At 36.7% G+C, this 69,887-nt stretch overlaps 1 protein-coding gene across 1 annotated transcript; it reads right to left on the reverse strand.

The window, feature by feature from the left end:
* Positions 1-27,591: 27,591 nt before the first annotated feature.
* On the reverse strand, positions 27,592-49,592 carry LOC125226713. Its single transcript, XM_048130792.1, has 25 exons — positions 49,578-49,592; positions 49,059-49,181; positions 48,672-48,983; positions 48,400-48,573; positions 48,160-48,294; positions 47,671-47,970; positions 47,409-47,582; positions 46,820-46,954; positions 46,434-46,742; positions 46,182-46,355; positions 45,348-45,482; positions 44,704-45,015; positions 42,599-42,772; positions 42,374-42,508; positions 41,981-42,292; positions 41,621-41,791; positions 40,705-40,836; positions 40,230-40,385; positions 36,730-36,873; positions 32,732-32,862; positions 30,269-30,817; positions 29,574-29,768; positions 28,498-28,760; positions 28,241-28,426; positions 27,592-28,165 (listed from the first exon to the last, which is right to left on the reverse strand). The coding sequence occupies exons 2-25, from the start codon at positions 49,117-49,119 to the stop codon at positions 27,709-27,711; spliced, it is 5,226 nt and encodes a 1,741-aa protein (XP_047986749.1). The 5' UTR covers positions 49,120-49,181; positions 49,578-49,592; the 3' UTR covers positions 27,592-27,708.
* Between the last annotated feature and the right edge of the window lie 20,295 nt (positions 49,593-69,887).

Here is a 69,887-nt window from a genome sequence, read left to right on the forward strand (position 1 = left end):
ATAAGAACTTTGCGTCGCTTCTTCGACAAACATATATTAGGGAAAGGTTATTTATTTAATTAAGTATCTCCATAACATTTTGCACCTTGCTTACCGACCGGGAGGCGAAGGGGTTTCGGCTTCGGGCGAAGTGCCGAAGACGCCGAAGTATTCGGGAACATTCGGCTACGTACAAAGCTATTTTATTATTTGTGCATTAAAAATAGGCTTGATTTTGATTCCAACTTTAAGCTAATGTAAAAATACGTCAAATATTTTTAGGCCAAGTTACAATAAGTTATAGAGGGAAATGTTTGGTATAAGTAGTTTGGAGCTTAACATATCAAAAGTCCTAAACCGTACCCCTTGAGACAGGCTTTTGGCGTAAATCTCGGAAACTGTAGTTCCGACCACGGAGAATCTGTTTAATGACTTAGAGAATGTATACAATCAAGGGACCTAACATTTATTTATTTAACCTTTATTGCACAAAAGAAAACCTTGAGTAGTACTACCTAACATTATGATAAGGAAAGAATAAAAGCCGGTTAATTTTTGATATCTTCAGCTCCTAACTAGTCCAAATTTTGTTCCAAGCATTTCTCGCAAGCACATCTTTTAATGATTTCCTGAAGATTTCTTTTGCGGTACCATTTGGCATTCATCAATTAATAGTACTTATTAAAAAAAAGGATGATATTGATCTGATAATTATATCACGATAGTTGAGGTATTTGAACATCGAAAAGAAGCAGTCAGGCTATAAAATCCACAAAAGGTATCAAAACCTTTTGTGGATTTTATATCCTGACTTTGTGTATTGTTAGGTTGTCAGGATTATCTCCAGTTATTCTGTCAGGAAAACATTTAATTAAGGGTCCAATACTGAAACCACGAAAAAAAAATTGGATGTTCCATAGAAATGAGCTGTATCATAACAGTCGAAATGTATACAATAGATTTTTTTGTGTTTTCATCATTAGTCCCATAATAAAAAGGAGCATAATTTGAATTACCTATATATTGAAGTAAAAAACAAGTCAAAAAAGTTCTTATCATAGCCATGGGAACGATTTATTGTTAAGAGAAGAGGTAACTTTGGAGTCATTTTCTATCGAGCGAAGTTGTAACATTCATGGTGTTCAACTCCATAACATACTCACCAGATCCTGAAATTTAACATATATCGTTTTCAGATTTTTCCATTGCGTTTTCCTATGTTTTTAACGGCTTCAAAAAACGAGTGCGCGCAGCGTCTACGGAAATATATCGCCTTAATCAACGCGATTTATCGAGGGATTGGTCGGGTCGACGTTACATGCACGGTCGAGCTTTCTGTGACAACGCATTAGTAAGTTAACAACGTTGACGAGAGGCGCCACGCGCCTGCCTGTGTAGTCGCGTGGCACGTACCTACTATTCTTCTGAGTTTTACGTAGTAACTTATTAGTATTAGTTAAATAAAGCGTAGGCATTTGTCGTTTTGCAAGCAACTGAAGGATCTGTTACGTTAGTAACTTATTAATAGTTTGTGATAGTTATGTTGTTGGATTGATAAATGAATTCTGTAAGGTCGCAAAATGTTAGATAGGTAGTTGAGTTTTTGTATATTGAAAAGATCGTACACAAATCTGTGGTTTGATTTTGGAGTTTTCCGCGCACGATCGTAACGAGTAATTCGCATTATCGCGTTGCATGTAGCCGAATATTCGCGAATAGGTACTTCGGCGTCTTCGGCACTTGGCCGAAGCCGAAACCCCTTCGCCTCGCTGTGAGGCATGACAGTTTGGCCCTACACATTCGCCGTATGCCGAAGACGAAGTTTTATCAAGATAATTCTATTACGAGTGTATGTAGCCGATTGTAGCCATTGTACCCGTAGCATAAGAAAACAGCGTGATGAGACCGGAATCATCCCAGTTAAGGCCTAGCTACCCTTCGGGTTGGAAGGTGGCCGTCGCTTTAGCAAAAATCTTGAGACTTAGTTGTCAAAACGGACCCTAGTTGTCAAGCAGGATGATGATGATGTTCTTAAAATCTTTAATCCAAATAATAATATGTATTGTTGTCTGACGATAACACTATTTATTTTACAGAACATCCTGTGAAACTTTTTAGTCGCATTCGTGTGGAAATTATTGGAATGGAAATGTAACATTAACGCAGCGCTTTTAGTACTTTTTAACGCATAAATGTATATTAGAAAGACACCGTATAGGTCAGCAGTTCTCAAAAAGTTTATACAAAAATTAAAGAAAAAGTTTTTTTTTATTCCTATTTTGTTACCAAGATTTTTTTGACAAATTTAGATTTTAGTAAGTTTTATTTCGTCATTAACGTTCGCTAGTATCTATATTTTCTTAATTATAACAATTATCCTGTATATATCTTACGAAAGTCGACTTATATTACTAAATGTTGGTAACGAAATAGGATTAATTAAAATTTGCTATGTACAAACTTTTTAAGAACAGCTGAGGTACTTACAGCTTTTATGATATTATCTTTACTGAAAAGTTACACATATCATACTTAAAATGTCAGATGTTGCACGTAAGATTTTTAATTTTCTATTAGACGGTGAGTGGGTCGTGATAGATGATGCCACACATTGCGTATTGTAATATTTTTGACACTGCTGTATTTTGAAATTTAATGTGTTTGTTCTATTTTCGTACAGTCCAAGCCCGGATGTCAACTGTAGGTGTCAATTGATTTTATTTCAAAGGTTAGATGGCTAGTTAGAGTAATTACTAATTAGGCTTACTCGACAATCTCATTCATCAATCACATGTATTGTCATTAGTTAGGTGGTAGTGAACATACCTATGACGACAATGGTTTTAATTTTAAAAACTTCATTGAACTCCAGTCATTTGTGTAAAAATTTGTAAATTTCCCCATTCACGGAGTATTTTTCTAAACTATGACAAAACTATGATATTATGTATTGTAAAAGGTTGTACAATACGCGTGTTAATAGATAATTTACCACTCGTTTCGAATTTCCTTCTTTGTAATATACTATCTTGTATAGCCGCTTTGGAGTGGCTAAGTAGTTGTAAATAAGTACCTAACAAGCATCTTCAAGTACGTATTTTTATGAAATTAATATGTTACCTTTACAAGAAATACGATTGTCTTATAAATTGGATTATTTCACCTTAAATTCATTCCATTATGCAGGCGATATTCCAGCGCGTGAAGAAAATCGTCTTTTCTGACTTTTAGTAGGTATCTAGTTTTGAATGTGCACTAAAATACCAGAACTTCTAGTTATATATTCCGGTTTTCTAGAAAACACCTGGCTCAAAACTAAGGAACAGATAGGTACAAAGCTTAAAACTTCAACTTCTATTTAAAAGTTTTATTGGCCATATAAGACAATAAGTGTGTCGCTTAGTTTCAAACTTGGGTAAATCCATTCTGCTTTAAGGTTGAATATCGTCACTACTTTTAAAAAATCTCGTATCTCACGCTGTACCTCAAAGTTAAAACGCAGTAAGTCTATATGCATTCCATACATACTTACTACAATTTTCTTTTCATTGACAGACGAAGATACAAGTTTTTTTTTAAAGTAGTGACGATATATGAAAAATATAATATTGATGAAAGTCTACGATTGACTAGTTTCTGATCTTTCTGAGTTACGTACCAACATAAAAACATTTGTAATGATAAAAGTAGATTTTATGCTTTGGTGTATAACATTTGAAATCAGTTACCTACATAATCCATATTTGTGAACTGGTTTAATAAAAATACTGTTTATAAAACCGAGATTGATACTGAACTACCTGGCATTGTCCATTTTTAAATTGTGTAATAATACTAATGCAGAAGGCGGTGATCTTGGACACGGCGCGGATAGTCCGGCGGCTCCTCTCTCTGCAGCCCTAACCACCGGCTGCTTGGGCCCTGCCCCGCTACCGGCGGCACCCTAGGTTAGGTTTTGTATAATGTGTTTATATGCTTTGTAAGTGTGATTATATTTATTTTTTATTTACATATTGTAAAAAACCTAGTAGACTAGAGAATGAAAATAAATACCGAGACTTATAATAAAGATATCCGTTGATATCAATATTATGCATTCCTGTACATATTTACTCGTATAGTTAAGTAGATTTCGCTTTCGCGCTTTTAACAACAGTGATAATTCATATAATATAGTTCAGTGTTTTTAATGACAAAAGTCAAATATTATTCTTAGTTTGTGCGAAAAGAGAAGAGTCACAGAATGTATCGGGTTCCATACATTTCACGACTCTTCTCTTTCTGAACATAGGTACTATTGATAAAAGAAGGTCATCCAACTAAAAACTTGCTATCTCATACGCAGTAGCATTAAAAATGAAGCAGTAAATAACCAAAGGCCACCCAACGGTGCGCCCTGGCATCTTCTTTATGATGTCTTTGGTACCATAAATATATCTTACCTGAACTAAGTGCTTGTACGCCCCTATCTGAAACGCCGGGTATTCTTTTCTAAACATACCAGTATTTAGTTTATTGACTGTAACTTAATAAGTACTCTTACTTAATCAATACACAATGTTATTTAGGTTTGAATTTTACGCAACACACAAGAGAATCAAGATATAAATAGACTTTTCGCTCGCGTTAGGACAAAAAGTAGCTTATGTCACTCTCCATCCCTTCAATTCTCCACTTAAAAGATCACGTCAATTCGTCGCTCCGATTTGCCGTGAAAGACGGACAAACAAACAGACACACACACTTTCCCATTTATGGATGGATGGATTCAAAACATATTGCTGAAATTGAGCTTTTATTTTTTACCAATAGAATAAAAAATTATTTAATTTAAGTTATTTTTTTATTGTATATTTAATTTGAATAAATGAATAAAATTGGTTTTCATTGTGGTTTTAGATGCACTAATGATTTCGTGTTTTTATAACTTTTTTATTGTATAACAACTACTTAACTATGAATTAAATAATATAAATTGTAAAATGCAATTATAAATTATTGCAATGAAAAAATCACTCTAGCTAAGTAGCCACCGGCGACTCGAACCTACATCTGTAGATTAGCGGTCAAATGCGTTACCAATTTCGCCAGTTGAATTACTAAGTGACACACAGTTTTTTATTGTCTAATGGACACAAAGCAAGTTACAGCCAGTAAATCATTATTCAAAGCTTAAGCTAGCACCTTAATATGTATTGCCAGACGGTAGAGCTGGGCCGTGCAATAGTTCAAATTCAAAATGATTTACAAGCGTTCCTAAGTTCTGTTAGTCCCTAATTATCAGTGCCAACATAGATAATAGGAATTCTTCTTAACTAACTAAGTAATCTTGCCTTCCAGGAAGAAAGAAAATGACACCAACCTTCAAGCCAGAAGTTACCGCTAATACAATGTGTAAGCCCTCCTTCTGCGAGCTGAAGCTGGTCGCCCCAGGCGCTGTGACACAATGAAGCACCACCGCAACCGACGCATCAGCAAGTTGAGAGCACCTTCTTCGCCTGGATAGGCTCGACCCCGGAAGCAATCTATCGCACCATTCGACGCTTGTGGTAAATTTTGAGTTGCCGGACAAACCGGCCCCCTTTATAAAGAAGACATTACTTGAATGTCTGTAAAACCAGTATGACCTGGAGTTGTAATTCTAATTCTAGTTATAATTCCCAGTCAGCAGCTGGAACTTGAGAGAGCTCATTTTCTCAGCTCTGACGACCCTTCCCTCCACATAGTCCACCAGAAGACTGGAAATAGACACACGTGGTCAAATTAAACTGAGGCAAGGATCAATAATGTGATCAACCTGATACACCCATAATATTCTACTTACAATTCATGGTGGGAAAATATTCCTCCAGAATGCCCTTAGGCTACACAAGGATTGACTGCCAGCACTCCATCAATCTGATCACTTTTTGGATCGAAGATGAAACTCGATAAATAAAGCCGGCACTGGAGGCCTGAACAGGACCGGAGACAGCTAGCAAGTGCAGGAAATGATCTCAGGAGCCCTAACGACCTTGAGAGGCTTGGGGATAACCTCTAAAAATGACCACCTCAGCAGTCCTCTGCAGAAATAAATTTCAACCAACTGAAAATCTTAGTGCACAAAATTCCATATAATTTCCCAACAATAAAGTGACTATTTTCTGATTTATTAATTACATTTAAATTGTTAATTCTAAATAATTAAATATTGTGAAAATTGTGCATATTTGTATTTTGGCAACACCCTTTGTTGACAGCTGATTCTGATTGGATAATCGAACTGTCATCCAGTATCGATCTAGTTGCTAGATCACATAAAGACCTTGCCATGCGCAAAAAGTAATTACGTTCGGGACAAATTTAAAACTGCCGTTGTTAAATTGTTAAGCTAAAATGTGCAATGTCACAATACCCCTCTCCCTGCTGTAGCGTTTTACCAAGGGTAAAACGCTCGCTGTCCTCAGCGACTAAACTAACAATGTGTCACAAAAGAAATGAAAATAAGAAAAGAAACGAACACACCTCGACCATACCGAGTATGGGAGAAACACACAAAAGTAAACCTGTGATGCCGCCGGTTACGAAATATTGCCAAAAGAAATGCCAAAACTTACACCCTCACGAAACCGTCCCAAAAAACCATCCCTCTAAAACATCCTTAAATTTTGAATTTTGTATTATTTCGAACCCACGCAACACTAAAACCAGTGTGGCATCCGAACCATTCGGAAAATTCCCCACTGCCAAATGAACTAACAAACCAGTAACCATATCCTTGGTTTTACCAGCACAACTTCACAGTTGCGCTGGAAAAACGCAAAACCAACCGCCAGGACCGATGATCAGCATTCTTAAACAAAATCTCTACTAGACCGGGCGAAATTAAAATCATGCAATTCCTACTGCTAAGTTTACTTGATAAACTTGAGTAGCTTAAAACGAAATTTCATTCCAAATTTCCTAAATTACATAAATGCTAATCTTAATTAGCTATCTCAAAAAATTATATTTCAAATTTCTAAATTATAACGTCTGCTAAACCTAGTTAGCTGAACCAAAAGTGTTACGTGCCTGTTACCGTGAGCTGAGAGGAACATAAACCGGACCAAATCCAACACAACGAAACGCCAACCAACGTCCGTGGTATGCAGTGCGCGCCCTGCCTTACCTCAAAATAAACCCTCTCCCTATCACATCAAAAACTAAACCGCCAATCCACACATGCACGGGACCCTGCAGAGTATTGGCTACACAAAAAAAATAACAAGCACGATAACCACAAAATTCTGCGTGATTTCGCACGACAGCAAAATTATTCACATTAAAGACTTCGCTCCAGACCAAAGTTGAGCTATATGGTTGCATAGCACCATTCATACATCTCTCTCAATTTGTTGCATACTTCCTCTTACATACTGAGTGGTGAAACAGTCGTACCTGTTCGCCACGTCTCTAACAGTTGGTGATTAAATATGACTTTGCAATATTTAACACTGCTGCTAAAATACAACCACACTGTCCAGTACTAGCTCCGTTGGTTAGTCAACGGTGGCGGCGCGGCGAGGAGTACCCTGTACCCCGGGCCGCACGTCCACCGATCACTTAACCGGTAGCTGTTACCTTTCCCTTCAGGTCTTTAATGTGCCATGATCCTATACAGTGACCATCTAAATTTTCTAACTCGTAGACTAAAGGCGACAATACTGCCTTTACTCTACACTTAACATATTTAGGGGCGAGCTTCGCCATCCTAAAATTTTGTGCATCACTCTGCACGTAACTCCGTTTCCAAACTAGATCGCCTACTGAAAACTGTTCAGGACGTCTTCTCAAATTATAGTACCTAGCATTTGTCTCGTGTGCTTTCAACAACCGTAACCTAACCTGATGGAAAATATCCTTCAGTATCCCGAAATTACCCGCATATTCTTCCCTAGGCATACCTGGCTCGTAATCTTTATCGACATCTTTGTAAAACGATCCGTTGATCACCGGTTCCCTTGCATGTACTAAAAAGAAAGGAGACTCGTGTGTGGTTTCATTCACCGCACTGTTTATTGCAAACTGAATTTGGTGCAGTTTTTCATCCCAAGTTCTATGGTTCTCCTCTACATACGAAGCTACCGCTGTCATTACCGTTTTATTATAACGCTCCACCAGGTTTACCTGAGGAGTATATCGAGGCCCGTAAAAAACTTTAGGTACGTTGTAACGCTTCATCAACTGCCTAAACTCCGATCCCGTAAACTGTACTCCATTATCAGTAATTACGGTTTCGGGTACACCATGCTTTAAAATCACATGATGCTCAAAAGTCTTCGCCACCAACGCGCTGGTTGCGCGGCGAAGTGGAAACAGAAGCGTATACTTTGAGAAGCAACACGTGACCACAAACAAATGAGTAAATCCTGCACGAGAGCGCGGAAGAGGACCTACCAAGTCAATGCTCAAAACTAACATTGGTCGATCACATACTTTTGGCTGTCCCATCAGACCCGGAGTCGATTTCTGTGAATGTTTATAGGCTGCACAGGTATCGCAAGCCTTCACAAAGTCGACGACGTCTTTGTACATACCTGGCCAAAAGTATGTCAACGACAACCGCCTGTGAGTCTTAAAAACTCCAAAATGAGCCGCGGTCGGTTCGCAATGATTGGCGTGTAAAATAGCCTTCCTATCACCCTTACGCACTACCTCCTTCCAGTCAAATTCTCGTAAAAGATTGTACTTATTTTTACTTAAACGGTACAATTTCCCTCCCCTTATACAATAGTTTGGGAAATTTGCCGGAAACGTTTCACAACCCTTAAATGTCCTGTCATACCAATCATCGACCACGTCGCTAGGATTCACCTGGTCCACGGCGTCAACCTTCATGAGCCTGGATAACGCGTCAGGTACGACATTGTCGGAGCCCTTCCTGTGCTCAATATCAAAATCAAATTGAGACAGTCTGCAACCCCAACGTGCCAACCTCCCCGATGGATTCTCCAGGTTCATGAACCACTTAAGTGACGCGTGGTCCGTGATCACCCTAAATCGACGCGAGCCGAGATACGCTTGGAACTTCTCAACCGAAAACAAAACCGCAAGAGCCTCTCTTTCCGTCGCGCTATAATTCCGTTCACACTTGTTCAGAGAACGACTAACGTACGCAATCGGGTGCTCCTGCCCTTCAATAGTCTGCGAGAGCATGCCTCCAATACCATAAGAAGATGCATCAGCGTGTACAGAAAACGTTTTACTAAAATCTGGTACCGCTAAAATCGGAGCTGACACTAATGCATTCTTCAATGTATTGAAGGCGTTGTCGGCCTCATCAGACCACTGAAAAGGTGGGGCATTCTTCCCTTTGGAAGTTAACTTATTCAAAGGCGCTGCTATTGTTGCGAAGTTCCTAATAAAACGGCGGTGCCAAGAGCACATGCCCAAAAACGTCTTAACCTCACGAGAAGTCGTGGGAATGGGAAAGTTCAAAACGGCTGAAACCTTCTCTGGGTCAGTCCTCAATCCTAATTCGTCAACCACGTGTCCTAAATACTTAATGGACTGCCTAAAGAATTTTGACTTTCCGAAATTGATCGTTAAGTTCGCCATTTTCAACTTTTCCAACACACGGTTCAACAAAAGTAAGTGAGTCTGAAAATCTGACGAACAGATGACAATGTCGTCTACGTAACAGAACACCATGCCATTTTCTATGTCACTGGTCATGTTGTGGTCAATGAGCTTGTCCATAAGACGCTGCTGTCGCGCACTGGCACCACAGAGCCCAAAAGGCATGACCTTGAATTTGTATAATCCACGGCCAGGGACACAGAAACTGGTTTTCTCCTGCGAGCTTTCACTAAGCGGAATCTGCCAGAACGACGAGCTTAAGTCAATGGACGACAAGTACCTCGCTTCCTTTAAACTATCTAAAATTTGCGGAATATATGGAATGGAATACGAGTCGCCCTTTGATACCGCGTTCAATTTCCTACAGTCTAAGCAGAAACGCCAGTCCCCGTTAGGTTTCTTCACTAAAAGTGCCGGGTTATTCCAGGGACTTTCGCAAGGAGTTACCACATCTAACTTCAACATTTTATCCAATTCTGAGCTTAAAGCCGCACGCTTCTCAGGAGAGAGCGGATACTGTCGCGTTCTGATAGGTTGGGCATCGCCAGTATCAATCACGTGTTCGACTAACGACGTCCTACCTAATCCCCTTTCTTCGAACGAAATATCCTTAAACTTCCCTACCACCGAGTCGGCTAATTCTTGCTGCGTTGAAGTTAAATTTTCATAAGCCTGAATGGTGTTCACTGGTTGAACCGAAATACTCGATGAACTGAAATATTTACTGGGTCTTGTCGTGTAGTCGATGCTCTCAAATAATTCTGGCGCTAAACCGAAAGCAATCCAGAAGTCCACGCCTAAAATAACGTCCGAGACAATACTGGGCACAACATAAAATTTAATAACTTTCGTAATGTTTTTAAAAGTTATCGGCACAAAAACATACCCTATTGACTGGACTACGACGCCATTTGCAACACTACACGAGTCCGACTCCATTGGTTGCAGCTCAAATCCAAACTTAACAAAGTCTTTATAGGATTGCCGGCCCAAAATTGAAACGGCGGCACCTGAGTCTGCTAACCCATAAATGTCAAAATCACACACCTTAAATTTCAAATAAGGCCGAATATCCCCTTCCCTAGGTGCAAAGAGAACCGTAGCGATAGATTTATAACTGAGGAACTTTTTCATGGCATCACTCAGTTTTGTCGGAAAAATACTGCTACAATCCGGCCCTACTCGTTTTTTGAACGTGAATCGGAACGTTCCTCCGTTTGACGTTCAGGTTGAGTTTGACGTTTGGGACAATTCCTAACCATATGACCCGCTTGGCCACAGGAAAAACATGAATAAATGCCCTTCGATGGTTTCCCATTACATTTGCGGAAGTTATGCGCAGTGCCACCGCATTTATAGCAAACTGGACCTGCAGCAGCGTTCTGTGCATGTGTGGATTGAGTGGGCGAGCGTTGAACGTTCCTAGCCGCATTGCCCTGTTGAGCATTCGACTTTGCCTGTGATTGCGACCTAACAAATGCCTGTGAACGCTTGCCATTACTAACATTCACCGCGTTCACCTGCTTAGCCTTCCCTTTGTACGCAAAATCACTGCTAAGAGTCTGTGCCGAACCAGCTTTACCGGGCTCAACAAAGTACTGCGTGCGCTGTGATGCTTGCTCCAATTTCCTACAACAATCCTTCAACTCCGCTATCGAGGCTATATTTACTAAAGCAAGCTGTTGTGAGAAGCTAGGCCTAATGTTATTCATCAAAATCTGCAACTTCTCTTCCTCGGGCAGTGGATTTTTCAAGCGACCAAAAAGACAGGACATAATTGCAAAATAAATATGAACTGGTTCATCTAAACCCTGTGTCCTTGCAAGAATCTCACACCTCAACCGGAAATCAAAGTTTGCAGGCTCAAATTCATCTAACAAAATAGCTTTAAGATCATTCCATGAAGAAACTTGTTCCTTGATACCTCTGTACCAAAGTAAACCTTGATCAACAAATAACTGCGCGGCTGAGTTAAACAAAACCACATCTGACACACCATAAGCCAGCTTGAGTTCATCAACTCGCTCTAAGAAGGACCGCGGATCAGTGCTGCCATTGAACTTGACACCCCATTTGGCAACATTCTTATTTCCGGAGCAGTGAACTTGTAACTCTCTAATTGGGACCGCTTGACTTGACTGAGCTAACACCGACACACCCTCACTAGAAGTACTGCCTGTCTGGCCAACACTGTCTAACTGTGCTAACAAAGCATCAAGCCTACTGGAGAACTCGACCTTCAAAGCCAGCTTCGCCGGATCTTCATCAACCTGAACCCGCAGAAGCCTGAAGTACAGATGATTACCTAAAGCCTTCGACCTGTTCCCAGAGTATCTATCCTTCGACTGAACAAATTTTGTGACTAAGGATGATAAATCATTTAATTTATCAGAAATAATCTTCAACTCTGAGTCAGGCGCTAACTCGGTCTCCAAAATCTCATCTGGCCGACATTCCCCTACTAAACTCCTCAACTGTTTCCTAAGACCCTCTACTGTTGATGCTGGTGTCTCTGATCTTATTATTACTTCATAAACTAATTCATCGCGCAGCAAGGAATGAAATTGCACTGAAGAAGCCATTGTATAAGTTCCAAAACTCAAAATATTAAGTATGTTGGCAACTGACTTACAATAAATATAATATTATATTCTTACAATGATATACAGTGTTTTATTTGCTTTCAACCTTTTCAGATAAATGTAAGTATATCTCCTTTCTTAAATGATTTGCATCAAATGCAGTGAAAACAAAGTGAAATGTGAGTAATTGTATGAAGTAAAAATTTCTAATACAAATGTTCCTGTTTCAATGTATGTATGTAAACCTCTTAAATTGCAAAACGTTCCAAAACTAAATGGTAAGTATCTGTTCAAAAGAATGTTAAATGAATGGTTTGTTCACACAATTTTTAAACTACTGAATTGTTAAGTTACACAAATGTACACTGTAATTTACTGAATTTTGGTTGATAATTTAAACGGTATTTAATAATATGGCTTTAATAATGAATATTTTGATTTAAACCACTCACAATGTCAGTTACCCCTATGTATACAATGCCTTTAAATGGAAAACTCAAAAGCTTCCAACAACTTGCCCTTAACTTAATGTCAAAACGTCACAACTCAATGGTGATACTCTCAAAATATAATACTCAAATGTTACTTCAAAATTCCAGGTCAAACAGCAAAATAAATCCTAAAATAATGTTTTTTAAGTATTCTACACAATAATCTAGGTCACAGCCTTTAAATTTCTAAATACATGCCACAAAAAGTAACTAAATAGTGCTTAATAGTTTGACACCTTACTTCCTAAAGAAGATGTCAGCACAAAATCAAAACTTCAACAGAAGGTTCAAGCATGTGAATAATTCTAAGCTTTGCAAGCCAATATCAAGTTTGTGCAGCAAAAATGGTCAAAATAACAATGTAAGCAAGCTGAAGCTGCACCCAAGTGATAATGAAATGCGCACAATCAAGACACAAGCTCAAAATGAAATTCAAACGTAAGTATGAACACCACTTTCACTATTTTTATGTATGGCACTGAAATTTTCTGAATTCCTGAGGAAAATCTAAGCTTTTCTAAAAATGGGCGCCAATGTCATGGGTCGACTTTTCCCAGCCCGGCAAAAGGGGGAAAGTATGGGAAAGCCCCAGACAACAAATTTACACAAAATGTGTCTCAAAACTTTGGCGAATCGTCCGCCACGAAAAAGGAGCAAAAAAAGTACTTAATAAGGTGCACTACGATTTCCTCAAGATTTCAGGTCTCTAATTGGGTGGAAAGAAAACGGTTAGATTGTGACACACAGTTTTTTATTGTCTAATGGACACAAAGCAAGTTACAGCCAGTAAATCATTATTCAAAGCTTAAGCTAGCACCTTAATATGTATTGCCAGACGGTAGAGCTGGGCCGTGCAATAGTTCAAATTCAAAATGATTTACAAGCGTTCCTAAGTTCTGTTAGTCCCTAATTATCAGTGCCAACATAGATAATAGGAATTCTTCTTAACTAACTAAGTAATCTTGCCTTCCAGGAAGAAAGAAAATGACACCAACCTTCAAGCCAGAAGTTACCGCTAATACAATGTGTAAGCCCTCCTTCTGCGAGCTGAAGCTGGTCGCCCCAGGCGCTGTGACACAATGAAGCACCACCGCAACCGACGCATCAGCAAGTTGAGAGCACCTTCTTCGCCTGGATAGGCTCGACCCCGGAAGCAATCTATCGCACCATTCGACGCTTGTGGTAAATTTTGAGTTGCCGGACAAACCGGCCCCCTTTATAAAGAAGACATTACTTGAATGTCTGTAAAACCAGTATGACCTGGAGTTGTAATTCTAATTCTAGTTATAATTCCCAGTCAGCAGCTGGAACTTGAGAGAGCTCATTTTCTCAGCTCTGACGACCCTTCCCTCCACATAGTCCACCAGAAGACTGGAAATAGACACACGTGGTCAAATTAAACTGAGGCAAGGATCAATAATGTGATCAACCTGATACACCCATAATATTCTACTTACAATTCATGGTGGGAAAATATTCCTCCAGAATGCCCTTAGGCTACACAAGGATTGACTGCCAGCACTCCATCAATCTGATCACTTTTTGGATCGAAGATGAAACTCGATAAATAAAGCCGGCACTGGAGGCCTGAACAGGACCGGAGACAGCTAGCAAGTGCAGGAAATGATCTCAGGAGCCCTAACGACCTTGAGAGGCTTGGGGATAACCTCTAAAAATGACCACCTCAGCAGTCCTCTGCAGAAATAAATTTCAACCAACTGAAAATCTTAGTGCACAAAATTCCATATAATTTCCCAACAATAAAGTGACTATTTTCTGATTTATTAATTACATTTAAATTGTTAATTCTAAATAATTAAATATTGTGAAAATTGTGCATATTTGTATTTTGGCAACACCCTTTGTTGACAGCTGATTCTGATTGGATAATCGAACTGTCATCCAGTATCGATCTAGTTGCTAGATCACATAAAGACCTTGCCAAAGGGCTTGTTTCAGAATCTTAAAGCTCTTAAGTTAAAGCTATCTGTCAGATAAAAGAAGATTCCGAAGAATGGAGAATCTCCACCTTGTTTTGAAGTCGGTTAAATAAATAGCACCCTCCCTTTATTCTTGAGGATGAAAGAAACAGAAATAATTTATTTATTTATTTGCTAGATAGTTTTTTTATCTGGAGATTATAAAATTCATCCGTTAATGTTATTCATCCCAGAGTAAGAAACGAATATACGTAGTAAGCTCCATATCACCTTAAAAATTAAAATACTTACATAATAGTTTCTAAATTACTAATATACTTAAACGTTCTAATCCACTGAAATTGCCATTAATTTTAGACCTTATATAAAATACTTTCATTTCAATGACAATTTCAGACGGATTGGAACGTTATTGCGTAACTACGTTCTACCTTCTATTAATATACTTATATATAAAAAACATACAATTGCTTACATAGTAAAACATTCCTGCACCTCCTGTTTATCGTCTATCGCGCGACCATGCTTCCCGTGCTGATATCCGGAATAATGATAACTGGTAAGCCAATTACTAAAACCGCAAAAAAAATAAATGATAAATGTATCCACTAGTTAATGAACCTTGTTATCACTGTTTGCATAAATTACTATCCTATTTAAGTAAAACTATTCGGCGGGTCAACCGCGGGGGTGAACGACCCAACATCACAGCAAACAGCTACGTGTGTCCACCTACATCGCCTATTTGCATTTTAAAACTAGCTTGGAAATTTTTGTTACGTTTACCTTATTATTTACGGTCCCATCTTGATATTAAATTTAAAAACCGCTGACTGCGGAATGCTCACAGGCAGTCTTAAGTGCAAGGCAGAATACGTAATTTGCAAGGCTTCAGAAATAACTTTCTGATTAATTGAGTTTTTTTTGACGTTGTTCGTAGTTAGTTGCCTATTGAAGTCAGCAATATAGAGGTTCTGGGAAGGGTAAACTAATTAATAAACAGGGATCAATATCGTTCAATCCAATTTCTTTTATTCAATAACTACATGTATTTGATAATATTTATCATTTTGGTACCAGTAACAAAATCAACAAATTACTATATTACACCTATTCAAATATAAATCTTTTAAGCCCACTTTCACCAACCAGTTAACTCAGGGTTAATGGGCTATCACTGTCATTCCATATACCTCTAATTCATATAACCCACCGAGGGTTAAGTAGTTGGTACAAGTGGGACTAAGTGTCATATTTTAGGCACACATTGGTAATAAATTTACTACTGACGGCGGTGCTTCCGGCGTTCTGTCAACCACCTGTCAACCAAAGTCTTAAGTATTCATCAAAGTGTGGGTCAATAATTGTGATGACTGTCCCACATTGCCATTGCAAATTCCATGCAGAGTCAACTTAATCCGGCTTTACTTTATTCTGTAGTAGTAACGATACTAATGATATAATCAAAGCAAGTCCCACTGCGGTGCCTTTGAGTCTAGAGATAATTTTTTAGATCGACTGATTGAGACATGCTTTGCATGTCAGTTAAGTCGAATAGGCTCCCAGATGTTCCTTACAGATTCTGCTCGTAAGTCTAATTTAACTATAGTGACACAGAAACACTGCAAAGAAATAAATAATTAATCCCTTTTGATCTGAACTACAAATATTACAATCGATTTTTAACGAAATAAATTAACTTTTATGTTACAGGTACGTAGGTACCTTAAGCAAGGCAATTTAAGCAGAATTTATAAGAAAATGGAAATAAGCCATTTAGAATTTTGGGTTACACTCCCATTTCCCCAAACGGGTAGGGACAAAATGTTCACGAGAAGTACCCCAAAATATCTTGTTAACAAAAAAAGGGTTCGGGTCGCAAGTAATATGTGTTTTACGTATATATTTTGGATTTACCCAACTTTTTACAACTTTGCATCTATTTCATTGAATCCGGGTAGAAAAGTTTTGAACGTACATTTTGATGAGTCATTTTAACCGAACTTTTGCTAGGAATGTTCGTGAGGTGCATTGTAATACTGTGGAATACTTATCTTGAGCCTTCTTGAGCTTACCGTGGCACTCAGTCAATCTGTGTAAGAATGTCCTATAATATTTATTTATCTAAAACCGAAGCGTAAACCAGAATAGTACCTACTTAAAATATATTAAACTAAGTGCAGTATATTATGTTTTTATTTAATTTTTATGATTCATTTTACTCGTATGTAACGAATAATTTTGAATATACATTATTGGTTTATCAATCATTTATTCATTCAATCCGAAAATATATAACGACTTCATTGCTCTTTGTTCACCTCAACGCCACCAAAGATATAAAAATTAATTTCTATATAAGTAATGTCAGAAATCTTACTGAAAATTGCCACATTGATCAGTACAGGACAATTTAAAATGGATTGGATGGATGTGTTTACGAATAAATTTCTCATTCTATAATTTTTGTGTTGTTGCAATTGAATATCAAACCGAACAAAAATATTTTAATTACAATTGACTGCTATTAAACACTGATGACATCATGATCAATGACATACTTTACGAGTATCTAACCAGAAGCTAGATATTGCAAGACAATGGGTACTAACTGCAAAATAAACCAACACCATTAACAGTGTCCCAATTAGATAGATATTTTATAGGAATAGTACGTTTATGTCATACACACTGGACTTCCCTCAATTATGCACATAACGTCAAAAACACAGATCGCCTTCTCGTTAGATGGTGGTATTCATTTTAGTCTAGTCATAGACAGGACGCCTGTAAAGTATTAACGAGCCAATTCAAACAGACATCTTAAAATAATTATTAGGTATTTAGTATTCGTTGTTGTTGTCTTTTGTTGTATTATTGATGAATTTATGTCCAAAAATACCTACGTATTCCTTTCCTATAAAGCTCCGAATTGTCGTCTGCCCGGCCCAAAGATTGTAAATTTGCTAGCTGTTTTAATTTTATTCAATTCGAAATGCATATGATTACTAAAATACGAGTAATAATAACTAATTTTAAGAATCTTCATTAGGTACGTATACATATAGCAACGCGTTCACAACCCGAAATGTAACTTTAACAAGGCTTACGCATGAGTGGACAACTTAGATGAAAAATGAAAATGAAAAAAGCAATATCTTGACTACACCAAAAAGTATAAAGGGGAAGTTTGCTATCATTGGACCACTAATCTTCGCTGCTCTATAATTCATAGATTTTATGTCAACAAGTATAACTACTTTGAGAAGTTTTAATTCTTGACATCTATTTATGAATTCTAATTCACACAAGTTAAATTATAATCTATTGAAAATATTTCAAATTGTGCTATCTTAAAGTAGTCACACCACTATATATATAAATTAAAACCGAAATAAATTACACATAATGTTTCCAGCCTCAGGCACCAGAGGCCTTGGTCACTTTTTCTTTCATATATTATGTGTAATTTATTTCGGTTTTAATCTATTTATGAATTACGTTATTCACAATAAAAAGAATATAATAAATTTAGAGAACATCCGTGAAAAGGTTTTCATAAGCTGTTGCCTTCTTTGGATCAGAGTCGCCTTCATGAGACCACTAAGTCGCCACCAATGAATGGACTCAGGAAATTTAGACCAATGGTCCAATCAAGGAAACTTATGGAAATCGACAAAAAAATTTTTTTTAATTAAATATTTTTAATACAAATTTTATAAATAAAATATAAGTATATAGGTATATTATTTTCATATGTACTAGTTTTTTCTTACATATTGTATATTTGCGCACGGGTGAATAATTCTAAAAAAAAAAGTTGGCATGATTGGACCGACCGGTCCGATGATATAATAGAACCCACAGGTGGTGCATTGATATTAAAAATTATATTATATTAAAAAATAGAGAAAACAAATGCCTGGAAACTGTTGTTTTAAATTTGCTCATTAATAAATATTTAAGCATTATTACGCCAACACAAAATTCAACTGTCAATGTATTTATACTTTCGTGATTTTATTCCTTCGCGTAATTTAACTTCATGCAACAGCGCTCGAAACACATTTGGACGCGTCACTCTTTTCCGGGAAGCGAGGCGCGACTGAGATTACGGGGTGGCCCAAGGTCAGGCCCAAGGTCACCTTAGTACCTTACTGGATTCCATCTAGCACGATTAGATTTTGAAATATTTATAAGTGGTTCAATCAAAGCGCTGGTCCAATGATCGCTACCTTCCCCACAATAGTTTTCTTATAATTAATAGACAGATACAATAAGTTCAAAACTTGTGCGGTGGAGACTGGTGCCCAAACTAGGTTGAACCGGTGTCAGGTCACCAGGTCTCCTATCCTCAGATGTGTACAGCAACGGAAGTTACAGCGCAGTCACTTTTGTTATACATATTGAAATGGAGTTTTAAAATAGGTAAGTAAGTAACATAGTTAAGAAAAATAACATTCGTAATAATAAAACTTTATAGCTTATTCTATTTATTTATCTAACCAGATGCTTCAAATGCGGAGTCTATGAGACAGTTCATGCTAAAACGAAACTGCTGCTATGTTACATTTGTTTACGATTTGGCCGGCCTTGCCGAGCCTAATAACCGCGTGTCAATTCAATTAGCGGCATTTTGGTATTTCTACGTTTAAAAATACCTCAAATAGATATTTCGAATTGGTTTTTCAGTAAACTGATTATGTTGCAATATTTTTCTTCTTTGAGGGTTGAGAGGGTTATGAACATTTTTTGAGCGAGAATAATTCGAATTTCATATAAAATTACAATTCACAAACATACGCCTGTTCTGAAAATAAAAAGCGCCATCTCACGAGAAATTTAACAATTTATCAAGTAAACATTTTATACACAAGTGACCAACTTTCTACTTTTTCTGCACAGTGTTACATTTTTATGCAGACAATATAACCATGATTATAAAAATCCATGCGTATAAAGTCGCGGATAACAGCTAGTAAGTATTCAATGAATCGTTATTAGAAATGCATGTTGTGTATTCTGTCCAATCTTTACTCACGGATCGAGCTTTCAAGCAAAGTACTACCTCTTGCCTCGGTCAAAAATGCTTCCGTATGACCGGACCGGATATTCCCTTTGCAATTGTCAACAGATTTTGTAAGCGGGTTCGATCATGAATTTATTTTCGTTGATTCAATCCTTGGGTAAGTATACTTCAATTTAATTTCGCAGGGCCAAAATAAATAATTCTTTGGATAAAGAAGCATGTTACAATTGATCCAAAGATTACTTGTAGTCTGTAGTTTTAGTTAGGTACTTAATTGGTGTCTTGTGCTTGCACCCTAATGAACTGGTAACTACTCAAAGTGACATTGACACGTTATATCCGATCAGAACTATAAGTATGTGAAGTTCAAACGTGTAACATAGATATTAATATGAAATATCATGTTAATCCTCGAAGACGCTACAGGTTCGATTTAAAGATTAGTCAAGTTTCAGAGGCGAATGCGATGTTTAGAGCATTGGTTCCCAAAATTTGACTAGGCTCCTCCTGGCAGAAAATGCGAAAATTGAGACCAATTTCTTGGCCGTTTCAAGAAGGAAGCGTAAAAGCATAACAAAATTATTAATTATTATTAAAAACAATGATAACTGAGTATTATAGAGGCTTATTGTCGAACAAAGTAAACTGTACCTCTATAGTCACAGTGAATTTATAGCCATTATAAAACGTTTAGAAAACCTATGTGGACAACTTGACCTATATAATTTCATATCATTTATGTAGGATTCAAGAATTGTCAAATATTAATTACTTAGTGTCGTCACCAAACTCGCAACACTTACTTAAATGAACATATTTTTTTCTTGTTGTTTCGGAAGCTCGTTTTTTCTTAGACATATCTTATCATTATCATATACGGAGTATGTATATTATTTGGTAAGGTTCAGATAGCCCGATCGGTCGAGATGTCGTCTCATGTTTCAGGGCCCACTTCAAAATTCAACGCATAATTTGGGAAATGCTCCCCTAGGGTATCAAAATTACGCAGTTTACGGCGAATGTGAGTTATAAGTACGGGAAGAATATCTTATGAGTACTCGTATCGTAGGAAAATATTCCAGAAATTAAGTCCCTAACGTCTCGCGGCCCTGGGATCTTTGACTAATTGTACCTAATAGTCAGAATAAGTACCTACTTACAATTTCGTTTCCAACCCCTTAATTGATAATAAATATAAATAGTTAAGTTATATAGTTTTACTCATTAAAATGTTATTAACCTACCTTTTTTAAACTCCATACTTATTATCAATAATATTATGTATAACAAAAGTGACTGCACTGTAATCTCCGTTGCTATACACATCTGAGGATTGGAGACCTGGTGACCTGACACACAGGTTCAACCTAGTTTGGGCACCAGTCTCCACCGCACAAGTTTTTGCACTTATTGTAACTACATATCCATTAATTATAAGAAAAATATTGTATATGTATATTTTGTGGTGGAGTGAATAAATACTTTTTTCATTTTCATAAGAGTGGGATAGAAACTTCAGAAATGTTGTGTGCTCCGCGTACTCCTCTTGTGAATACAGGAGTGAGTTAAAGTATGTACTAGCTATTGCGCGCGGCTTTGTTCGCGTTAAATTCGAAAATTGCGGAATGTTCCATACAAACTTCCACCCCCCATTTTAGGGAAGTGGGTGTTGGAAAGTAGCCTATGTCACTCTCCTTCCCTTCAACTATCTCTATCAATTCGTCGCTCCGTTTTACCGTGAAAGACGGACAAACAAAGAGACACACACACTTTCCCATTTAGTATATTAGTATGGATGTGTACCTATATAGCCTACAGAGTCATTAAGGAATGGAATTTTACTTCATATAGTAACTCTAACCACTCACGATAATGGTCGATAATGTTTACAGAGTTAATAACGCAACCAGGATACGTTCTGCGATACGATATTAGTCATAAATGTTAATCCGTCTGAATGCTGTTGTCATACATCATAGACATCATAGTTTAGATACTTGTAAAAAATAAGTTTAACTTAGTTTCTCTGTTTCTGTCAAAAAAATAGTCATAAAAATAATTAACTTTGATATAAAGGCTATAGTCGAACTTTCCTACATTTTACCCAAGTTTCAGCTTATGTTTAAAAGATTCTGACTTATACGGTTCACTTATACGGTTTTCATGTACAGTACTAATATTATAAATGGCAAAGTGTGTGTGTCTGTTTGTTTGTCCGTCTTTCACGGCAAAACGGAGCGACGAATCGTCGTGATTTTTTAAATAGAGATGAAGGGATGGAGAGTGACATAGGCTACTTTTTGTCTCTTTCTAAGGCAAGCGAAGCCGCGGGCAAAAGCTAGTATTATATACACAGACATTTTAGTATTTAGATATGAAGTTCCAAATGCAAAAAGTTGAAGCTTACGCAAGTAGTAGACAAGAATATCAACCACTTCATGAACAAAATCTGTAGCTGTCGCTAACTCGTAACACAAAAAAAGCTTGACTTGAACCTTTTGACTCCTTTTATTTCCTTTTTTTTAAATAAGTTAATTTTTCTGTAAAGATGGGTCTTAGTTAATAGAATACCTATGTACTAATTATTTTCTAAAAAAATGTGTGGGTAGTTTATGAGAAAATCAAGTAGTATAAGTGACATGAGTCAGAAACTGTCGAACATAAGAAGATGAAACTTGAGCAAAATAATAGACGCCATTGGGGGTGCTTAGCAACAAATAAAATCCATTCTCTACAGTCGAACGTCGCAAATGTATGAAAGTCCGACTATAGCCTTTTTGAAGTCCAATCCAACGCCTTATGTTTGATAAAGAATCAAACACAGACGAAAGGTTAAGACTGTTTTTATTGCGTTAAGTAAATATTCCTCTATTTCTTTCTTTAAGAGCAGCATTTAGACATAAATAGTTTGTCTTCAATGTTGGTTACTTGTGGGGACGATTAAAACACAGGAACGTTTGAAACGTTTCAATCGTCCACAAGGACGTTGTTTCTATTGTCCCCACAACACATGTTTGATTTCAAAGTCAATTATTTACCAATTAATGACACTCCATCACTGTTTCATGGCACTTAAAATATTATAGAATCCACACTCTTATCACTTAGCGAATTAAAATTTTCATACTACACGGGTACACAAAATTAGACAAAAATATACGAAAACACCAATAGTTACTTTTTTGGTCGAAAATTTTCATTGGCTCCCTGTCACTGCCACGTCACTCGCGTGCCCGATCGTTAATGGTTCAAACTTGCAAAATGGTCGACCTCGTAGCCTGAGTATTGCGTATTCCACGTAGGTGTTGTAGTTTTCGAGATATTTGACTTGTTTCAACCGTAACGTGTTTCTATTGTCCCCGGTCTACCCTAGACAAGAATATCAACCACTTCATGAACAAAATCTGTAGCTGTCGCTAACTCGTAACACAAAAAAAGCTTGACTTGAACTTTTTGACTCCTTTTATTTCCTTTTTTTTAAATAAGTTAATTTTTCTGTAAAGATGGGTCTTAGTTAATAGAATACCTATGTACTAATTATTTTCTAAAAAAATGTGTGGGTAGTTTATGAGAAAATCAAGTAGTATAAGTGACATGAGTCAGAAACTGTCGAACATAAGAAGATGAAACTTGGGCAAAATAATAGACGCCATTGGGGGTGCTTAGTAACAAATAAAATCCATTCTCTACAATCAAACGTTGCAAATGTATGAAAGTCCGACTATAGCCTTTTTGAAGTCCAATCCAACGCCTTATGTTTGATAAGGAATCAAACACAGACGAAAGGTTAAGACTGTTTTTATTGCGTTAAGTAAATAATATCTGGGCGACCGAGCTTCGCTCGGTTCTGTTTCGTATCCTTGACATGTGTCGCCATCTAGTTCAAAAATGAATAGTACCTACATCGAGCGAAAGAATTCTCAGCCTTAACAACACAACTACTCCACACGAGATGGCGCGCATTTCGCCACAAAAACTCAAATAGTGTATTTTTCTATTCGTTTTAGCCTTGACCTGTGTCGCCATCTAGTGTTTGCAATAAATAGTACTTACATCGACCGAAAGAATTCTGTCTTAACAGTACAACTACTGCACACGAGATGGCGCGCGAAGAAAAACGCATGAAAACTCGAAAATTCGCGTTTTCCGGGACCTAAGGATAAGTTAGACCGATTTTTCACCCCCAAAAACCCCCACATAACAAATTTCAGCGAAATCGTTAGAGCGGTTTCCGAGATCGTCAGTGTAAATAAATATATAAATAAATAAATAAATAAATAAATATACAAGAATTGCTCGTTTAAAAGTATAAGATTCCTCTATTTCTTTCTTTAAGAGCAGCAATTAGACATAAATAGTTTGTCTTCATCAAACAAAAATTCACATTATATTAGGTACTTATATCTTTTAACAAGATAAGTACCTACGTCCCAAAAAAATCGACATAATTGCAAAATTCGAACATGTTTCAGATGTTATCAAACGACTGTGACTCGAATAGTAATTTTAATGACCATTAAAAAGTCCGAAAGATAACTGTTCTCGTCCAGTCATATGGTGTCTAACATAATATTTTGTGCGATAGCAGGCGTGGCTAAGTGTCAAGTCTTTAAAATTTATTGAAATAAAATTCGCAAAAACAAGATATAAAATAACATTTCTAATTTTATAAATTACCTACTTTTAATCAGTATAAGGAACTTTTCTTAGAAACACCAAAGAAAAGTTCCTTATCATTACTGATTTTTGGGATGTAGAAATATATTATGTTTTTATGTGTCATAAACGGCCCTTTTTTTCTCTTTAAAGATTTTATTTAAGGTCCAAGGAAATGTAGACCCAGACATCTAAATACATCTCGATATATTAGGCATATCGACAGGTAGACAAAAGGGTACATATTGTAGGAACGGACCACTAAAATAATGTTATTCAGATTTAAAATGAATAATGAATCTTAATAGGTACGAGTTAGTAGATAGATAGTAATAAAGAAAATCTTATATGTACCTATGCCATTTAATAGTTATTTGTTATACAAAGGGTGCAAAGTTGTATTTTAACGCCGAGTGTGGAATTGAAAAACGAGCAATTGAAAGGATTCTATAGTTGAACCACGAGCGAAGTGAGACACACGAGAAGTAAAATACATTTGCACCCGAGTATAACACAAAACTTTTCCCCTCACTATAGCGAGGAAAGTACAACGCAAAAAACGCGTTTATCACTGCTTCCAGTAGTTCCACAGGTGGTAAAACATCGTCATCACTAGAGTCACTCAATTTTATCAATTTCAAAGCAGAAAAAATTACCTACTATATTCAAGGTCAAATTACTTTATCCACTAGTGGATAAAATGCGTTCTTACCCGCTGGTATTAAAGGACAAAACACGTGTTTCCGAGCTAGTGAGGGCAAAAATAATTTACCTTAATCATTACATAAAATAAACACAAGTATTCTTTTTATAGCTTACAATAGAATATTGAATATAATCCCATAAGAGAGGGTTAGTTATGTCGAGGTCAATCACGTAGACATCCCAAGGGTCAGCACGGGATGTTGAAACACTCTCGCTTGATTTGGTACGGGTTTATTCTTATGTGGGTAGCGTATGTTTTGAATCCATGTTATGTTGTTTGATAGGTACGCGGTTGAACATAAGGAACCCGAAAGATTTTTAACCGCGCATTTCTGAGGCCTAACGAAGATACCAATTTATAGATTTGAAATTTGGAATAGCATGAACATTGTAAACCTCTATAAATTGAAAGTGTTGTTATATTAATTTATCAATATTAATTGGCAAATATGAAAGCAAATGTCAAGGCAGTTACTCGTATTAGGCAAGTGGGGTACCTATCTTTAGAAAGAACAATTTTTTTTATAAGTAAGTAAAGTGATTTCTGAAGGAAAACCCAATTAAAATCCTTATCCAAATCGTGATAGTGGGGACTCTATCTTCAAAATTTACTAAAGGAAAATTGTGAAGTTTGTAAAACATGCGTATGAATACCACGGAAAAATCTAATTGCACTAGCTTTTGCCCGCGGTTTCGCTCGCGTTAGAAAGAGACAAAAAGTAGCCTATGTCATTTTCCGTCCCTTCAAGTATCTCCACTTAAAAAATCACGACAATTCGTCGCTCCGTGTTGCCGTGAAAGACGGACAAACAAACAGACACACACACTTTCCCATTTATAATATTAGTATGGATTTGCGTCTTGTTTTTCTATTGTCAAAATCTTTTCAGCTTTTAATTTTCAATTTAACTCTAATACTCAAATGTATATAAATAAACTAAAAACTGTTTAAATAGATTAACATTATAAAGAATTATCCCTGAAAAGCCAATGTGGGCACTACACAGGTCGCGCAAATTAGTTAGTACTAATTGGCCCAGAAAACGCGCTATACTCCATATTATTATCTAGTCTAGTGTTTAGAGTTATATGAGTAACAAGAAATAACATCAGTGGGCGAATCCGATTAGCGCTTGGCCTGTTTTCGTAAAGTGGTAAGGTACAGCGGGAGTACTGGGAGGGCAAATGCAACTGATCCATTTTTTTCCAAGTTTTACAATGTTTGCATTGTTAATTAGAGTGTCCACTGGTTATATATGGCACGCGTGTTCAGTGGATACATGTGGAACTCAATAGTGTAATAATGGAAAAAAATGGACCAGGTACTATTGCCCCCCAGTCGGGATTTGTGCCGCTGTACCTTAGATAAAAATTAGACGAATTCCAGAAAAGTTTATGTAACACTTTATTCTTAAAATATCATCAGGAATATGGTGTTAAAATTATACAATCTCCTCATCTTACACCTCAGTGTATAAAGTTATGTAATTTTTATTATAATAAAACAAACCACTCGTCTCGAGGCTTCTAAATGTACCTAAATCTGACTTGACAACCTCTGAGTGCTACAGTGGCATAGCACTATAAAAAAGGAAATCAAAATATAACATTTGTATCGTCTATATAAATAAAGTACCTGGGCGACCGAGCTTTGCTCGGTTCTATTTTATTATATCACGTCTTTAGATAAAAGAAAACTCTTATAATACAAAAAAAAAACTTATTTCTGGCCGGGATTCGAAACACCTGCAACACATCTCGGACATTGGCGATCAAATATATGAAAAAGGCGCGTTCCTAGCACACATTCTAAGATCGTGTAGGTGAACGCGTACCATGCCTGTATAAGTGAGATATGACAGTTGACTGTTCGCGTTTTTGACAGGCGGTAACTGTGAGGTAACCGAGAGGGGGTGAGCGGCGCTTTCAGCGGGGAGCGGGAGTGGCCATACTGTACGATAGTACTCTTTATTATACTGTGCCTGCAATGTGCCTGCGAATATTAGACCGACCCTCTTACGACTGAGCTACGTGCCATCGATGTGCGGACGACGAAATTAGTGACCATATTTTGCGTTTACTTACGCGAAAGAAAAACGTATGAAAACCCAAAAATTCGCGTATTCCGGGACCTAAGCTAGATCGATTGTTCACTGTCGGAAACCTCCACATAACAAATTTCAGCGAAATCGTTAGAGCGGTTTCTGGGATAGATAGATAGAATACTCTTTATTGACACACCTCAGCAAAAGATACAGTGGTGACAAAACAAATTATTATAAATAGAGGCAGACAACAGGCGGTATTATCGCTAAAGAGCGATCTCTACCAGACAACCTATATATATAAATAAATATACAAGAATTGCTCGTTTAAAGGTAATATAACATATTGTATTGATACTCGCAATAAACGAAAAAAATCAGCCATGTTTGATGGCTCATGTCATAATATTAGTGTTAGCTAAATTTATTATTGATTTAAATGCACTTGTAAATTATAATAAAATTACTGTACTGAGTGATTTAATAAAAGCGATAACATCTGTTAGTCGTTCACAGGTCGTTGGCTCGAGCTTACTCACGCTTCTGGATTTTAACAAAAGGATGTGCATACTAATGAATTTATTTAAGGAAACCGATTAAACGTTTTAATTATTTTATCAAAAGGTGTAAAAACAGTTTAATAACATAATTTACATTTATATTTTTCACTTAAAAGTAAGCTTAAAACTTGTATATTTCTAAGTCCGATGAATTGTCATCCGGAATGTCTTCAACGTGAATAATCTTTTCAACGTTCTCATTAAAAGTGACTACTGATTTTCTTCGACTCTTACTTTTTCTTTCCCCAAATTCGTCTTCTGAATTCTCGTCATCTTTAAGCTTATCTATAGATTGTATCACTATAGGCATTGTAACGTCTACCGGGCGAGTAGGCGCCATATTTATTACTGTGTCGACTGCTTCTTTGGGGTCTATTTGCGAGGTTTGGGCCTTAGGACCAACTTCTTCAACCGGAGCATCAAGCATTTCTTGAAGCCTCCTCTCACTTCGTTTCAACTCATCTATATTGAGTCTTGGTTTTCTCAAACTATCGATCTTTTGGGGTGACTCCAATTGTTCATTTCGAGAGGCTAAACTATTTGCGTCACTGAACTGTTCATAATTTCGTGCCTTTCTCCTGTAAACAAAGATACGTGATTTAGTTTAAGCTATGATAGCACAAGCAGAAATATGTTACTAACGGTATCCTTACCATCTGAGGAAGAACCATAAGGCAATAAGTAGCATTAGTATGAAGAGCAGAATACTCAGGACTATTGTTGCGACTAATAGACCTGTATCACGTCCTCCGCCATATATCTCGCGGCCTTCTAGATGATCTTCCAGAGATACCGTGTTCGTGACATCAACCCCAGTTATTACATTGCCGGTTATATCGCTGAAATTAAAAGGTAATTTTAATAACGCGTACATTTTTGGAATAGTGAATCGAATTGATTATTATCTTACTTTGTAAGCTGGTCAACGGCCACCGGCTCGCGATCAATTAAGCCGTATACATAAAGCTGCAATGACGCTCCTTCGGAGGTAACTTCGCGTTTGTGTCGTGTATTCACAGAATCGGCTGGGTCATCAGATATAACCGCGGAGCTAAGGACTTTGACCTCGTACCCCACAGCCGAACTTAGATTTTCCAAAATAGTTTCCTCTTGGTCTAGGAATGCATTGCGGACGGTAACCACGGCGATGTGACTCGTATCCAATAATTTTACCTAGAATGAGAAGGTTAAATTTATTTAATCAAAGGTTTTTTCCACATTGTATTTAATCAATGTGTGTCTATTCAAAAGTGAATGAAGTTTTTCCTAAACGATTAGCTAAAAGTAGAGTTGCTTAAAATGTATATAACATCTGCAACTTAATTACTTAGGTGTTTGCGTAAAAATATTACCTATTAAAACCAATAAGAAATATTTTTGTAAGCTAAGAGGGCTCTCACTAAATTCATAGGTACTCGTATATTCTTATGCTTGTTAACAATAAAGTTATATACCTAGCTAAGACATCATCTGCTTAAACATTAATATGTTTTAATTTAACATTATAATTATTATTCGGTTAACTAATTTTGGTACTAAACTTTATGGTAAAACCTTGCTTCTTACTAAAATATTAAAACGCTACAGGAGCGAAAATCCTAAAATGGAAAGGAGCCCACCTTTCCAGTGGGGAATTTTAGTTAAATATACTAGTGTTATTAACTAGATTTATCGAAAAAAAATTTGTCCATTAAGAACAACTCACTTAAAAACTTAATCAATCGGAACGAAATTTGGGAATATGAATAACAATAAAATATCTGTGTCGGACCGTTTAGTTTTTTTGGCTGATTGTTACCAATCTTGAGTACCACACCTTTTTTGCGCCATAATGAAAAAGGCCGTTTTTGGAAATTTTTGATTGGCTCTAGCGTCTTTAAAATCTGTATAAGTAGGTACATAACTAAAGTAAATCTTAGAAATACACCTTTGATATATTAAATGAGTATGAACGTACACTGTATAAGTAAAGTAAGTAAGCATTACCAGAAGTTCTATAGATGTAGTAAGTCCATCTTCTCTCCCGTTCAGGTCAGTGACTGACACACTGAGGCGCTGGTCTTGCGTCAGGCTGGCTCCATCCCTGACGTGGACGAAGCCCGTAGCCGACGCGACCGCCAACACTTCCGACGCGCTCCAGAAAGATAACGCCGCGTTCTCACCCACGTCCGCGTCAGTGGCCTGAGGTAATTCAATATCCCATAAACTACACGAACATTCAACCACTTGACTTGAGATTGGAGTCACGAAATGATGCGTGACTTTTTTGCGGGAGCATTCGCAATAACAGCTTAAACATTAACTCACTGGATTCACATTTGGTATGGAAATTAGATATTCGGTTAAAGGGTACATTCAAAGTGGAGATTTAGGTGCTCACACGTGATGTCTAAGACGTGAAATCATGTAAATGGCCAGTTTTGTATGTAAGTTGCGATTATCACATCGCACATTATTTGTAACTAGCTGTACCCCTTTTTTGAAGTATTACCTACATATGAAATGGTAGCATAAAGAAAGAAGTAGTCGTGAAGGTTTATCCTCTCATAGAAAATTTGAATTTCGCGCCCTTGTTTAGTGAAGATTTGCTTTATGACTTCATAAAGTTACACTATTGAAGAAATCATAATCACACTTATTTTTATTATCAAAAAATTACAATTCTAAAGTTGGAAGTTTACCTGTAATTCAGCCAAAGCTCGAGGAAGCACAACATCTTCAAGTTCGGGAATGGGATATCCACACACAATGGGTTCGTTTCCATTGCCAACAAATATGGGGTAGTTGTCGTTAATATCGTTTACTATCAAGTTGACGAAGCTTCTTCGTGAATTATATAAGATTGTGTCAGTAAGTATCCACTTGTTGCTACCGTATTCGTAAGGCCCGAGCCAGTCTAGCCTGGGGTCTGTAGACCGCTTGACTCTACTGGTTGTATCACTGTCACATTCTAACACCAGTTCCACTTGTACTTGAGACAATGCCATGAAAGCTATTCGCGGGTCTTCTCGGTCAATTGATCGTGCATGTAAACCAGTGTTGTCAACGTAAAGCCAGTCTTGGTCGAGGGGCCACCGATTAGTGAGCCTGAACTGGCAGCCTGCTTGAGCTTCGCTGTCGAGGACTACAAGGTTAGAGTGTGGTTCTTCTTCGTCTCGGTCCAGGATTATGAGAGGCGGGAGGGCGTGGTCGTCTCCGCAGATTGCGGCAGTTACTACTGTTAGCTGTACCTTCAGAAACAAAATTTAATGGGGTTAGGAATTGACTAAAAAAACCTAAACCAATAATTGACTAAAAATACTACGGGTCTCTAAATATCACTTTATTTTTCACAGCTTATAAGTACATTTGGAAAGTAAACAACTATTTCTGTTGGACCTATATATATGTAATATATGTATCAAAAAATACTAAAAACAAAATAAATAAGTAGGTAAGTAATTATTTGATTTACAAGGGGCAGAGTTGTACATTAAGGCAAGCCAAAGATGACAATCTTGAACAACGAAGTGGTTCAAAAAGTGGAATCTCGAGTGTTGCGAGGGTTTCAAGACACGAAGGTTAAAAAACGTTGAATCACAAAACTTTTCAACAAACCAACACGAAAAAAAATTCACCGTAAACATAAATCAAATCTATGAACTACATTGATTCATAATAAACATCAAAGGCCAAATTCTACCAGCCAGCTTTGGGTATTAAGTTCAAAATTGTATGAAATTTCTTTGCGCTCTTGTGCAAAATGCAACTTTCTCATTTGTTTTTGAAGAATAAAAAGAGCCTTTACCAGTTGGTGTTGTCAATATGAATAGACCCCATTCATACAATAGGCATGATTGTTTTGTCGTTTCATAGATCGTAGTATGGAACCCTTCCTGCGTGAGTCCGACTTGCACTTGGTCGGTTGCTGATTTTATAAAACCAGCCAGATATAAACTGTTTCACCGTTAGGTACGTATTTTATTCCAATTTATTATACAGAAAATACGATACTTTTCCGCGATCTAATATTTCGACCGGTCAATTCTAATAATTGTCAATCAATCAGAACAACAAAACTCAGTAAAAAAATATAAGTATAAGATAAATCAATTCTGAGTAATGGACCGGATATTGCTCTTGTTTTCTGAAACAAAACAATCTACGACAATCCATTAATATTTTGTAATATCATTTCTAATAGCATATTGGAATAGAACGTACATAATAGGGTGGTCCTTATTTTGTCGATGTTATATTTTTATACGGGGCACCCGCTTAATGTAAAATCTAACCCTAAAAAACCAATGTATTTTTTTTTTCAGAATTTTTAAATACATTTTAGAGGTCGCTACCGCACTTTGAAAATTTGGACCCTCCATACAAAATGTTTTTTTTTTTTTTTTTTTTTTTCGAATTTCCGTTGTGTGGCAAAGAGTCAGGGTGTATTAAAACCAATGTAATTTGTTTTCAGAATTTTTAAATACATTAATTAGGGGTCGCTACCGCACTTTTCAAAATTTGGAAGAACTTACTTTAGAAGTCTTAGAACCCCTAAAATATGAATAAATAATTTTAAAAAAATCAGCGGCGTTATTTTATGTTAAGTTGCACTTTAATACACCCTGACTCTTTGCCCCACAACGAAAAATCGGAAAAAAATAAAAAATAGCATTTTGTATAGAGGGTCCACATTTTCAAAGTGCGGTAGCGACCCCTAAAATGTATTTAAAAATTCTGAAAACAAATTACAATGGTTTTAATACACCATGACTTTTCGCCCCACAACGAAAAATCTAAAAAAATAGATAAAAAAAATTGCATTTTGTATGGAGGATCCAAATTTACAAAGTGAGGTAGCGACCCCTAAAATGTATTTAAAAATTCTGAAAAAAAAAATACATTGGTTTTTTAGGGTTAGATTTTACATTAAGCGGGTGCCCCGTATAAAAATATAACATCGACAAAATAAGGACCACCCTAGTACATAACTGAAATATAAAAAAAGTTTGTTTTGGCTTCTAGTAAAAATATTGCTTCGTGTTTTGTTTAGAACCTAAGTAATAAATTATATAGGTATATACCTAAATATGTCTTGCGCTAGTAGCATTTCTAGCTAAGCTAAATCTTTAGCTACCTATTATAATAATGTAAATTTTTCTTACCACCGTTGTAGCTTGGACTTGGGTTATAGTTGATGTAGCTACAGATTGGAAACCGTATACACCAGTATTTGTGGGAGCAGACAAATGGATTTCGCCAACACTGTTGATTGAAATCCTCTCTCGGAGGTGAGCTAAAAATGAACACAATTTAAGACGATACAGAAGGTGTCAATTCTCCATACAAACGCTCTCGACTATTTCCTCCCTGGTTTTTGAAGATAGAGCAATGATTTTTTTAATACAGATTATTACCATTTTCATCTGTGTCGGACCGTTTTGATTTTTTTGATATTCTTGTTTTGACAGACACTAGAACCCATCAAAAATTTCCAAAATCGGCCTTTATTGATTATGGCGCAAAAAATGTGTGATATTCAAAATTGGTAACAATTAGCCAAAAAAACTAAACAACCCGACACAGATTATTTCATTGTTATTCAGATTCTCAAATTTCGTTACGATTAATTAAGATTTGAAGGAGGAAACAGTCGAGAACGGAACCTCGATTTTAAAGATTTTTTCGCAATAAAAGATATTGCTGAGTTGTTCTGAATGGACATTTTTTTTCGATAAATCTAGTTAATAACACTAGTATATTTATCTCAAATTCCCAAATTGAAAGGGAATTTTTATTTCTATTTTCGCTCCTGTAGCGTCTTAAATATTCTTCTCGCTGTAGATAATGGTTTTAGTGTGACGAATGCCAATAATTTATTGACCACATTAATAAAGGAGATAGGGGCGGATAAGGAAAATACTTGATCTTTTTTTTTTAAATAAGCTTTCGCGAGAATCGCTTGATACCTAATGAGCGTGGGAGTTAGGGTCGATGAATTGATTTTTTAAAGATTTTTGCACTTTGAATTATTTTTAGATTCTTTGTTACTCAATCAAGTATAAATTCCCACCTAACTGGTAATTATGAGTCCGAATTATAATTCTAGTCTTAATACAAATAAAAATGTATAGTAGTGTATATTGCCAGTAGGTAGAACAGACACCTAGCTGTTGCCTTTGATCTTAAAACGTCGTTGTTTGAGCCCACCACCCCTCACTAAAAACATATTTTAGTGTTTAAGAGCAAAATATCAGTTGAGGCTATTTTTAAATGTAATCAATTTTGCCGTCTCTTGGGCACGAACACGAAAACATCAAAAAAGTGCGATAAATAAATATATCTACGTAATATCGGTGTAAAGAGTAAAGTGGCCCAGCGGTAACAGCGTGTGACTTTCAATCCGGAGGTCGCGGGTTCGAACCCCGGTTCAATGTACCAATGAGTCTTTCGGAACTTATGTGTGAAACGTCATTTGATATTTGCCAGTCGCTTTTCGGTGCAGGAAAACTTCGTGAGGAAACCGGACTAATTCCAATAAGGCCTAGTCACCCTTCGGGTTGTAAGGTCAGATGGCAGTCGCTTTTGTAAAACTGGTGCCTATGCTAAATCTTGGGAATAGTTGTCAAAGCGGACCCCAGGCTCCCATGAGCCGCGGCGAATGCCAGGATAATGCAAGGAGGATGATGAATCTCGTTGTAAAGAGATCGAGGTTTCGTTCTATAGACATTTTGCTTCTCTAATATGTATAGGTACTCGTAGGAACCTAATTTTAATTAAAATTTGGGAACGGAATAGAATGAAATTACCTATCTCGCGGCGAATGCCAGGATAACGCAAGGAGGATGATGAATCTCGTTGTAAAGAGATCGAGGTTTCGTTCTATAGACATTTTGCTTCTCTAATATGTATAGGTACTCGTAGGAACCTAATTTTAATTAAAATTTGGGAACGGAATAGAATGAAATTACCTATCTACCTACCTATGATTGGTTGAAACCGAGCGCTGTTAGAATGATCTACTTATAAAAACATTAACATAAAAAAGATACTTCTATTTGACACAACTTAAATTATCTTTTAATGAAAATATTTTAACTCGTGTTATTTTAAAGTAGGTAGTCATAGGTAAATAGGTACTACTATAATAATCTAACCACAAAATTAAAAAAAAAAAAATCCCCGACTTAGTGGACCGATTTTCATGAGACATGGCTAAGAAGACTCCCGCTCCCGACTAACTCAGCTTTCAAACAAAAAAAAACCTAATCTAAATCGGTGCATCCATTCGGGAGCTACGATGCCACAGACAGACACACACACAGAAAGACAGACAAACAGACAAATAGACAGACAGACACGTCAAACATATAACACCCCATCGTTTTTGTGTCGGGGGTTAAAAATTAAAACTGAAATAAATTACACACATGAAACTGAAAGTGACCAAGGCCCCGTGTTCGCGTTTCAGGCTCTAGCGGCCTTGGTCACTGTTCTTTCAAATTGAAATTTATTTCAATTTCAATCGCTCATTTCTTCGTATGCTACGCCTAATCATTTATAACCTAATGGTGATGCGTTACTTTTGTGTCATCTTGCTAATGTATCATATCAGGCGCTTAAATTATTTATTCATGCCATTATCTGTTTTTGTTCTTCTTTGCATTTTGCCTCGGTTCACGAGATCCTGGGATATGCTTTGGCATCCAATCCCAGAATTTGGCATAGACACCAGTTTTATGAAAGCCACTGTAATAAAACTTTGTACCCAGAACTCGACCCTATCGGGTTAGTTCCGTCTCCTTACAGTATTTTGCTTCACTGAAAGCGACTCGCAAATATCAAATGACATTTCGTAACTCATTAATTATCCCGTCTGGGGATGTAAACCTGCGATCTCTGGATTGAAGGACCCACGCATTTATCGCTGTCTGTTTTCGAACAGGAAAGTAGGTATTAGTTAGATATTACGTACTGTAATTTTATAATCTGAATTTATTTACGATGTTTCTTCATCATGGACCTACCGTTAATCATGTAATTATAAAATGATTACGTACTTATTACGAATATCGGCTTAACTTACAAACTGATTAAGTATGTTAATCTGATTATCCTTACGCTTAAAAATAATCGATGTGTTTTAATTTGTGAATTTCACGTAAGTAATTATGCTTTTACGACATGCTTATTTATTTTTGTATTCTAAAATTATTAAAAGTTATAGTTCATTATGCTTACTTAAGAAATTTAAACTTATGATATCTTAAAATTGAAAATATGTGGTAACTTGACATAAATAAACCATGAGACTAAAATTAATGTTGATCGTGTATATCATCATCCTCTCCGTGCGTTATTTATTCCGTTTTGCCACGGCTCTTAGGAACCAAGTGCCCGTTTAGACAACTAATCTCAAGATTTGGCATAGTTTAACTAGGCTTCTTTCGACTTGGAATTAGTCCGATTTTTTTTATTTCATGTCATTACGATGTTTTCCTTCACCGAAAAGAGACTGGAAATTATCAAATGATGTTACCACGAGTTGGGGTTTGAAAGTGCGCGGCTTCTGAATTGAAAGTCGTATGTTCTTACCGCTCTAGGCCACCAGCGCTTCAATGCAGATCGTTTACTTATATTGCCACGTAATTGGCTTATTCTATTGCTAAGATTGGTACTGAAATTTGAGCAGTTTCATGTCCTGTGCCTAATCCTCTTAGGCTCACTTGCACCAATCACTTAACTCAGGGTTAGCGGGCTGTCATCTGTCAATTCCATATAAAATGGTGGGTTAACCCGAGGGTTAACCCTTCATATTCTTTGGTGCAAGTGGCCCTTAGGAATACAGTTAACTGCAAAAATATGTATTGTCGAAAAAATCGACTCATGAATGTGGTACTACGCTCTTATTACACCGGACTAAGATGTTATGGGACATATTTTTGAGTAAGATGTGTACACAAATTTGTGAGTGTGCACGGGAAAACGTCTCACTTTGTCAATTGCTATAAAGCCGCTTTGTCAGTTTATTCATATACACATACAAGTAAATCTCGCCTTAACGGTAACCGACAAAGTGGGACGTATTGCTAAACACACTCAAATTTTTACACTTGACTGTAGGTACATAAGTCGTTGACTTTATTTATGAACGTGTACTTACCATCATCGACAACTAAAGAGTACGATATGCTCTCGCCGTTGCTTGCTGTTGCTTGGACCATTCCCAGTAACCCCGTCTGCGCCATGTCAGCGCGCAGCACATACAGTGGCGAATCGAATGCTACTGTAGGGAGCTCTGGGGTTTCTGCAAATAAATCATTTTGACATTAAGTCGCTGACAACACCCAATGGCCTTGCCGCTAGCGTACACTGTCTATTCGTATGGGAGTGAGAGCGCGATGTCACTAAAAGAGGGGCGGCTAATAGGTACGAAAAGTACAGAAAAATATCAAAATAAAATAGACAACTGCATTATTTGTGCAAAATGTTTCATTAGTGTTTTATATATGTATATTTTTGTTATTGTAATATTAATTAAAGACAACTAAGTTAATAATTGAACGAAATGGAATCGTTTAATGACGAACTCGAGACCAATCTTTGCAATTTTTTTCTATCGAGCAGATTTCATTAAATCGTGTATATACATATAATTACTTGCCTTACTAAAACTAATAGTTTGTCTTAAAAAACTGCGCAAGTAACATCAAATTTGCGCAATTGGGTATTGTCAGCCCCTTGAGAGACCTGCAAAGCTTGTACTATGGGTACTGATATTTATAATCAGAATTCATCTATTCATCACAGTAATAAATTCCATTACCGGTATTCGAATCCAGGATCATCGGTTTAGCAGGCAGGCCCTATTCAGTACCCAATAGCCCCGACCGATACTTATTATGACTGTATGCCTATGATTCAAGATAAATAGTAAAAACTTGTCTTATATTATGTCATTTCTGAGACAAGCTCTTTATATCACCGGCTGTACCATTCTTGCCGCGGACAAATTATAATTGGTTAAGTAGGTACTTTGACAGTTCAATTAGCAATATTGAATAATTTAGTCTGACAAGGCCTACCTTTATAAGCTTTAATTGGTCCCAAATGTCCGCTTGCCTAAGTACATAGGATTAATATCGATACTATAGGTGACCCTTGAATTATTGATGATACAGTAATGGCTATACTGGACTCAAAGCAAAATTACAGACGGACAGTTTTATATCAAACTTTCCGATGACGACGAGGACACCTTTTATTCAATCACTAATTCCTTATCTGTGTGGCTGATTTATAGTGTGCGCGAACTCACATATGTTGTATTGTATTTTATTTTAGTTACTTCGCGGACTGTATGTTATAAGGTTACATTATAAAAGGCGAGACGACAAAAAAAAAACTAATATGTCCGTCAGATTATCAAAGAATTTTAGACACGTATTTTTTTTTTCTCGTAAACGAAAAATGACGACGGTACAATGCGATGAAGTGCGCGTGACGTCACGCCTAGGTACAATTTTTACATAGAAGTGACGTCACAAACCCCCACTCCGGAACTTTGATGCTCTATATCTTTGTATTTTTTCATTAATTAGATAAAGCGAAAAATATGTGTTCAGTATTTTTGGACGATCTAACTGACGGACTAAACAGAATGCCATTTTTTTATGTAGTCGTCATCCCTATTCAGTACAACAATCTATCGCCAATCGTAATGCAATCAAATTTGCGAGTTCTCGAACCGTGTAAACGGGATTTAGGTGTTTGGCTTTCCACACAAGAAACATTTACCTTACTTATAAACAGCCATTCATTACTATTACGCACTATCGTTACATTCGACGTGGGCATGGGCAATGATTATCCGAAAGTCCCAGCAATTCGTTTAAGGACAAAATTTTAAAACCAATTAATAAACATAGGTTTTTTATCCCATAAATAAACATGTGTTCTTGTAAGACTTATATTGACCGGGATATAGACCGTGATTACCTTTTTGATTTTTGTCGAGCTCCCGATATTTCGACGCAGTTGCATGCATCATGATCACGGAAAACTGACGAAGGCGGGTGGATGTTAAAGTTGTATAGACAGCGCTCTAGTCGCGAGTCGAGTCTAGTCGAGTAGTATAGAATATCGGGAGCTCGACAAAAATCAAAAAGGTAATCACGGTCTATATCCCGGTCAATATAAGTCTAATGAAAATAACCGTGAATCATTCAAAATTCTTATGTGTTCTTGTACCAAAAACATGTGCCATTGACAGTTTCGCCCTAAAACGTTCTTGGATAAAATAAATTTAACAACAAATCAGAAATCGAGTTTTTATTATCCCCTAAGGCTGGTTTAGTGTCACGCGGACCGACCGCGTGAAGCGATCCGCACTGGAGGGCGATATTTGAATCTCGCATACGGGATTTTGTCACTAAAATACCGGTTGAAAACGGTGACTTGCTTATTATTTTCAGTGACAATTTTCTGAATTCGAACGCGTGAGACTCAAAAATCGGCCCGCTGGACTAATATGTGTTAACTTCAGGGAGCGTTTTAGAGTGACGCGGACACAGAACTAAATGACGCGGACGACAACATCAACTTCATACAAATTGGCCGCGCGGATCGTTCCGCGCGGACGGTCCGCGTGACACTAAAACCAGCCTAATAGGCTAGTTTCCTAAGGGCCACTTGCACCAACGAAAATGGTGGGTTAACCCGAGGGTTAACTCACCATTTTATATGGAATTTGACAGATGACAGCTCACTAACCCTGAGTTAAGTGGTTGGTGCAAGTGGGCCTAAGATACTTAAAATATTTTATGCAGTGCACGAAATCAAACACCACATAATTAGAAGAAAAATATGGACAGTAGTTATGTTTTAAGCATAATTTCTATTTAATAAGACAAAGAGAAAGATATAAAGTAAAATTGACCGTGACGTCACTCCTCAGTATTTCATAGTAATTCCATATTAGCAAATCGTTTTGACAGTTCTTAAAAAGAAGCTGACTTGACTAGTAGGAAACTAGCCTCAATTGGGCCAAAATATTACATTGACAGTTTCTCGTTACAAAAATTAACCACCAGCCAAGTAGTTTGTAAGCTATCTTCATTAATATCTTTTGTTGCCTGACTATACACGGTGTAACACGAGGAAACCGAATAATTTTAACAGGGTATTCCTCATCATATTAGAAGAGTAAAATGTCATATACTTTTCTGGATTTCGCCTACTTTCAGAGTTATAAGCATTTAAGAAAATAACAATGACTTATTATTTCTGAGAACAAAACGCTGTTTTGAAGGCGATGATGCCGTTATCGGACATAATCTAACTATCTCCATTGATAGATATCAAGAAGTAACTAAGTAGGTAACTCATAGCGAAAAAATATTTTTTTAGAAAAAAAATGACAATATTTTTTTCAGTGCCAGTTTTACGAATAACATTTACTTTTTGTGTGAAAATACATCCAAAAAAACTAAAGAAAATATACATAAAAACATTTTTTTTTTGATAAATTTGCTTGACGTCATATAACATTTTATCTTTATTTTGCCCTCAGAAATGCGCACTTAAAGCCTTTCTTTTGCTTATGTTACACCGTGTATATATTATTATATTTGTTTTCGTTCGATTTGACTTGACAGTTCTTACCTGATTCTATAACGTCAAAAATGACAACTGCGCTGGCACTTCCCGCTCGCAACTCGAGCGCTACGTGTGACACTCCTTCAGGCAGATTCAGGGCGCCTGCTGCTCCGACTACTACCGTATCTCCCGATACGGAGGCGGAGAAAAGCGCACTGTAAACTGAACACAAAGTAGAGGTTATACTTACGTATAAAAGTACCTCCAACACAGTAACTTTTTATAATAACCGGCTTTTTATAAGCAATTAAAATCAGTTTCTATTGGAAATGTTGTTGGTGAAATGCAGTCTGTTATCACTGTTACCAGCAAGTGGTTTTTTTTAAATAGAGTAAAGTAACAGTCGTGTTACTCGTCGTGCCTAAACACACCTTCTCTTGGTTGTGTTGGTTATCTTTTCCATCTATTTATTCTTCACTTTAGTTAATGTATGCCCAAAACAGCATGATTATCTTAATAATGTTACCACACCAAATTTTACCTCCAAGTATTTCGATATTGATTCCAGCAGCATGCCCTGTGATAGTAATTGTTTCATGTTGAACCACGTCGATATTGATGGATCCCTCGTACAGGAATTTATCAAATGCTTCATTTGTTACGGGCCCAGAATCTGTGAAATTCAAAATAGTTAATAAAACTTAATAACAAGATTTTCCTTAAAACTAGATTGTCCTATAATTTATGAACGAAAACCACAACTCGTAAATAAAAGAAATGCGTTGCTGAAAATATAAGGCTATTAATGAGGGAAAACAATAGTGAAACGACCAAAGGATATGTATGCTATTAGTAAGAGACAACTATCGACTTAGTATGTGAAATCGAAGATGACAGGATTCAATACAAATAATCTCAATCCCTCGCTTGATAAGATACGGCAAACATGGTACAAGATAACGTTGAAATCTATAACGTAAAGTGGGAAATAATTTATTGTAATAAAACGTTATCAGAAGGAAACATGTTTTGAGCTAATGGATAATATAGCAAGTCACAAGAAATGAAAAGATGACATGCTATCGATAAAGAAAACAAGCAATAATTGATCTCTATTCTCTGATTATAACAACTCTGTTATTTTAAATGCCTTTATGGAGCACCTTCGATAAAATATGAATCCATACTATACTAATATTATAAATGGGAAAGTGTGTGTATCTGTTTGTTTATCCGTCTTTCACGGCAAAACGGAGCGACAAATTGACGTGATTTTTTTAAGTGGAGATAGTTGAATTGATGGAGAGTGACAAAGGCTGATTTTGGTCTTTTTCTAACTCCCCACGTCCCTAAAATCGGGGGACTCAGAATGGGAGTATTCCGCAATTTTCGAATTTAACACAAGCGAAACCGCGAACATACGAGTGTAAAAAAAAATTAAAACAAAAAATACTTACCGTCAATTATGGATATTATGATAATTGTGCTCGCAGTGCTCTCTGATTTTATTGCTCTTACAGTCAGAATGATTTTTCGAAGACCAACCAATACTGCAGGAGGAATAGGTTGATCTACGAATAGTGTTATTGCGTTTTCGATGGCAGACAGCGCAAACCATTGAGAATTCTCTGAAAAAATAAGGAGCAAGCTACTTAACAAATATTGAAAATTTCGTTAAATAAAAAATGTATTGAATGGTCAATAAATATAATGCACAAAGAACGCTTAGGGTGTAAATTGTAATCAGAAAAAATAGTAAATATCACATAGGCAACATCTAATAAAATAGGGTAAGCATGATTAATATGGAAACTAACCACCCTCCAAGGTGAAGGAAACATCTTCGCCGTATCCAGTTTCCAGCGAAATGACATCTTCGAAGGAAAGGCCACCTGATTCGCTGTACTCTCCGGTGTAATAAGGATTAATAAAGGCTAATTCATCTACAATAGATGTCCGTTGAACCTCTATTACTATGGTAGTTGTGGCAGGTACAGATTGGGACGCTGATGCTCGCAACTCTAGTAATACTATGCCGTTGGCGGGTAACGCTTGTTCTGGGATAGTGTTCTGCAGTAAAATATTTACTGTCGCACCTTGTTGCTGGATATTAAAGTAAGATGCCAAATCTGAAAATATGTTTATTATTGATACATATTTTCTGGTACAACAAAATACATTTTAGTTTAACTGTCTATCAGCGGGCTTACCACCAGATAAAGAAAATATAACAGCATCCGTGTACCCCTCGGCGAGAACGATTGGTTCTATACTTAAAGCATTATTTTCAATAGAACCAAGATAACTTGCTTTTTCGAAACCGAGAATAGATGCACCTGTGTAATCTGGAATAATACAGTTAATAATATTAAACTTACTGCTCAGAAATTTAACATTCAACTATACGCATCATAAACGTATGATTTTATTCTTACCATCAACTAACGATATCACCACGGTTGATGTCGCGATGTTGCTGTTGGGTTTCTGTGCAGTTACACTGAATACCAGCTGATGGTTATTGACTAAAACTGAAGGTGGAATGGTACTTGACAACGTGAGCGTAGCAACATTACCTTGGAGTTGTAGAGAAAACCATTGTGAATGATCTGAAACGGGAAACAATAAATTCATTTTCTCTCGTTATTTTCGATGACACATGGTGCCGAGACATATTAAGAAAGTCTCATACCTCCCTCCAGGGCAAATTGAACGTTCTCATCATAACCAACGTCTAATGAAATGGTGGCATCGAACACGAGGCCGCTAGTTTCACTGTACTCTCCGATGTAGTAGGCAGCACTGAAAGCAAGCTCCTCTATAACAGTAGTCCTTTGGACCTCAATCACTAGAGTGGTCGTGGTGGGTACAGATTGGGTTGCTGATGCTCGCAACTCTAATAACACTATGCCATTAGAAGGTAAGGCCTGTTCTGGAATAGTGCTCTGCAGAACGATTGTTACTGTAGGGCCTTGCTGCTGGATACTGAAGTAAGTCGCCAAATCTAAAATTACGTTTAAGATCGATAGATACATTTGAGTACAAAAACAAAATAGATTTCATTATGTCATTTTATCGTCGTACTTACCACCAGATAGAGCAAATGTTACAGAATCCGAGTACCCCTCGTTAAGAATGATTGATTCCAAACTTAATGCATTATTTTCAACAGTACCAAGATAACTTGATCGTTCGAAACCAAGTATTGTGGCATCTGTGTAATCTGAAATAATGCAAAATCTGAAATACCATTGCAATGTGTAGGTATATAACTTACTGCCGAAGTCCACATGGAATGAAACATTCAATTCTACTCATTCTAAATGTATGATATTATTCTTACCATCAACTAATGATATCACTATGGTTGATGTAGCAATGTTGCTATTGGGTTTCTGTGCACTAACAGTAAATACTAATTGATGGTTGTTGGCCAAAACTGCAGAAGGAATGGGACTGGAGATCGTGAGCGTAGCAGCATTGCTTTGAACTTGCAGAGCAAACCATTGCGCATGTTCTGTAAAAATAAAAGAATTGAATTTCTTCTTCTTATCATTTTTGATGAAACTTGGTCATTTATCATGTAAAAAAAATCTCATACCTCCCTCCAGATCGAATTGAACGTTTTCGTCATAGCCAACATCTAATGATATACTGACATCGAACGCAAGTCCGCTAGTTTCACTGTACTCTCCAATGTAGTAGGCAGCACTGAAGGCAAGCTCTTCTATAACAGTAGTCCTTTGGACTTCGATCACTATTGTTGTTGTAGCGGGCACAGATTCTGTTGCTGATGCTCGCAACTCTAATAGCACTATGCCGTTAGCGGGTAATGCCTGTTCTGGAATAGTGCTCTGCAGGATGATGGTTACTGTGGGTCCTTGCTGCTGGATATTAAAGTAAGAGGCCAAATCTAAAAATAAATAAAGTATTAATGAATAACATCAGGATGAAGATGGATTTAAAAATTATATTCTATCAGTTTACTTACCACCAGATACAGAAAATGTTACAGCTTCCGTGTACCCCTCGTTAAGAACAATTGGTTCTAAACTTAATGCATTATTTTCAATAGCACCAAGATAGCTTGCTCGTTCGAAACCAAGTATTGTGGCATCTGTATAATCTGAAACAATATAATACAGTAAAATAAATCTTATTTAATGACTATTCACGACACCAAACATTTAACGACATTATGATACCGAGTGGGACCCAGCACGGAACACCGTGGAGGGTGCAGGCCGGGGTTCAGGCACCATCAACTAACGATATCACCACACATGTTGACCTCCCGCAGTGGGATGTTGCTGATATCACCACAGTTGTCGCGATGTTGCTGCAGTAACAGTGAATACTAGCTGATTGTTGTTGACTAAAACCGAAGGTGGAATAACACTGAACAAAGTTACTGTAACAGCGTTTCCTTGGACTTGTAGAGCAAACCATTGTGCGTGTTCTGAAATAAATCAAATATTATTACTGTATTCTATTACTTGAAGAAAAACTTAGTTATTGAACATTAAAACCAATTTCATACCTCCCTCCAGGGCAAATTGAACAGTTTGGTCGTAACCCTCGATCAATGAGATAGTGTCATCGAACGCAAGGCCACTAGCTTCGCTATATTCTCCGATGTAATAAGGAGCACTAAAAGATATTTCTTCTAAATCAATAACTCGCTGGACCTCGATTACAACCGTCGTCGTAGCAGCTATGGCTTGTGGTGCCGACGCCCGCAACTCAAGTAAAATTATATCATTGGCAGGCAACATTTGCTCTGGGATAGAGTTCGGTAGTGCGAGGTTAACTGTGGATCCTTGCAGCTGTATATAGAAGTATGAGGCAAGATCTAGAAATAAAAAATCCTGATTAATTTTTAACAACATCTGAAACTTAACTACACACTCCGTGTTTTTATTGAATTCCGTTAACTTCGGCATATAGTTAGGTCCATTATAGGAATCAGAGTATCATAATTAGTTTTTTTTAATTCGTAACTTTTTTCTGAAAATCTCAACAGCAATTGAAGTTAACATCTAAAGCAGTGTGTATATTTTTTTCAGAAAAAATACAAGTGTAAGTAAACTAACTATGCCATTCCATTTCCTATAATGGATCTAACTACTTATATGCCGAAGTTAACGGAATACAATAAAAACAGGGTGGTACTGATAAACTTACCACCAGAAAGTGTGACTGTAACGGCTTCTGTATATCCCTCGTTGAGGATAATTGGTTCTATAATTAATACTTCATTGTCAATAGTACCTAGATAGTTTGATCGCTCAAAACCAAGAACAACTGCATCAGTGTAATCTGTAATAAAAAATGATTCATTTCGTAGTGCACATGATTCATTTCGTAGTGCACTTGTTGGTTTGTATTTTTATATGTTAGTAAGTTTAGAAAACAAAATAAATACACAAAAAAATAAATGGTTTCTATATTTATTTATTTCATGACTGCTCGAAGAAAAAAGCTGTTTAATTATGTTACAAGTAAACAAAATACATGAATTTATGCATTTTCTCCACACTCTAAAAAATGAAGACCAACTAAGAGCAGTTTTCTCTTAGTTGACGTTAAGTTAATTACTACAATTACGATCTTATATAATTCAAATAAAGCTGATTACTAAAAACAACAAGGGAATGTATGATTGAACTAATAACTTAGGTGTTTTGTTATTCCTAACCATTGTACACCTTGAATCAATTATGAACTTGTTAGGCATAACTATGTAACATAGGTTGATTCAATCCTTAGTTGAACTTACTAAGGTAATTTAGTTAACATAATTATTTTTCATGGAATTATTGAACAAGATCTTAATCGATTCAGTTACGTTGCAAAAGTAAGAGCAATCAAAATTACCTTATTCGATTTGTCTAAGATCTTATCAGGCTCGTATGGAATCAAGATGCTTGACTACGACTATCAAAATATTGATAGGAGCAACCAAATTTTTTTTAGAGTGCATAAATGAGTTAATATCTTAATTTATTTTCTACGTACCATCTACTAATGAGATAATAATAGTCGCCGAAACAAGGTTACTATTAGGTTTCTGTGCAGTGACGCTGAATACGAGCTGATGATTATTAACTAAGATTGCAGGCGGAATGGCAGCAGATAAGACGAGTGTGACAGAATTTTCTTGAATATTCAGGGCGAACCATTGGGAGTGTTCTGCAAAAATAATTAAGAATTAGTCGTTTTATTTATAATTGCGCTTGAAATAGTTACATTACAAACTTTAAGCTGTACCTCCGTCTAGTGCAAACTGGACATTTTGATCAAAGCCAACGTCTAGCGAAATGATGGAGTTAAACGCAAAGCCGCTAGTCTCACTATATTCCCCAACATAGTAAGCAGCATTGAAGGCAAGTTCTTCATTCGCAGTTCGCCGGGTCTCGAATACTACAGTTGTCGTAGCGGCTACAGCTTCAGGGGCTGATGCTCGTAACGTAAGTATCACAATCTCATTAGCAGGTATTGCCTCTTCTGGAATAGCGCTCTGTAGTACGATATTAATTGTAGGTCCTTGCGTTTGCATATAGAAGTATGATGCCAGATCTAGAAACGATAAATATATTTCAATAGATATATTACAAGCTATATTATTTAAAATCAATATCTTTCTATGAACTTACCACCAGAAAGTGTAAAAGTCACTGCCTCCGTGTATCCTTCGTTAAGAACAATTGGTCCTATACTTAACGCATCGTTTGCAATAGAACCAATATAGCTTGTTTGTTCGAAACTGAGAACTGAGACGTCAGAAGATTCTATAACACAAAAAAAAACATAAAATATGAGAACTAATCCTAAACATATGTGATCGCTGCTAAAATTAGAAGCAATTTCATAATTCTATAACTTCATCATCATCATCATCATCATTTCAGCCATTAATCGCCCACTGCTGAGCATAGGCCTCCCTTCGTGTACGCCACTTATCCCGGTCCTGGGCTAATCTCATCCAGAAGTGCCCCGCAGTTTTTCGGATGTCGTCCACCCAACGAGCCAACGGATGCCAGGCGTTTCTTACATCCGATAACCGAATCCGATGGTGGCCATTCGGCCAACATTTTAGTCCACCTGCCATCACTCTGCCTGGCAACATGCCCCGCCCAAATCCATTTTAGTTTGGAAATGACGTCACCCACGTCCCGCACCTTGGTGCGGCGTCGATCTTGGAGTCTTGGGATCTTGGAGTTTAATGCCGATTCTATAACTTACCATCAATTAATGAAATCACTATAGTAGCAGTGGCGATTTTACTTCTGGGTTTCTGTGCTGTGACAATAAATACCAGTTGATGGTTATTGACCAAGATTGCAGGTGGAATATCCCTAGTTACGACTAGGGTGACGACATTCCCCTCCACTTGTAGGGCGAACCATTGAGAACTTTCTGCAAAAAATTGTTCCAAGTTAAGGAAATGTGTAATTTAATTACCCGAACTAGTATTATCAAGATGTTTAAACCCTAAAACGTGTACCTCCTTCCAAGGAAAAGTGTACATCCTGGTCGTAACCCACATTTAGCGAGATCGTGTCGAAAGTAAGCCCTTCGCTTTCGCTGTATTGCCCGATGTAGTATGCCGCATTGAAACTTATGTCCTCTACAGCGGCTATCTCAAACACTATGGTTGCTGTTGAGGAAACAGCTTGAACTGCAGTAGCTTGCAATTCCAGAACAATAATACCATTAGATGGTAATTCGGACTCGGGGATAGAGCTTTGTAGTCCTACGTTTACTGTTGAACCCTGTTGGTTTATGATGAAATAGTTGGACAAGTCTGAAATCGATATTTAGGTTTATTAGGTTTGCAAACAGACACCAAAATCAATACAATAAATGCAATAAGTTGTTGTTTAAGATCAGTGAGGATAGTAAAAAAAATATTGCTACCGTGATGGGAAAGACATAGGTATAAAAACCAATTATTTAGTTAGGTACACATTTGTCATACAGGAGAATACATTACCTCCTTGTAAAGAGAAATATACTTCTGAGCTGTATCCTTGGGTAAGAATTATAGACTGCAATGTAGACGTATCACCTTCTATTGTTCCCAAGTAACTACTTCTTTCGAATCCAAGAACAATTAATTCAGATAATTCTAGAAAAAAAACATTAGGTACTCATAAGATCTCTCTTAATGATAAAGTATATTTACGAGATGAGGTATTTTGGTGTCAATATTTAAAGAAAATAATGTTTTTACCTCCATCTAAATAAACTACTATAGTAGCTGTAGCTGTACTGCCACCCGAGTTGATTGCATTGATGGCAAATATAACAGGCTGGTTGTTAATAAATAGTTCAACTGGCAAAGGAGCAGCTAAACTTATTGTCACCACGCTTTCCAAAGACTGAACATTAAACCAAGCACCATGGTCTGAAAGTATTGTAATGCATTATAATCAACTGGCAGATAATCGATAATTTCTAAAGATTCATTTTTTATTTTAGTTCATACAGTAACATATCACCCACCTCCTTGTATAGTAAATGCTGTCTCACTATCATATCCCGTAACAACTTGTAGCTGTATATCGGCCATAACACCAGTTGTTGCAGAATAAGAGCCTACATAGTAAGCCTCATCAAATGCTAGCTCCTCAGTTACTTCAATATTTTTAATCAGTTCTATAATAACTGTGGTATGGGCTCTTCCACTGTCTCCGTTAGCTTGAATAGTATATACCAGCATAGTGTGTGCTTCAATTACTTCATTTGGGACGTTAGAAACTAGCTGTAATGTGTACGTCCCATCCTGTCCGACCAACTGGAAATATTCCACAAAGTCTAAAAGAAACTAGGTATTGATTTCCTGAATCTATATGAAATTTTAAAATTTTACATGTTCTGGTCAAACTTTACCTCCGCTCAGTGTGACATCCACATCCGAACCGTAACCTTCTACGATGCTGATGGCTTCCATGGTCAAAACATTGTCTTCCAATGATCCCGTGTAGTGATTACGAGAAAAGCTAATTGGTCTAGCTGTGGAGGAATCTAAGAAAATTTACAACAATCATATTCTAAATATGTAGTATTTTTTTGTTATTTATAGTCAGATCAAGCTTTTTTTCACTTTTGGCAGCATTAGCTGTGCAAGTGTTAACAATTTATATGCCATGGAAGTATGACGAATAAAATTACACTTGAATAGTTTGTACTATCAATATTGCAGGTATTGCAACCAACTTAGCTTGTTATGACTAGCATTCCTTAATTACCTATATAATAACTAATAAATCATATAAAAAAAAAACTTATTATGACGAGTTTGTGGTTTTCGTTGAATTCTTATAAGTACTATTCTTATTACTATTTACCTTGCACATACCTTGATTGCTTATAGCAAAATCATTCACAAATAAATAATGTTATTCTTACCCGTATTATGAATGACAATAGCTGCGTGCCCGAGACACTCCCAGCTTTGGTAGCCACAACAGAGAAAACGAAATGGCTAAAGTTTTCTATCCCTTCAAGTCCTTCTTGAGTTATGTCTAGCAATAAACTATTTTGTCCAGTTTGAGTCAGGATAAACCTCTCAGATCCATCTATGATAACATAAAAAAAGTTTATGCTACACGTAATAAAGCAGACTTGTTAATAAATTTAGATACTGGCATTGACCTACTCACCTCCGCTTAGAGTAAATGAAACAGATTCATCAAATCCCTGGATCAATCGAATAGTATGCTCAAAGAGCAATTCGCCTTGCTCTGATATTTCACCAGTATAGTAAGCTTGTTCGAAAACAGGTGTTATGATATACGGTTCCTTGACTATACTTAGAATGAGAGCAGTGTAACCGTTCACAGCGTCTGTTTTTGAAGCGGTTATATCAAGTACTATGAACTCATTGTTGGTTATTACTTCTGGGGGCAGTTCATTCAAAAGCTCGATATGAACGGTGTTTGAATCGCGAGTGGCAGTGAAATAAGTTGCGTAAGCTGTAAGAAGAAAATGTTTCATGCAATTACGTGCTAAAAGTTGTCGCTATTTTATTTTTTAAGGAGAAAAATTTAGACTCCAATCATTATCTACTAGTTAACATATTTGGTTATACTTAACTGTGACTAAGGTCCGAAACTTAGTCATATAGGTTTAAAATCGAAGCTACAAGTATTTAGCTAAATATGATTACTATGATTTACAAAAGTGAGAACTGTTTTATGGAAGGCATTATGTTGTAGGTAGAGATTTCAGTGACTAACAGTATTATAAATACATTAAAATTTATTTTATTTGGTTCGAGGCACATTTTCTCAAAAGAAGTGAATATAGCTTAATAGGCTAATACTAGACTCATATCGAATTTGGCACAATAAATGATTGTCTTCTGTAATATTTGACATAAAAAACCAATATTTATAGATTTTGGGTATTAAAAGTGTATGATGACTACGTATTTTCGATAAAAAAATTGTGCATTTTTTTTACTTTGGCCACCGAAAACGCTTTCAGCGATGTAGTGACGTCATCGAATTCGAACTTACTTCATGTCAAAACAATTACTGACATAATGACCTTATGCCTCATACTCAATAGTCAGAAAATGTTGTTTTTGAATAGAATGACCCTATGTACAGATGTGACGTGGGGACCAAATGACAAGTCACTTGTGTGAGATATAGGTTTATTGTGAATCATATTATACAGCGTGCGGCAACTTATATAGCAAGCAATGAGAGGGGATATACTCCACACTACATCTCCCCAATTGATAGAAAAAAAAAGAATTTACGACAATTTTTTTTTTTCGATATAATTTTTGCAAGTCCTAAACATTAATTAACAACTAATTATACAACTAAGCATACATAAGTAATCAGTTTCTCAATGGATGCTCGTGATACAAGCGATAATGTAAACAATAACAAACAGGTAGTTTAATCTTATGACTAAGCCTTAGGTAGGTATATGTATAAGTATGTATACAACAATGCTTATGGCTCGTGATCAATACAGTAGGGTTCCTTTATACATTTAATTTAGGATTTAAACAATTTAGTTCTGTTTTTGTGAACAATTTCATCCCTATTATTAAGCTTTATTTTTACATTGGGGCCTAGATCACTTATAACAGGGTAAGGGCCTAAATATATACTTTGTGTCTTGTCGTTTACAGGGTTTCTTAATAAAACTAAATCTCCTACACTATAGGACACTGGGTTAATTTGTCTATCATAGTACTGTTTCCTAACTAGCTTACTTTTATTTAGGTTATCCTTAGCTTCGCGCTGACTCAGCTGTAAGCGATACTTTAACTCTAATGGGTAGCTATCGTAATTGTATAATGGATCAACAGTGGTTACAAGATTAGTAGGTATGTTACACAGCTTACCGAATACCAGCTCGTGCGGTGTGTACTTAGTTTCGGAATGCACACTGCAATTATAAGCAAAGCACCAGTATGGTAGCCAAGAGCTCCATGAGGATGTATGATTTTCGGTATGTATTCTTAGATACGCACCCATAGTTTTATGTGAATTTTCAAGTGCTCCGATGCTCTCGTGGTGATAGGCGGTAGATGTTACCTGATTAATTTGTAGCAGTTTGCATACCTCCGTCATAGTGCTCGCAATGAACTCGCTGCCGCGGTCTGTCGCTATCTCGCGGGGAATACCATACCTTAGTACGAAGTTTTCGACGAATGCCTTCGCGACAGTGACCGCGTCCTTGGACCGTAGTGGGTATGCTTCTGTGTATTTGGTAAGGTCACACTGAAGAGTGAGTATGTATGTAAAGTTATCGTTATCTTTATTTAGTGGACCTACAATATCGAGATATACTTTGTCGAAGGCTGATTCAGCTGTTGAGGTTATCACCATTGGTTGTTTTGTGTGTAATGAGTACTTTTGAGTTTGACATTTAGTACACTTAGAAACAAAATCTCTGATGTCCTTGTCCATGGATGACCAAAAATAATACTTTTTGATATTATTAGTCATTCTCCTAATGCCAGCGTGGCCACTAGTTGGCAAGAGGTGAAAATCGTTAAGTATTACTCGAACATCGTCTTCTTCAGTTATTCTTTGAACGCCTTTAATTATGTATAATCGGGGCATATGAGGAATTGCCGGTCCGGACCGTTTCTTATATATTTGTTTTATTTCGCGCGTTAATTTCTCTATCATTTCTTTATTAGTATTATTTTTAATAAACTTCCTGTAGTAATTGGCAAAAGCAACAAAGCGTTTCAGGTCACTACTGTTTTGTGGCTTGGGGTACGTGTTTAGTACTTTAACTTTTTCAGGGTCGGGTAATATTCCTTTTTCCGATACAATGTGGCCTAAATAAAGAATTTCTTTTTGTAAAAATTTACATTTGGCAAGCGTTTCAATTTCCGATCCATATTCATCTAAGGTCTTACCTTTTTGTTGAGCAGCCAGCAACTGTGAATGTAAGGCAATATATGACTTTTTAGTTATTAAATTTTTGCGCATATCGGTTATCATGGCCTTCACCGAGTCATAGGATTGAGACATGCGTAGCTTTGCGGATTCTGAGAGACGAGTTTTTAAAACAAATTTAACGAGAGTGACAGCACCAGCGCTATCTAGCAAGGACTCGTACATCTCGATCCCATCTATGAGTTGCTTGGTAACCACTTCTGACCCATCCATAACCGGCATTAGTGAAACCGCGGTTTTCGGACAAAACGGTGCCATTGTGCCTAATTTTTGTTCAACTTTATGCTGAGGACTGGAACTAATGTCCTTGGCTTGTAGACATAAAGTACATATGCTATTAAACAAGTCTTGAACAGAATCATATAATATATTTAAGGCTTCTAAGTCACTACTTTTATATTCCTTACTTTTAATATCATCTATAATTAGGTTAAATTTAGAAAATAAATCTATAGCTTCCTTTTCTTTCTTTTCAGATATTTTATAACGTTCTTTACCTTTTTTAGGGTTCCGTAGCCAAAATGGCAAAAACGGAACCCTTATAGTTTCGTCATGTCCGTCTGTCCGTCTGTCCGTCTGTCCGTCTGTCCGTCTGTCACAGCCGATTTACTCGGAAACTATAAGTACTACAGTGATGAAATTTGATGGGAATATGTGTTGTATGAACCGCTACAAAATTATGACACTAAATAGTAAAAAAAAAAAAGAATTGGGGGTGGGGCCCCCCATACATGTAACTGAGGGATGAAAATTTTTTTTTCGATGTACATACCCGTGTGGGGTATCAATGGAAAGGTCTTTTAAAATGATATAAAGTTTTCTAAAAAACATTTTTCTTAAAGTGAACGGTTTTTGAGATATCAGCTCTCAAAGTCGTAAAAAGTATGTCCCCCCCCCTCTATTTTTATAACTACGGGGTATAAAATTCTAAAAAAAATAGAGGTGATGCATGCTAATTAACTCTTTCAACGATTTTTGGTTTGATCAAAGTATCTCTTATAGTTTTTGAGATAGGTTGATTTAACTGTAATTTTGGTTAAGTTATTGGTTTATTATATTTGCTGCTACGGAACCCTTTGTGCGCGAGCCCGACTCGCACTTGGCCGGTTTTTTTATTAATTGCGTTCGTATCGCTAGCAACTGTTCATTTATAGTTTCTAATTGATCTGCCATGAATCTTTACATGACAAATAATAAACTCAAGGAAGTTACATCTAACTATGCTAATACAAGAGACGAATGAATTAAATGTCCGCATATGCTTCGTGACACATTTATACTTATTAAAACAATAGCCCTATACAGACATGTCCATGTTACTAAATATTACGCAACTTATAGTATGTTACTTGCTCTACCATATTTACTATGTCTGATGTATTTTGTTTCTACGCGCACTTTTTTTTTTTTTTTTTTTTTCACTACCAATTTCACTTACGCACACACTTACGCACATTCATCACTGCGCGGATTGGGAACAGGAGCTCTGCGACTGGAGCGACGAAACTGAGCCGCCGACATCTCGCGACGAATCCACGTCGTATGCATTTTCTTGTATATTCGCACAAGGCCAAAACAGCTCGCAACTATCAGGAATACAATAATCACACCCAAGAGTATATTGGTCGTGGACAGGTGCGACGTCACTTGCTCCACTTCGGCTGTGTTGCTGCCGCCGCTAGCGGTTTGGGCGATGACTACTTCATCTTTCGAAGTACTTGAACCCATTTCCAACTTTTAATTTCTAGGTAGAATTTGGAAAGAAAAGAAACTGTCGAGATTACTTAATGATGTGGTCACGTTTCAATTTTGCGTTGTCTATTTGACACATTTTATAAAGTTCACCGTTTTTCACCAATCACATGATTCTAGTCTTTAACTACACTCACTCGCGCTTACCACAATCAACTGGCAGGATCGCCATGTGACGTGGGGACCAAATGACAAGTCACTTGTGTGAGATATAGGTTTATTGTGAATCATATTATACAGCGTGCGGCAACTTATATAGCAAGCAATGAGAGGGGATATACTCCACACTACAAGATAATCGTATACTTTAAAACTATTTTTTGCTGTTTTTAGGTTATAATAAAATATGGTAATATTTCATTTCGGCTAATTGGACAGTACTTAATCATATAAGACAGACTTTTAAAAAGGGTCAAGTAGCCTCTTAAAAATGCATGACTTACTCCCTGCCAGTGTAACTATCACGTTCTCCGCCACTTCGTTGCTCAGCGTAATTGTTGGCACTTCCAACTGAGCTCCGTCCAGCTGACCCTCGTAGCTGCTTTGAGCGAAACGTAGTACTTCTTGTTCTAATATATCTGTAAAAATGAAAATCAAATTGTATGAAAAATGTATGTCTTATGAAAGTTAAGCCTAATATTATTAATATATCCATGTAATCAAATAGGTAATAAAAAATGTATGTATTTTTGTGGAAACTAAGCTTAATGTTTTATATGTATCCCAATTTATAAGCTAAATATTTTAATTATCTATCAGGCGAAAATATATTTCATTAATAACTAAACTTACTTATTCATTATCGTAAAATTGCTTTGTTCTTTAATAAATGAATATTGAAACCATTTACTTAAATCGAATCTTAATATACTTAATTTTTATATAAAATATTGCGGTACGGGTTTGTTTCAAATTTACCAATTAACTACATTATTGCAAATTTAATTAATAAAATTACAAGTCAGTACGCTCCGGTAGATCCAATTTCATTGAGTTATTGGATTGATTGGTATATTTAAGATTTTATTAAAGCAACGTAGAGCGAGACATTATTATGAGTATACTAATTATTATAAGATGTTAACAGGTGAACGAACGTTATTATCAAGGGCGGTTATTTAACCCTACAATGCATGACTTTTTTTTTCGCGTAAAAATAAATACAATATGATATAATAATTGGAGTTTGCGTTCAGGAAAAAATAATAAAAAAAAAATCCAATCAAGTCTGTTAGAAAAAAAAACACCCCGGTTCCACATGTGGAACTCCATGCATTAAGCTCAAAAATAGTCGAAAATTGTTTCGTTTATATCGTCTAAATAACAATAATTACAAATTCACACAAACTATGAGCAACACATAAATAACCATTCCTACAAGTTAGAGGTAGTTAAGCCTTATGCCGATGTCTTAACGACTAAAAACGCAAACCATTATTCGCCTCATTTTTGAACGTAAATGCATGGAGTACCATATCGGGAACGCATGGAGAACCGGTGGCTGGATTCCTGTCTAGCCGCAATGCCGCAGCAGCCGTTGTTCTCAAGCAGCGAGATAGTAATAGCAAAGTGTATAGTATCTGTCCTTTAACGTATGATAGATGTCGCTGTCTATCACATTCTTAGCGTAATTTGCAATTATAACGGTTGTACCATATCGGGAACTGTATGCATTGTATTATTGTTGCTGTGTGTATTATGTAACACTAAATGTATTAACAATGAAAAATGGCTGTAACACTAGCTTAAGGTGCCTGTAGACTCTGTGGACGCTGATTTGTTTCCATTTGTGTAACTGGAGGCCTTGGTCACTTTTTCTTAGTAGGTAGGTACATACAGTATGTAAACTAACGAAAACCATTTACTGTAACCCGTAAATGTCCAAGTGATACTGAGAAACTTTTACTATAGGATCAACCCCGAAATCACGAAAATATCTTCTGACAGTTTCATAGGTAGTTTTATTTTATAGTAAGTATTTCCTATGGGAGAGTAAATTTTTATTTCGCGTTTTGGGTGTTGGTCCCATAGTAAAAGTTTCTCAGTATCACGGACATTTACGGGTTACAGTAAATGGTTTTCGTTAGTTTACATACTGTATATTGCATGTATTTCAGTTTTTTTAATATTTATATCATATTGATAATGTTATGACACCGTCGGTTTGATTGATAATTTACCTACCTTTAGGTAAATCGATTGAAACAGCAGCGCGTCCATTGCTGGAGTTAGGTTTGTACGCAACCACAGTGAAGAGAAGTTGATGATAACCGTTCAGTACTTCCTGTGGCAAGGGAGTATTAACCACAACAGATACATAATTTCCACTCTGCAATACCGAAAACCACGCCGCAGATTCTAAAAAAATAACAAAAAACCCAATGTTCATTATGAAAACTATAAAACGCACCAGCAAATTGAAAATAAAAACACCCTTTGCCGTAAACATAAGGCTGATATTACCCTATTAAAAGCGGAGATTCTTTCATAAACATTGTACTGGAGTGCTTTGAAAATTTTAATAGGACCTCTTTTTTTATCTCCACAAAGGAATTACGCAGGATGAATACTGACTTTGTGTTGTATAATGATTGTAACAAGAAAATATTTACCTCCTTCTAACCCGAAAGTGACAGTATCGTCAAAACCTTCAATCAAAATAATATCATCTTGAAACTGCAACGCATTTTCTTCGGTATAGATTCCGGTGTAATACGCTTGGCTAAACACAGGCGTTATTATTTCTGCTTGCAGTAAGTCTATAATAATTCCAGTGACGGCTGAGACTGCCCTGTCTCGACGTGCTTCTAATTCCAAAACGATAAATTTGTTACTTTCTAGGGCTTCGACCGGGAGTTCACTTGTCATTGAAAGGGTCACTATGTTATCTGTGACTGTGTGCGTAAATGAGGTTGCGTAATCTGCAAAAGAAAGAAGATATATTTTCGGAACATTTATTTTGGTCGTAAAATAATGATTGTAGCACTTGAGACAATTTGTTAACTCTGCTTAAAGTAAAGTAATTCATTTTAATAAGAATATGTTACGATGCGTATATTAATTTAGTTTTCACCACACCAACTGGTAACGGCTTACTTTGCTATTCGAAAACAGATAGCAAAATTGCATTTTATCCACAAGAGTGCAAAGTAATTTCATATAAATTTTAACGTGATATCTTAAGCTGGCTGTTGGAATTTACCGATAAATAATGATTTTGAATTATAAATATTGAATAAAGTGATGGATTTGATTTAGTTTAATGTTTTATAGTCAATATTTTTGATCGTGTTGGTGTGGTGAAAAAAATTGTGTTTCACTCGGTGGCAAACTTTATTCAACCTTCTTGCCTTGAAACCCTCGCAACGCTCAAGATTCCACTTTTTTAACCACTCGCTATGCTCGCGGTTCAATATTGGAATCTTTCGCTTGCTCGGGTTTCAATATTGGCACGTGCGGTTAAACAACTACCTACTTTGCCCCCTTGTAAAACAAATAACAATTTTAACATACCTCCAGAAAGATAAAACTGTGTGCCAACATCGAACCCTGTCTCGAGAACGATGTTTTCCAGCGTCAATTCGTTGTTTTCTAAGCTCCCGATGTAAGTGTTTTTAGCAAACTGCATAACAGTAGACTCTATTAGGTCTGAAAAAAAAGATCTCATTGATATACACATCAGAAAGGGAACCCAAGTTTTCCTGACAAAGAGGCCTAGTTATGAAATAAACCTAGTTTAGTGAAATTGATGCATTTAACAATATTGCAAGTGGCACCAGCTATTATTAATATACAGAAAGAAATAAGACATGGAAACAGATTACTTCTGACTCCATATTTATCTCCACAATAGTATTGGGACGACTCGGATTATACCTATTCGTCTTTTGCATTGAAAAAGTCATACGTCTAAAATTGGCTCTACATACGATAATAGATCGGATATATCCGTGTCAAGTGTAATGTTAAAAAAAAATGTGTTGATGTTTGATTGTTGATGTTGTAATCTAGAGATAATTTGTAATATTAGAGTTTGAATCAGTACAATGTGTCTAATTCGAGTGTCGAGGTAGGTATGTTATTGTCCCGGATTTGTAAGTTCAAATTTTTGACACATTTGTTTTGAAGTATGTTGCGATGTGGCTAAGACGTATCGTTTGCCAAATTTAACGATTAATTTCGAATTGGTTGAATCGATTAGGCCCCTTACTGAAATGTCATTTGAATCGAAATGACAGACTGCCACAGCACTAGTTTAAAAATAAAAATGAATGATAAATGACATAATAAGTAAATCCTGCGTGATAAATTAATATCGTAAAATACTCACTAACGAAGATCCGCAAAAATGTAACATGTGCTAGATTATGTTTAAAGTAAGCGAAATATTGTTTTTAAGTACTTGATTTTTTTAAATATTATTACAGGATTTTATTTAAAATTTCATTAGGTTGCGCGTGTTTACGTATTGTGGACACTGTCATGTGTCAAAAAGAGGTTCTTACAAATCTGGGACAATAGTATCGAGAGCGATAGTATTACCTGTTCTCAGCTGCTAGATACAGAAAAAATATATTTAAACAATATTAAATAAAGATTCATATGGTTTTCATCTCTTTAATCTTAAGGCTTACTCCATTTAACCTGGGTTAAACGCTAACCCCCTTATTCATAAACGTTAACTAACGTTATTAAGCCGATAAAGTTCGTTAGTCCCTTTCTATCACACCAATACGTCGGAAAGGGACAAACGAACTTTATCGGCTTGGTAACTTTAGTGAACGTTTATGAATAAGGGGGTAAATCCATAGTTAAGTTGTGTTAGCCAACTAACCCAAGGTTAACTGTATGTGTGGGTCTAACCCTGGAATTTGCAAGTTACTCTATCACTACACTATCACTACTCCGTATAAAACAGAGTCCCTCGCCGCGTCTGTCTTTATGTCTGTTTGTTTGTGTGATCGCGATAAACTCAAAAACTATTGAACGGATTATCATGCAAGTTTCACCTATGAATGATTCCTGAGAAAGATTTAGATAAGGTACCGCGGGACAAATCTCGATTGGGGGCAGGGCAATTGTAACTGATCCATTTTTTCCATTATTACACTATGATGTTGAGTTCTACCTACCGGTGGACACTCTATTTAATGATGCAAACATTGTAAAACATGGAAAAATGGACCAGTTACATTTGCCTCCCAGTCGAGATTTGCCCCGCTGTACTATACTTTAAGAGGGCATTCAACGAAAACGTCGTAATAATGTAAAATTGATAGTTTTAGTCGGCAAAATGCTACACTTTCCGTCATCTAAAAGACTTATTAAGTTCAGGATTCGATTAGGACATCTTCTTAACTTACATGTTGTGAGACTGGATTTTTAAAAACTAACTCACTTAATTAATTATGATTTTTTTTCTGGTGCATGTTTAGGATAACCCGCGAAAAGTGCTGACTTAGTCCGTCTAATTTGTAAAATTTGGATAGTTTTGAATGCTTCAAGTGGTAAATTTGTATTATGTATATCCTGTACTACAATCTTCTGAGACTACTTCTTTGTTATAAGGCTTTAGAATAGAGTAAATGAGGATATGATGAATCCAATTTGTTTCAGAAATCACCTCAGAATAAGTCTCAATTTCTTCGAAAACTTACGTGTTTTTGAAGTAGTTTTAATATAAAAATAATCTGCAACGCTTACTCAAACAGATTTTATGCAAAAATTTTCTATTAATTGTAATTTAATATTTTTGACGATTTTTTAAAAATGCCTCCTTATTACCGGTTACGCGCGCTTGCGATGTCAGTACCGCGGCAGAGCTTGTAGAGGCAGGACGTATGTTAGTCCGCTCCGCACGCGGCTCGACGATCGCGAAGTTATTTTGTCATTGTGTGCGGCACCCGCCGTGTCCAAAACCGCACTTGTGTGCGTGTTTGGCTGTACTGTTGCATGTATACTGCGACCGAAAACTTTGATCCTTGGGTTGACGACTTTGGTAACTAACTAATTAACTTGACTAATATTTTTAGTAAGTATTATTTATTATTGAATATCATTTTAGGTTACTGACTCGTCTCAACAAAATCTTTGACAATAGATGGTACTCAGGATCTGATGATGAAGTCAGATGGTAGTCATGAGTTCTCATCAACCAGGTCTTGAAACCATTTCGTGTTTGGGCTCGTTTGATTCACCTCAACAAGATCTTTGACAAGAGGTGATGGTACCCAGGATCTGATGATGAAGCCGGAAGGTAGTCATGAGTTCTCATCAACCAGGTCTTGAAACCATTTCGTGTTTGGGCTCGTTTGGTTCGTCTCAACAAGATCTTTGACAAGAGATGGTACCCAGGATCTGATGATGAAGCTGGAAGGTAGTCAAGAGAATTCATCAACCAGGTCTTGAAACCACTCCGTGTTTGGCCTCGTTTGGTTCGTCTCAACAAGATCTTTGACAAGAGGTGATGGTACCCAGGATCTGATGATGAAGCCGGAAGGTAGTCATGAGTTCTCATCAACCAGGTCTTGAAACCATTTCGTGTTTGGGCTCGTTTGGTTCGTCTCAACAAGATCTTTGACAAGAGATGGTACCCAGGATCTGATGATGAAGCTGGAAGGTAGTCAAGAGTATTCCACGACCAGGTCTTGAAACCACTTCGTGTTTGGGTTCGTTTGATTCGTCTCAACAAGATCTTTGACAAGAGATGGTAATCACTCTTTTATACTCTGGCACATCCACTGTCTCAGTGTGTCAACAGTCAACTAAAGCAGGTAGGCGTAGCGTAGAGTTGTATTTCCTTACACAAAACTAATACCTATATGTGGACCTTCCTGTGCTCCATGCAATTAAAACAACATAATATTTAAAAACCGGCCGAGAGCGTGTCGGGTCACGCTCAGTGCCTACACAGAGCGTGGCCCGACACGCTCTCGGCCGGTTTTTAAAGCCGCGTTGGTAAATAGCCGCTCGGCTCTTCCGTAGTTTTCCATATTTTTCAAAAACTATAGAACCTATCAAGTTCAAAACAGTTTTCCTAGAAAGTTTATAAAGTTCTACTTTTGTGATTTTTAAATATTTTTTAAATATATGGTTTAAAAGTAGAGTCCCCCACACACACTTTTTTTTCCTTTAGGAGCGATTATTCCCGAAAATATTAATATTATCAAAAAACGATTTCAGTAATTCATTTTTAAATACCTATCCAACAATAAATCATACGTTAGGGTTGAAATGAAAAAAAAAATCACTCCCTATTTTACGTGTAGGGGGGGTACCCTAATAAAACATTTTTTCCACTTTTTATTTTTGCACTTTGTCGGCGTGACTGATATACATATTGGTACCAAATTTCAGCTCTCTAGTTCTAACGGTCACTGAGATTATCCGCGGACGGACGGACGGACGGAGGGACAGACAGACAGACATGGCGAAACTATAAGGGTTCCTAGTTGACTACGAAACCCTAAAAACACATTTTAAATATAAAAAAAAACTACTTAAAATTAAAGAAAACCGATCTTAGTTCCATTATATATATCTTCCTTGCGTTATCCCGGCATTTGCCACGGCTCATGGGAGCCTGCGGTCCACTTTGACAACTAATCCCAAGATTTGGCGTAGGCACTAGTTTTTACGAAAGCGACTGCCATCTGACCTTTCAACCCAAAGGGTAAACTAGACCTTATTGGAATAAGTCCGGTTTCCTCACGATGTTTTCCTTCACCGAAAAGAACCTAGAAAACATATCATATACAAAATGAAATAAAACTAAGAAAACGGATTATATTCATTATACGCGATATAATCTGATTCCATAAATTTATTTCATGAGTAACTATCGCGGTGACAGAAGACAATATTATATACACAATTTATTATATTATAAAAGTTTTTTAATTTATTTCTTCCAAGGCTACACAGGTTTTAATAAAAAAAACTGTGATAAGTTTAATAATTAAACTAAAAGGTCAAGTATTTATGCACGAAATCATGTATGCAAATATGTAATATATATGGTGGTGTTTTTACGCAAGTATCAATAATGGTTAGTCCGCAACGCTACTGACGGCGTGGCGGTACCGACCATGAATGCTATCCCTTTCGCTCTAGCCGCACGTAAGGTTGGTTCGAAGAGGATCGCACGCTATGTCTGTACCGCAGGCTACAATCGTTATGCTTCTGGTTATAGTGTGCGTCTGCACACAGGCGCACGCCAGCGCCGCCGGCGTCGAAATGCGAGCAAGCAGATTTTTTGAAAGCGCTCTTAATAAGACTTTGTCTAAATTGAGTCAGACAAAATCCCGCAGGCTAAGCTGTAATCGAAAACGCTGCCCAAGCCGTTTGAGCTGTGTTAAAACAACGAATAGAGAAGTTGTGTCTCTCATATAGGCCTACAAACTCACTAGGTAGTAGGTATACTCATTTTTGCTGCTAGGTATACTCATTTTTATGCAGTCTGCGAAGCCGGGCGGGTCGTTAGGGTAGTAGGTATATAACAAAACATGAACCTACCTTCCGAGAATCTTACAACGATGGCAGCGTTAGCGCCTACTGTCATTGGTTTCTCCGCGAAGATGTTGAAAACAAATGCCTTTTCACGAAACATAACCTCTTCAGGAATACTTGATTGCACAGCCAAGGTCACACTGTTCTGGTTTTGAGTAATGGAAAAGTATTCTGAGTTTTCTGTAAAAAAATAGAAATAGTGGTAATTATGGATATCTATCTATAAATAAACGGGTGGGGTGGAGTTGCTAAACATTGAAAAAATATTCTCTTGTTACGTTTTGGACCTGTCACGCCCACTCATGCTGGTTTTATATGAATAAAAAAATCTGTAATACATATATTATATTCGTAGGTAATTAGTATAATTTTAGGTACCTATACCTAGGATTATATTGGCAAAGAGTTCTATTTTTAAAATGTAAACTTCATTTTTAATTATATTCTTTACAAATGGCCAGTTCTAGAAACTATCAGTGTCGCAGACATCGACAATTACATTTATACGAGTAGAATACATTTTATATGCAATTGAGACCCCCTCTGAGTCATCAAATAAAAAGTTCATTAGTGGTTGGTTAATCATTTGATTTTTATCATTGTTTTAAATTAATTAATCATTGCTTATAAGTACCTCCTTGAATTCTGAACGCCACGCTGTTGTCATAACCTTGTATTAGGTTAATATTCCCCAAGTCAATACCGGATGAACTTAGGTAAGTGCCATCGTAAATGGCCTGACTAAACACAGGCGTCGATGCGTCATCTTTGATTATCTCAAGTAACACAGCAGTAGTTGTCGGCAGTGTATTCACTCCTTCAGCCGACAGAGTCAATATTAGGAAGTTGTTCGCTGAAATAACCTCTTGAGGGAGCTGTTCCGGTATACTTATTGTCACTTGATTTTGTACGTTCGATACAGAGAATGAGGTTGAGTAATCTGGAACGGCGCCAAAGTTATATAGGTGTTAAAGATAATAAATGAAAGTCGACTAAACTAATATTGAATGAAGCTGATCTTTAACGGAATTTGCCAATTTATGAGGTCAGATTTGCCGTGAAATAAAACAATCACGACTATTCAGAAGGTCATAGCGTTGGTTTGGGCTTTAGAATAGCTTAAAATGCTTATCATGTTTTTAATCCAAGCTACGATACCGTGCCAACTATACTTCTGAAGTTTCCACTTAAAATTGTATTAAAGCAAAGTTTACTCACCGCCGGAGAGCGAATAAGTCACGTCGTCTTCGTAACCGACACTTAAAATGATCGTGTCTAGAGTTAATACATTGTCTTGTATGGTTCCTTTGTAAGATTGAGCTTCAAATTGCAATTCCCTTGCTGAAAAGGATTAGTAAAGAAAAGAAGGAAAGCCTTAGACAAGATAAAAGAAGTTAGCAAGAAGAAAGGAAACGAAAATTGAATTAACTGGCCTAAGAGATTGTGGTTTTCGTTCTTAATATTAACTTGTTATAAATATAATGTTTATGGTTGTCGTGCGGATATTATACTCGTAAGATAAGGTGAACCGAGGCAAATCAGATCACAGAGCGAATGGGAGTACGATCAAAATCTCGTATCTGAAATAATGCATTCTTATAAAGCATACTGAAATTCGACTGTAGGTCAATCAGTCTGCGACCAGTTTATAATAAAAAAAAAAAAGCAAATCGGATCACATGGCGAATGGGAGCACGATCAAAATTTTGTTGGTATCTGCAATAATGCATTATTATAAAGCATACTGAGATTTAACTGTAGGTAGCTCCTTTAGTCTGTGACGTCAGTTATAGGAATAATTTTAAATGATCACAGATTTTATAATCTGATTCGGCTCTATCTACCCTATACTAATTAAGAAACAATGCAACATCTTTATAATAGTATCTCCTTATTATGTAATGACAAACAAAAAGAGATATGTATGTGCCATAGAAATAATATTTTTTACAGATTTATTTATTTAAACTTTATTGCACAAATAAAAAGTTCAAATGGCGGACTTAACGCCTTAAGGCATTCTCTTCCAGTCAACCATTGGGGAAAACAGAAATCTGTATTCAGAAAAGTTATTCAGGATAGGTACTTTTAGTGCGTTGTTTCATCCGCTACTATTGATGCAAACTGTACAGTCGGGGCGCGCAAAAATAAGTGTACGTAACCGAATGCGCATTGCACAAACGCTCACAATAATATCTCTTTCGTAGCTATCTATCTCCATCGCGCTTGCGTACTGGCGCTGGCGCGACAGAGCCAGACTGCATTTCTGCGGCGTTTGGCGTCACAGAAATGCATTCGGCTACGGAGCCTAACACGCCTTATCGCCTTAAAACAGAAGCATGTTTCAGATATTTGTGAGCACCTTAACCGCTGATGAGTGCCACATGCGAATAGTCTAGTATAACTAGCAACCAATTAGCATTGAAATATGTCACCTCCAGGTAAAGTGATGGCCACTACAGCGCTAGCTCCAACGGTGCGCGGTTTTGCGGCTTCCACCGAGAGGTGAAGGTGGCTCTGGCTTGAGATATGTCCGGGCAGGCCGCCGTCGGCCACCCGTAGCGTTGACGAGGGGCCTTCCCGAGTCAACTCGAAGTAACTAGCGTATTCTGAAATGTTTTGTGACAAATTAGGTTACAACTACCAAACTACTTATCAAGATTTTGCAGTTATTTCATTGGTTCTTCTATTAGTGCATAATTAAGACGGGCTTGAATTTGGATTTATCTTATTATACAAGTTGTCCATAATACGAGAGATGCCGAATGGTACCATAATGTAAGCTGCAGATATAACTAACAGGAGGCTCCTGCAAAACTTTTACGCAGGAGTTGTCAGTTATATTTGCGACGTGGGCAATCTCACCTCCAGAAAGGGCTACAGTGACGGTTTCATCATATCCCTGCGCCAGCAAAATTGGCCCAATCGTCAGACCAGCGTTGGCATCATACGTCCCTGAATACAAACTCTGGTCGAATACTGGAGTTGTGACGTCATCCTTCACGATCTCTAACGTGACTATAGTTGTAGCAGAGCTATAGCCAGTAGACGCAGTCACCCTTACATTTATAAAATTATTTTCTTGAATAATATTATCGTCCAAAGGAGTCATGGACAGGGTTATTGTGTTTCCAACGAGCGCAGCAGTAAAAAATGAGGAGTAATCTGGAAAAATATTGCTTAATTTTAGATAAAGGTCCTTTGAACACAAAGTAGACAAAGAAGCGCATTAACATTTACATGTCTTATTTCCTTTCCAGTCAGCCTTAGTGTATGTTAACGTGTTTAGCCACCCTTATTACTCGCGGCACTGCAGTAAATAATTAAGGAGCAGCGGACAGTAACTATTTTGTACAAAATTCGAAACATAAGAGAATTCTCTAGGTATATTTTATTTACGATGTCTGACTAGTGCAAGAGAAAAGTTTCATGAAATAATTAAACGCTTTTATAATAATTATATATTAATATGTATACGTATTTAAATAATATACCTTCCACAATCACATTAACATCAGATCCTTGGTATCCTTGACTTAAAACTAGTTGCGTTAACTGCAGAGTATTGTCCACAATTTCTCCCTCATAATGAAGCCGTTCAAATTCCAGCAGTTCAACTGTAAATGAAAGTTAGGGATATAGCCAAACCTGTTTCACATAGGGGCATTTTCAAAATTTGGGTCCCCCAATTAACGTAAGTTATTAACAAAAATTAACTCGCTGTCAGTTTTGTGACAACAAATTAAGCATAAAATCTGTCTAAAAATTTACTTTTTTCACATTCTGAATGTAAATTATCACTTAAAGTTTATGTAATTAACTGAAAAACAATACTTTTATTGAAATTTCATGCTTTGTTATTGTCACAAAACTGACAGTGAGTTAATTTTTGTTACCAACTTACGCTAATTGGGGGTCCCAAATTCTGAAAGTGCCCATAGGAATGTTGAGACGTTGAGAGCAATCACACAGTTCGTTGAAAACGGAAATAAACTTAAAGATTTATACAGATACGTCTTTGATTTGAATAATAATATATAATTTTTCTTCCCCGCTTTAAAATTTTCTGTTCCAGGACATGAATGTTTCTTTTTGGTATATGGTACGGGGGGACAATTTGGAATGTTTTACGCCGTGTCTTGCGTGGGCGACGGTCGCGCGACCGTCGCGCGACCGTCACCGTCGCGTCTCATACTTCCATATCAATAAGGTTTCATTTCGTATGCGTCGCATCGCCGTCGCGCGACCATCGCGCGACCGTCGCCCACGCAAGCCACGGCGTAACACTATTAATAAAATGATATAATATTTATATCTGTTTACTGAACACGGGTGTCACATGACCAGTACTATAAGGCACTACCATCTATAAGGCACTATAATAAAACATGGAAAATATTTCGATTATTTGAAATTACCCGCTAGTCGAAATTGCTCTAAATTTAATAAATATTAAACTCCATAAGTAATGTAAAAAGCAGTTTGTGTCACACGAGAGTAACATCATTTTCACCTTTACCCTGTTGAATGCCTCACTATACCTATCGTCGCAATATTAAGGATTTTAAGCGTTCTCGTAGGAAAATGGCGTTCATATTCATATTCATATCATATTCATACTACGGGAAGAAAGGGGTGGTGATTGCCCGTCATCCATGGTGTTATCAATAATATGTTTCACAAAGTAGGATGTACAAAGTAGGTGTGCTCATGGACCCTATTAGGGCGTGGCAACATATTTATATGCTATAGCTACATTTACATTAAACACTAACACTACACATTTTACTAGGTCACAGATAGTACAAGGAACCATCAGAATGGCTATGAAAGACCAAACAAAGGCTAGTCACCAAAAAGAGTGGGATGCCCTGGTTGGTCTGAAGCATTCAAAGCTCTTTATGCAGAGGGTAGACTCTGGATGGAGCAAAAAGCTAGGGAAGCTAGGCAAAAGACAACTCCAAATTATAACGGGGGTGTTCACAGGCCATTACGGGGTCAAAGGAATTTTGGCCAAGATGGGACACGCCGACAACACTGATTGTCGCATGTGTGGCGAAGAGGAAGAGACCGTCAGACATTTAATGTGTGAATGTCACGCCCTCGCCAGACAAAGAATGAAGAACTTTGGAGCAGGCTACCTGGCACCGAAGGACTTCAGAGAGCTACCCATGAGCCTCATCATCCGATACGTGGAGATGGTCGAGAAGCTCCTGAATAGCTGAAGGATCTTAGGATCGTAGGGGGTAATTGCACAAAAGATCCCGATGGGTCGAAGTGTATCCGTAAGGGCCCCCGCAGATTTAAGATAAGATAAGATAAGGTCACAGATAGTAGAAACTATTATAGGTATACGATACAAAAACAAATTTAAATACAGGGTGGGCCAGTGATAAATTCACTTTTGTCTCGACCTCCTTTGTCAAAATTACAAAACATTGGCATATAATAATGGTGTCATTTAAAAGAAAAAAAAGTAAATTTTTATTCAAAATGGTGTCTTACACGGGAGAACAGCGAGCGTTTTGCATTCAAGCTTTTAATGAAAACAATCGATCTTATGTGTCTGTTCGTCGGCATTTTCGACTTGAGTTCGGATTCGGGGTGATATTGCTGACTTAACTCCAGCTGACTTTTTTTTATGGGGTTACTTGAAAAGTAAAGTGTACTCAAATAATCCGGCAACCACAGCAGAATTAAAGGAGAACATTCGCCAAGAAATCCAAGCAATATCTCCGCAAATTCTGACGAAAGTCTTTCAAAATTTACAAGCAAGGCTGGAAGAGTGCCGCAACCGCCACGGACGACATCTTGATGATTTAATTTTTAAAACGTAAAATTTATTTATTTGACATACTTTCTAAATATACTTTTTATTTCAAAACCACAAAAAAATCCTATTATTTCAATTTTCAAAAATGCATTTATCATTGGCCCACCCTGTATTAAGGCTTCATAAGTTCTTCCTTGTGTTGTGTGTGACACTATCTAATATTAAATCCTACAGTGTTTGACGAGGGGACGGAATTATGACGGACGTCCCCAGCTATAAAACAGGTAGCTGGGTAATTTCTTCAAAGTTGTCCCCCCCCGCTTTTTTGGATCTGGATTTTTTTTAATGTGGTTTCCACTCAGAATCATCATTTCAATCCTAATAGGAGAAAAAAAGTGTCTCAAGGTTATTTTCCATTCCGTTACCATTTTTTCATACATTTTGTATGGCGGTAACGGAATGGAGGGTTTGAAAAATGTATGGAATTCTTGGGATATTTTTTTCTCCTATCAGGATCGAAAGACCTCACGATTCTGAATATAAATCGCGTCAAAATACCCATGTTACAAAAAAAGTAGGATGTACAATTTAAAAAAAAAATGGCCCAGCTATTTCTATGTCGCTGTTGCAGATAAGCTAGAAAATTATTAAAATTTATGCATTCGGCATTTTATGCATTCAGCCATTAGTAAAGTATAATTTCTACATAATAAGAATTAAACATATTAAAATAGCTTGGACCTCATCTATGCGATCTCATCAACCACAATAATCAAAACGCAACTTATGTTACCAGTTTTTATTATAAGCCGGTCTCTTTGCAACCTACTAACAATAAAGTTAGCACATTTCTTCTCTGGTAAAAAGTTTACAGCACTCGTGATCGCAAATTACGATACAAACGGGCTACTGACATCCTGAGACAAAACACATATTTTATCGTAACAAAATTACATAACTTCTGCTCTGAATAAGTGTCGCGGTGTTTCGACTGTAGTCATAATTCATAAATTTTGTGAGAATTGGCAAAGTGGCAAATTATTTGTTTTGTAGGTATACATGTGAGGCCTAACAGCTATTTTAATTTTATATGATTAATTTTGTTGTTATTTATAATTTAATTATTTTAGTATCAATTACTTTCATGTTATTTTAATTTAAAATAAAAAAAATAATGTATTTATTTATTATTATGGACCAATAAGTCTGAAAAAAATGATTTCAATTTCAATTTCAATTACATGTCGC

The sequence above is a fragment of the Leguminivora glycinivorella genome, chromosome 5, assembly GCF_023078275.1.
Source record: "Leguminivora glycinivorella isolate SPB_JAAS2020 chromosome 5, LegGlyc_1.1, whole genome shotgun sequence".
Lineage (NCBI taxonomy): Eukaryota > Metazoa > Arthropoda > Insecta > Lepidoptera > Tortricidae > Leguminivora > Leguminivora glycinivorella.

Bases quoted from the DNA above. Each gene is read 5' to 3' on its own strand.
- LOC125226713 (XM_048130792.1), bottom strand. From the start codon at position 49,119: ATGGAAGCCATCAGCATCGTAGAAGGTTACGGTTCGGATGTGGATGTC. The intron at 42,509-42,598 runs GTAAGAATAAAA...GTATTATTCCAG, and splicing joins GGTGATATCGTTAGTTGATG to ATTACACAGGTGCATCTATT. The intron at 41,792-41,980 runs GTTAGTTTCCAT...TTATTTTTTCAG, and splicing joins TTCCTTCACCTTGGAGGGTG to AGAATTCTCAATGGTTTGCG.